Source organism: Nelumbo lutea, chromosome 6, assembly GCF_056320005.1.
Source record: "Nelumbo lutea isolate HS-2025 chromosome 6, American lotus-T2T, whole genome shotgun sequence".
NCBI classification, from domain to species: Eukaryota; Viridiplantae; Streptophyta; class Magnoliopsida; order Proteales; family Nelumbonaceae; genus Nelumbo; species Nelumbo lutea.
The window spans coordinates 4235768-4300611 of record NC_142689.1 but is presented as its reverse complement, the minus strand read 5'-3'; the positions used below and the strand labels follow the sequence as shown (position 1 = coordinate 4300611).

The 64844-nt window shown below is 38.6% G+C and overlaps 3 protein-coding genes and 1 long non-coding RNA gene across 5 annotated transcripts in view; 1 reads left to right on the top strand and 3 right to left on the bottom strand.

Annotated features, from left to right (window-relative positions):
• The first annotated feature begins 4459 nt into the window (after window positions 1-4459).
• Window positions 4460-6747, top strand: LOC148846922 (heat shock factor protein HSF30-like). Of its 2 annotated transcripts, XR_016100380.1 has the most exons (3): window positions 4538-5092; window positions 5244-6262; window positions 6384-6747. XR_016100380.1 is itself a non-coding variant. In XM_088948508.1 (2 exons), the coding sequence occupies exons 1-2, from the start codon at window positions 4820-4822 to the stop codon at window positions 6075-6077; spliced, it is 1107 nt and encodes a 368-aa protein (XP_088804634.1). In that variant the 5' UTR covers window positions 4460-4819; the 3' UTR covers window positions 6078-6747. The 2 variants fall into 2 exon arrangements, 1 of the variants encoding a protein (XP_088804634.1); XM_088948508.1 differs by having other exon boundaries at window positions 4460-5092; window positions 5244-6747.
• A 16857-nt stretch (window positions 6748-23604) lies between these two features.
• LOC148846921 (BTB/POZ domain and ankyrin repeat-containing protein NPR1-like) lies at window positions 23605-33751 on the bottom strand. Its single transcript, XM_088949463.1, has 5 exons — window positions 33052-33751; window positions 27221-27305; window positions 27005-27175; window positions 25033-25194; window positions 23605-24048 (listed from the first exon to the last, which is right to left on the bottom strand). The coding sequence occupies exons 1-5, from the start codon at window positions 33601-33603 to the stop codon at window positions 23777-23779; spliced, it is 1242 nt and encodes a 413-aa protein (XP_088805589.1). The 5' UTR covers window positions 33604-33751; the 3' UTR covers window positions 23605-23776.
• Window positions 33752-42059: 8308 nt separating this feature from the next.
• LOC148846920 (uncharacterized) lies at window positions 42060-43281 on the bottom strand. The gene is made up of 2 exons (XR_016101101.1): window positions 43173-43281; window positions 42060-43068 (listed from the first exon to the last, which is right to left on the bottom strand). It is a non-coding gene; the product is annotated as an uncharacterized LOC148846920 (long non-coding RNA).
• Window positions 43282-62933: 19652 nt separating this feature from the next.
• Window positions 62934-64844, bottom strand: part of LOC148846919 (protein IQ-DOMAIN 6-like) — a 2669-nt gene continuing 758 nt past the window's right edge. The window contains exons 3-5 of the mRNA XM_088948333.1: window positions 64135-64362; window positions 63916-64029; window positions 62934-63828 (exon numbers count right to left, since the gene is read on the bottom strand). Of these exons, the coding sequence (XP_088804459.1) occupies window positions 63130-63828; window positions 63916-64029; window positions 64135-64362 (1041 nt within the window). The 3' untranslated portion in view covers window positions 62934-63129. The remainder of the gene's footprint in view (window positions 63829-63915; window positions 64030-64134; window positions 64363-64844) is intronic.

Below are 64844 nucleotides of genomic sequence, written 5' to 3'. Positions count from 1 at the left end.
CACTTTTCCTAATGATTTGAGGTTGTCTATGTGAATTCTGAGTTCAACAACAGTTATATTTACGTTAGTTTTTCATTAAAAGAAAAACATGAGTATACAAGTATTAAGAGAAAATGGCAAGAAAAAGAAAATAGAGAAAGTTTAGTGGGGTATTTTGGTAATTTAATGCCTTTCATGATTTCACTTAATGGTTGAGAGGGTATTTGTCACGATATAAAAGTTCAGGGGGTCTTTATTGCAAATTAAAGTATAGAGAGGTCTTTGTCACTGATCCCATAATACAAGGGGGTTTTTGTAATTTACCCCCTTTTTTCTGTCAAAATTTTAGCGAGTGAATGTGACAAGCACATTTTAGGCCAAGGTCCAAGGTATCCAAAATGCAAGGTGTATAGGGAAGACAATTTTAAGAGGGATTTATCAGGTATGTTTTGGATATGTATGGATACAACCATAGGGGCGAAAAATCAAGATGTGCATAAATATGTTAAGAAATTTAAATAAATCACAAAAAATATATTATTAATAATACTTATAAGTTTTATATGATTATAAATAAGTCATTTAAATATAAAAATTATAATTTAATGTTTATATAAAATGTGACATATCGAGATGTAATTAGTAACCATTAAAAAATGATGGAATAACTAAAATGTGAATGTATATACATCAATTTTCAGATAACCAATATAATTATCTTAATATTTATTAGTATATAAACTTTAGAAATTAATTTCAGCATTTATTAATAACCACTTCTAAGAGAATAGAAAATTGATTTAAAACAAAATATGCATATAATTACAACAAACAAATAGGAGTGGTTTAGACTTTAGTGGCGAAATTATGGGCATTAAAATCTAGTGACTAGGCTTTGTATTGTTAATATTTTTTGTTTTTACACTAACAAAATGAAATTAATGAAAGAGAGTCATTAATTAATATAATTAATGAGAGAATTGTAATTAGGCACTAAAATTCAAATTTAAATTCAAGTTTGCCTTAAATATAGGAGTAATTAACTAATTAATGAAGAAGTTAGACTTAAATATAGGAGTAATAAAGAATATTAATGAGAGATATTAAGTATTAAATATAAATTAATGGAACAAGGGGAACCAAAATGATTTGGTTTGTATTGGCTTGTTTTGAGCTTGTATCAATCGATATAGATTTGAAATAGTTCGATACGGGGCTGTATCGGCCGATACATACGAAAAGAAACGGAACACATGATTTTTACACGTCTCGTGTATCAATTTCTTATCGGTATGTATCGGCCGACCTGATACATTGTGATATTTTTAACCTTGCTTTAGGCCTTCAAACCTCCCAATCACAGGATTAGTTTGGCTGGCATTGAAGGGTACACCATCACCTTCGAACAAGGTTCTAAATATTGATATGTCCAATATGCCGATAGGGGCGTATCAGTCCTATTTTTTGTTTTTTTAGTTCTTTTACTTTTTTTTTTTTTTAAATCCAGTTCAGGGGGGGGGGGGCAGTTTAAGGTTCCTTCACCCCCTGAACAGGTCAAAACCCCAATATACCCTTTGTAGGGGCATATCTGAATTCTCCCGATACAATACGTATCGGCTGATACGGGTCGATATATAATGATTTTTTGAACCTTGCCTCCAAACTCGAGCTTGCATCCTGTGAATCCATCTATTCATTGAAAGTGTGCATCCTCCAATCAGAGGGAGGCATGTCACTTTATTTAATTTAACTTCAAGTTAACGTGTGAATGTTGTTAACGGCGATTCATCCGCTTGAATCGGACACTAAACGCCTCATTTGGTGGAATAACTACCACCTAAGGCCTTGAACAAGAACACTAACACTGCATTGAAGTATGAATGCATTAGAATTGATTTTATAGAAAAACCTCTCGGCATTTAAATGACAAAGCACAAGCAAAATACGAAGAAGCTAGGTTGCAAAATAGAGCGAGTACCTGCTCTGTTTTTAGACCTCCGATGTATTTGCTGAAGAAGAAGAAGATTGGCTGCGCAGAGAAATTACCGGTGGTCAACTCTAAGGAATAAGGCTTGAATGAGAGAAATGAAGGGGAGTTCGAACGAGCTCCCAAATCGTTCTAAAGAGGGTCATTGAGATTTTATCTTTTAGTGTTCAGTTCAACTGGAAATTCAAACTTAACGAGAATTTGCCATTATTTGCATGTTAGATCTAAGGGGCCAATTTGTACGCCTCCTATTCAAGGGTAGATGTTTCCCCTTAACCAGTGGGTATATGTTTCCTGTAAATCATGTATTGGGAATATCTCCCTAAATAATAACATATAAATATAGGAGATGCTTCTAATATACAGTGGGATGTGACTGTAAGGTCCGTGTGAGGCACCATATGTAAAGAATAGATCCAGTTTCCTCCACAAGATGGGATCTTCTGTTCACATAGGGCGCCTCACAACGACCTCACTTGCTTGTGCATCCGACTTATTCCCACGTGCTTTAGAAAGATCTCCCGTGAATAATGGTACATAAGTATGAACGATGTTTGATATTTTCAATGTATAGTGGGATGTGTCTGTGAGTTTGGTGTGAGGAGCAAATCCGGTTTTTAACTCCACGGCCCTCTGTGACACACGGTTGTTTATAGCTGACGTGGGTTATAATGAATGGTCCAACAGCTCATAAAGCATCTCCCGAGTTCCGCTAGTTTTTTCTCACGAGTCATGACAGGGTTATGCTTACAGCCATGGCCCATGGAAGAGAGAGTAAAGCTAATTCATTCACGGCTCTATCCTTTCCATCCGATCTATCTGCAACGGGGACATTAATAAATTTGGAAACAGGATTCAGTCAGAGCAAAGTATATTCTCAATACAAGACTATAATGGCTGTTCAAAGAGTACACGAACGGACTTTGCTCTTAGTGAAGTCATCTCAGAAACTTGTTAAAAGTCTCCAAAACCGAAGGGTTGATACTTGAAAGGTTGATCTGACAGCTTGACAGCTGGGCTGTCAGCTAGGAATTAGCTTATAATTGGGACTGCAAAGTATTTCATTGATTGTTGAAATTTGAATTTTGATCCATTAAGAAGAAATTAGTTTATAATTGGATTGAATATGGATAATGAATTCATCCTGTCTATATAATTCGATTTCAATTATACAGTAAAATTGGTTTGAATGTTGTATATTTATTAATAGATGGGATCGAATATGGATTGGATTGGACTTAGGTTGAGCCGGTCTTAAATTACATCCCTAACATCGGGTCGAGGTCAATACTAACCCCAATTAAGTGATATTGAAATTTGAAACCCTAACTCTTAACTTTAACCTTATTCCAATCCAACCAAATTCGGTTGGGTTTGGTTTGACATAATCTATTCACTTTTATATTTTTAGAAAATATTTTATTTTTAGTGATTAAAGTTTCCGTCTATAATCAGATCAAATATAATTTCATGTCTATAAATTTGATACAATCCAATTGGTTTATATACATATATTAAAATTTTATACTTTATATATTAGCAAAGTTGATATAAATGTTGTATTTAACTTTTATATAAGTAATTTTCAATTCATTTTGTTCATGGAAAACTATATTAAAGTCAATTTTGATTTATTTTATTAATAATATATAATATTTTAATTATTTTAAATTTACCTTTTTTATACTATTCAATATGCCATTGTAAACCAAAATTTAGTAGAATATTATATATATCCAATAGATAAGATCCTATTCAATTTCGAATATCAATGAATCAAATCTGGGTCTATATAATAAAATTCAGTCCGTTTGCAACCCTACCCTAAATGATAAGCGTCTTCTTATGTTTTCATCAAAACTCTTAAATGCAAAACAGGGTAATGCTGTGGACGTATCAAATTAAATCACCTTTGGTGTGGCTATCAAATTAAGTTGCTTAGATATGACGTACCCAAATTATTTTTAGGTAAAAAAAATCAAATCATTTGTATTGCATGGGATCATAATGTCCGATAGTGTAGTGGCTGACTTAGTAGGATCTCTGAATCGTTGCAGCTAATTTATTTGGAATTCTTTTATTTTAAAGATTTATTTCCTTTTTACAGTTAAAAACTTAAAAGGGAAAAGTAAGGACAAACTCAATGCAGATTTCTGGATTTTTACTAGGTTAAAAACTTTTACTCTATACACCAATGCCTGCTAATAAATTGGTATCAATTCCTGTCAGGACACTCACCCCAACCATTGGACCTAAAAATTCTGACCCTGAGCTAAGCCGTCCTTCTTTCAACTTAAAATGTTTTTACTAACACTAATTTTTTAAAGAAATGCCAAATGCAGCCTAAATCCTGTTGCCACCAGGCTAGGCTTGGGACTTGGGAGTTCAAAAACTCGAGGGGATGGATGGGTGATGGACTGATGGGTTTACTTCAATTCGAATTCGATCTACTTGCAGCCCTAACCTAAATAGAGCCAAGACTGTCAGATTTCAGACAGCTAAAATTTTCCCTAACTCCAGGGGGACAAGTGGCAGAAAGTTGTGAAAAATACGGCGAAACAGATGGAAGTTGTGAGACACTAATCACTCTCTCCAGACCTTTCGCTTCCCCCTCCATCTCCCAAAATTTATGTATTCTCTCTCTCTCTCTCTCTCTCTGCTCCCAAGTCCCAAGTCCAACGAATCGAGTCACGTCTGCCTTGGCATAAATTTCGCTTCTTCGTTCAAATGGACTGAAATCTTCCAGTGTTGCTCTTTCTCTCTCTCTCTCTCTGCCTCTTGTTGCTGGCTATCCACCATTTAATTTCTTCATCCACAGAATTCGAATTACAGAAGAATAACCAAGAGACTACCATGGAATTAATCATTAAGGAAGAGGAAGTAACGGTGGTCGGTACTGCTTTGCCTCCGCTGCCCATGGAGGGTTTGCGCGACACCAGCCCTCCTCCATTCTTGACCAAAACCTACGATATGGTCGAGGATCCATCAACTGGCTCCATTGTCTCTTGGAGCAGAGCCCGCAATAGCTTCATTATTTGGGATTCCCATAAGTTCTCCACTAACCTCCTTCCAAGATACTTCAAGCACTGTAACTTCTCGAGCTTCATTCGCCAGCTCAACACATACGTAAGTAGTAACCTTCTTACGACTTCTGTTCTTCCCCTTTGTTATATTTTCTCCCGTCTTCTTGCCTTCAGCTGATTTTACGAAGATTTTATCCCGCACTGCAACTAATTCTGGTCACTACTGACAAGTTCCATTGATGAAAACGGTGCAGGGTTTTAGAAAGGTTGATCCAGATAGATGGGAGTTCGCGAATGAAGGTTTTCTGGGAGGGCAGAAGCATTTGTTGAAGAATATCAAGAGAAGAAGAAACATCTCTCAGCACATGCAACAACAAGTAGCAGGAGGACCTTGTCTCGAATTGGGGCACTGTGGATCGGAAGACGAAATCGACAGATTGAAGAGGGACTGGAACCTGTTAATGGTGGAAACCGTGAATCTTAGGCACCAACAACAAACGTCCAGGAAGCAACTCGTGAGAATGGAAGAACAGCTGCAAGGTACAGAGAGGAAGCAACAACAAATGATGGTTTTCCTTGCCAGAGCTCTGAGAAACCCTCTTTTTATGCAACAACTCATCCATCGGAACGAGCAGAAGAAAGAAATGGGCGGAGTTGGGAGGAAAAGGAGACTGCCCCCCAGTCGAAGCACCGAAAATTTTCCGGAGGAGATAATACCAATACCATCTGAGACTACCTGGTTTGTGGGGTACCCTAACCAAGGTCAGGAAGAAGTGCCAGAAACAGAGTCGGATATGGGGACGGTGTTTTCCGTGGCTATAGACAATGAAGCTGCGAGCAATCCTATTCAGGACCCGAAAGCTGATGCGATCTCCAGAACAAATGAACCAGATTTGAGCTGTGTTGCTAACGATATATCCTGGGCGGAATTACTGGACGAGGAGTTGATTGCGGGTGATGGAGGGGATGAAATTCATCAATCGGAAATCGATATCGAAGTGGAGGATTTGGTTGTTGAGACACCGGATTGGGGTGAAGATGTACAGGATTTGGTGGAACAAATGGGCTATCTGGGGTCCAACAAATAGTAGAAGGAAGAGGAACAATGCACTGGTTGTCTAGTTTTGGGTTGGACGTCGTCAACCTCTGCATCTTCTCTCCGGCTTTCCGTTGTTGATAGGGTAGATAAGCGCAAAGTCCATTATCATGTTGTGTATGTACATAGCAGCAGGGAGCCAGGGAAGGGTCTGAAGATGCAGACAGACAAAGAGAGGCGATTCTCCTTCTTCTGTATCCTTTGTTTTCTTTTGTACATGGTGATTTCAGTGTTACTTCGTGGTACATTTCTTCTTGGTTCATGATTATGGTGTTGGGTGCTTTGGTTTGTTTTGTAGGTTGGATGCACTACATCTACAAGCAGTTTGTTGATGAAGATACTAAAGAAGTTGAGAACACGACTTTTTGAGGGAGCATTTTTCTACCCACAGTTGCAGAGTAGTGTTGCGATTCCAGCTGCACAGTGGCAATTATGTTTTTTTAAAGATCAATCTTCAAACTAAGAAGCCATGAATAAGATAAGCTTCTTACCCAAAAAGGAATAAGATAGGGTGGTAGTTGATTACTGGTTTTACTTTTTTTTGTTTTTTTTTTTTTGTTTTTTCAGAAGCTGGAGATGTTTAGGATCTTTTACTGGCTATTTCTAAAGTTCTTTGAACCTTACAACCTGCCGAGTTAGTAATACATGCATTGAATTATAAAGGGAGGTGTCTGGCGATTTGCTTGATTAGTTAGCAACTTGGACTAGTAGAGCTAGTATGTTCATCTCTGCCTGTGATCATATTTGTTGTGGAAATAGGACGAGAGTTGCATAAACTCGTTGTTTAGGTTCAGTTTGGAAGGAGTACAAATACAAATATTACATACAAAATACAAGGTTTCACATTCTACAAATTTGCATACAAGTACAATTTTGTACATTGCAAATATATACAAAATAATATAAAATACACGATTTTGCACTCTATATATTTGCATTTGTACTCCTTACAAGCTGAGCCTTAGGGTCAGTTTGAAAAGAGTGCAAATACAAAATAGGTAGAGTGCAAATAATACAAAATATATACAAGGTTTTCATTTGTACACTTTCCAAACTGAGCCTTACTTGCAAAAGCACCAAGATCACTTTAATCATCTGAATAAATACATGCATTATTTTTTTGATCAGTAACACAATTCATTAATTATCACAATAAGAATTACAAATAGGAAGACAAATTTTCTTATCTTCTAATTTCAGCTTGAGCCTCAAGAAATGAAACAAGAGAGAGAGAAAAGGAAAAAGGAAAGAAGAGATTCAAATTACAACTATGCCTAGAACATTGATTCCCTGTCCACCCCTGTTTAGCTAATTCAAAAGAATTAGCTGATGTTTTTACCCAACTAGTTTTGACTTCCATTTCTCGAACCAGCCATATGAATTTCCTCCTTGCGTTGCTATATCTCTATAAACCACTATTGTCTTTATTCAGTCACCCTACCACCACCTCCGAGTCCCCTTCAATTATGAGTTTTCTGAAATTCATTTTCCTAGCTTTCTATACTCTTTCAATAACTGCATGGATCTTATCTCTGAGAGAGTCATCCACTCTAATTGGATCTGAGAACATGGCAGAAACAACCCCATTCTCATCCCTAAAAACACCCTAATCCCTGATTGTCCAGGGTTCTCTTTGCTACTACTTTCATCAAAGTTTAGTTTTATGAAGCCCACGGGTGGAGGAGTCTAAGACACTCATTACTGCTTTAGTCTGGGTACGATTAGCAATCTCACCTCACTTCCTCAACATGTCATCCACTGTATAATCTGCGAATAGCTCTAGGGATTTAATCCACCGTACAACCCTTATATGGATCAGGGCCCTCAGATCTTCAGCACTTTCTCTCTTCTTCAGAGAAGATGTTGGAGTTTCTTTCTTCTCATAAAGACCAACAGATGACCACCTTTAGTGGAAATTTCTTTCTTCCCATAGATCCTGGAGTTTCTTTCTTCCCATAAATCAAAGCATTATTTTGTTACTAGTAAATTTGAACGTGTTTTGCACGTGGCAATTTTAGATAGTAAATTTGAATGTGTCTTGCACGTGGCAATTTTAGATGATGAAGATAGTTATATACATCCAAATTATTTTAAATTTTGTATAAAAATGTCCCAAATGTTTTCTATACATATTATGATTTTTTTTGTCTTTCTTTAATTTTTATTATTTAATTATGATATCATGGTTTGATCCATTTGACCTAGATGGTTGAATTGCTTTTTCACCACCTAAACAGAAGGATAATTTCATTTTTTTTATTTAACTTTGAAAAAAATGAGATTTATTGTTAAAAGTATTGGATATAGATCTAATAACAGAATTTATTGGTGAGAAAATATCTTAAATATGTCATTTAATGAGATAGAATAGGTGTTGGCCCCTCAAATATATGATTTAATTTGAAGGATTCGAATGAGGTGAAAAATAATAGTTCAAAATACATTTTTTGCCCTCACAATTAAAAAGACTAAATTCAAACTACATTTTTTACATTTGTTACATTTCCATGTACAGAAAAACAATTCTTATTTATGACACTTGTTTTTGTTTAATATGATGAATATACAATATCAGAGATGCACCCAAATGTTTTTTTTTTTTTTGCAAAATTTATGTATTTTTTCAATATTATTATTATTTTTTAATTTTTATTGTTTAATTATGACATCAAATATTGGCACATTTGAATTAAAAGTTGAATTGTTGATCTGGACCAAATAGGAAATCAATTTCATGTTTTGGTTGGTTTTAAAATTTGTGTTTAATTTCCATTATCAATACAAACAATTCTTGTTTATGACACTTATTTTGTTTATTATGATTAATATAAAATATCAGAGAATTGGCCCACATGGATTCACCCAATTAGCCCAAATGGTCGAATTGGCTTAGTCACCACTCGGATTGAAGAATTGTTTCATTTTCTTTTTTTGGTTAGTTTTTGAAAATGATAAATTGCTGAAACCTATCTTGAAGTTTCTGACTGTTGCTAAAATCTCCCTTGAAGTTTGGTAATTGCAATCGCTTCCCTTGAACTTTCTAATACAGTTGCAAGGAGACCCTCTCTTAGAATCCTCTAACAAGAGGCACACAAATGTCCAAAATACTCATGCAATTACCATTGAAGCTGATTTTTGTATAGCATAATGCAAACTTTATGAACAACAAAAAAATAATGTTTAAAATTGTAATTTTTTGAGGGATTTATATAAAGGAAAAATTTATAAAATAAACCAATTTCGGAAAAGAGGTTGGAAGGGTTTGGGGAAGTGATTGATATGAAAGGAAAATTTGGAAAATAAACATTTTAGTCAAAGCAACAATATGGTAATTTTGAACCTTTTCATACCTCTTGTTAGAGGATTATAAGAGAAAGGGTCTCATGTTAAAACGTTTAGGGGAGGTGATTGTAATTACCAAATTTTAGGGGAAGTTTCAATAATGGTTAGAAACTTTAGGGGAGGTTTTAGCATTTTATCCTTTAAAAAACATGGGTTTCATATTGTTAAAAAGTATTTAATAAGAATCTAATGATTAGAATTTATTAAATAAGAAATACCTTAAATACAGAATTTAATGTGAGAGAATGTGAATTAGTTCCTTAAATATAAGGATTAATGAGAAGGGAATTAAATAAGATGAAAGTTTGTAAGGGATGTTACATTATTACCCTTCGGAATTAAAGAAGAACTACATTAAAAAATAGGGGTAGTTTAGTAAAAAATGAAGTTTCACATTCTCACTAATACTTTAAAGTATAAATTAATATACTATACATAAAAGTGTGTATATATATATATATGTTTGTGTGTGTATGTATGTATGTAATATAAAGTATGACCATTTACTAAAATACCCTTTATAGTTTGCAATGAATTTACTTAATTGACATTCCATAGTTCCATTAGATGAAAGTGGAAAATGATAGTTTTAACCCTAACATTCATTCAAATAAATTTAATGAAAAGAAACTAAAAACAAAAATGCCATTTTTGCCCTTAGTAAAATATGGATAACCACTTTATTCTTCTCTATGATCATTTTTTTTCTATGCGAAAGTGTTAGGGGTACTTTTGGAATAAACAACCACGGGTGAGCATTTTCTACTTAGTTTAGATGATCATGTTACTATATTCAAATAGCAAAACAAATATTTATTAATGAAAGGTCGATTAAGTAAATAGGTTTCAAACTATAGGGGGTATTTTAGTAAAACACAAATTATAGGGTAGGTTTAAGTAAATTTGTGAAATTATAGGCGGTGTTATAGTAAATGACCCTATAAAATAAAAAGTAAATATACATAAAAAATTCCAACTTTATGTGGATTGCAAATGGAAATTTTAAATTACAATAACAATTATTATTATTATTATTATTATTATTATTATTATTATTTGATGCGGCGCAATTTGGTCACTCCTACCTAGCACTCGTGTGGCTCATCGAAGACACCTGAGACAGGGAAGAATAAGAAGAATCCCTTTGGGGGGCTACCCAGCGAGGACACTTCGATGCTTAAGTTAGTACTCGGTAGAAGCGAGGGAAAGACGAAGGGCTAAGAGTGAGGATAGTGCGTTACCACTATGTTCACGGGGTCAGAGATTCAAGAAGAAGTTTTTCTTCTGCCCTGAGGGCTTTTATAGGGACACTCACATTAGGTCGGGCATAACCGCCACTGGACTCCTGCCACAACCGTTACCTGCTAGGGCTGCACAGGTGGCCGTTGTGGTGTACGCCTTGCCCAGCTGAGTGACACGTTTCCAAAGTGGCAGGCACGCCTTTTCTTGTTGAGAGACGTGGATGCAGACTGCCAAAAGGATTGGGATTGCGCTGTCAGTAGAGGATATGGCGCAGTCTGACCGGTACGGTCTGTCAGTCGAAAGCTTCCTAGAGAGCACTAGTGCGGCTCGTTCACGAGCTATTTTGTGGCGAGCTTGAAACACTCTAGGGTTACCCTTAGTGGAATTGGTCATCGGAATGACTTGTCTGCTAGGGAGCTCGGGCGAGCTAATAACTTTAGCTTGCGAGCTACAACAACCTCGGAGTATCTCTTCAAAGATAGCACAGGGAACCCAGAGTTTGCGTCGCGGCGGACTCCTCCCCTCGTGAGCTGTAATGTAGTGGACTGCTTCATGGGCCCGTCACTTGGCCGCTCCGAGCTTCAACACTGGATTGTCGCTCATGCTAAATCGACATCTACGTGTCACTGTTTCATAGGTTGGGTCAAATCATCATTCATCAATTGCCCCCCACTCCTCGAGCTAAGAGTACCACCTTAGCACGGGGAGTTTATGAAGCACGATGGACTGATTTGACCGAAATTCAAACTTGATTGACTGCCCTCATTAAATGCATTTGCGGGAATCAAGAGATTTTTTGACTTTCCTGACTTTTCGAATTCCGAAAACGTGCTGAGGTGGCTTTTAACTCCGAACATCATGCAGCTGTGACTACCTTAATTATGGAAGACGTGCCACCAATCGCCTTCGATTTTTAGAAGGCATGCGGTCAGGGCGCTCGCGGGCCGTTGGATCTGCTTTGATCCGGGCCGTCAATTTGGAAGGGTGGAGACTATAAATAGGGGGCCCCCTCGGGCCTCATTTTCTCCCATGCCATCTTGCTGTCTTTGGATTCTGAGGTCGCGCACTTCACCTAGTCTACCCGAATTCCTCAGTTTGCTTCGTTCCGTCTACTCTGGTGAGTCCCAATCGTTGTTAGCCATGTCTGGGTACCCATACCACACCTATCACAAGGGCGATAGCCAGGTTGATGATGCTCCCTCAAGCTCAAGGGGAGCCTGGGAGCAGATCCCGGAGGTTCGGGAGGCCTCTAGCGACATGGCGTCTACTTCTAGGGGGAGGGAGCCTGATACCTTTGGCCCTTCATTGATGACAACGGAGAGACTCAGGTCTTTGATCCGCTACTTTCGCCTCCCTGGGGACCTGGTTTACAGCCTCCCCACTGGCAACTTCCCTTGGGAGCATGGTCCCAATGACATAATAATTTTTCAAGAACAACTCGAGGCCGACTTGCGTCTCTCCCTGCACCCCTTGATAATGGAGGTGTTAAATCACTTCAACGTCACCATTGACCAGCTTCATCCCAACGCCATTCGAAACATGGTTGGGACTATATCCCTGTGTTACGAGTACTGCCTTCTTTTGAATCTTGATATTTTTGTCTCTATCCTTTGTATAAAGAACGTTGCTCCTGGGGTTCCTCTGGAGAGGCGCTTTTATTACCTCTCTCCCCGCCACGGCTATATGCTCTTGTACGAGCTGCCGAATAAGATTCCTGCCTGGAAGTGGGATTACTTTGTGGTCCGTAACCCTGAGGGGTGGCCCTTCCCCACTGCTTGGAGGGGCGCCATCCAGGACCCTATGGCCGAATTGGACCCCAAAATTCAGAAAACGATGCTGTCCTGGGCGTCGGTAGGCTTCCTTTGCTCGGACTACTTAACCAAGGCAAAGCTCGTGCAGGCAAGCTTGAGCCCGGGTAGGTCGGCTTTTTAGGTCGCATAGTGCCTTGTGACAATATTGTGCATATATGTATTTTGCTTTTTGTTGGACTAATATCTTGTGGTCTTTTGGCAGTCATCATGTCCAGTGCCGATTCGCGCCGCTTTCTTTCGGGCAGCCAAAGGCGCCATGCGAAGAGGACGCGCCCTGACCAGACCTCCCCTTCGGGAAGTACTGAGTTCAGGTCTGTCGAGCCAGTTTTACCCTCTCCTCCGCCCGAGGTTCCGATGCCCCCTCCTGAGGGAGCTAGTGGGATTAACCCTGGGGGAAACACGCTCCCTCAGTCGGGGGAGGCGCCTTGTAATCCCCTTCAGCTCCATCCTTACCTCCAGTTTCCAGTGGGAAACTGGGAAGGGTAAATGATTATCTGGTGGCTCACCGGAGAAGCCGGAAGGCGATCACTAATGACGAGGTCGATCAGTGGGGAAACATGGAGCCCGGGGACTTCTCCGCGTTCGCCTCTGCCCATTGCATGGTGGTAAGTGACCTTTTTTTCTTTTCTCTCTTGTTTTGCCCTTTTCCGCTGTCCTCTGATCTTCTTTTCCGTTGGCAGGTGAATTCCGCCATCCATGCCATGACTCTCCAAAAGCGCATCCATCGCGTCGACGCCCTCGACCAACGGGCTGCCAATCAGAAGCTCCAGGGTGAGCTCGACCGGATCCGGGGCGAGCTCCATCACACCCGCAAGGGGAGCGAGTCTCAGGAGCTGCTCGTCCACGACCAGGAGGCTCAAATCGCCCGGCTTTCTGAAGAGAGCACATGTTACAGGGAGGAATCGTCGAGGATGGTGGCGGAGAGGGAGCTCCTCAGGCAGCAGGTGCGGGACTTGGAGTCCACTCTTCTAAATCAGACTCGAAACTTTGATCAGATGGTGGAAGCTGAGCGAGAGAAAGCGGTCTGGGATTTTAAAGACTCTCAAGAATTTCAGGACCTACAGGCGGAGTATGGTTCGGGTTCGTACCGCTCGGAGTTTAAGCTTTGCCGGTGGCTGGTTCAGAAGAAGTTCTTCGGACTCAACCTTGATGGCATTACTATGAAGGGTCTGTCTCCTAAGACGGCGGACCAAGCGGAGGAAGAGGAGCCTAACTCCCCAGAGGACGAGGAGGCGGATCCTTGAGGCGACGTTTCTCTGGGCTTCTGTTGGCTTCCGGGTGCCGTAAACTCAGTCTTTCATGAGTCTTTGGTTGGGCGGTTGTACCCCATGATAGTCAAACTTTCCCGAGCTGCTCAGTTACCGCATTTGTTATTTTTCTTCTTTCTTTTCTCTTCTCTTTTTTTTTTGTGGTGACAATGAAAGTTCTTTCCTTCTTTTGAGTATGATGGACTCTTTGTATCTTTGCTAAGGCGATCTCTATACCTAAGCTATTAGAGCTATTTTCATGAAGTAAAGCACCTCCATGGTGCACGGGTCAATTTTTACGAGCACTCGAATTATTTATCCATTGGTCACTCTTTACTTCGATCGTTGTACTAGGACAAGCCACATTTGGTGGGGTTTAAACCCGAGCTGCTTACACTCCTCACCTTGACAAGCTACCATGGAGACGACTAGGTCTGACTGCACCGAGATCGTGTTAGCTCGGCATTCTTTGCCCTTAGGCTCTGGGGGTGACTTACAGTCTATTTTGAGGTTTGCCCATGCCTCAAAGGCGACCAAGTCTTATCGCGCTGAGGTCATGTTAGCTCGGCATTTTTGCCCTTGGGCTTTGGGAGCGGCTCGTGGCCTACTCGGTTACTACAGATAGTATTGTCTTAAGTTGACAATATTCCATGCCCGAGGTACTTGTTTCCCTTCGAGGATCTCGAGCTCGTACGTTCCTTCCCCGAGCACTCACTTCACTCGGTAGGGACCTTTCCAATTGGACCCAAGCTTGCCAGCGCCTGGCTCGGGTACCATAACTTTACGAAGGACCAGGTCGCCAATGCGGAGGTTCCGCCTCTTGACCCTAGCGTTATAGTACCGAGCTACTCTCTGTTGGTAGGCTACGGTCCTGATGTACGCAAGGTCCCTTACTTCGTCGAGTATATTGAGGTTGGTGCGTAGCTCATCTTCGTTCGTTTGATCACTGTATGCTTCTAGTCGCAGCTAGGCACTTCAATCTCTACATGGATTACTGCTTCAATGCCGTAGGTGAGATTGAAGGGTGTTTCTCTCGTAGCGGTCTTCTCCGTGGTCCGGTATGCCTATAGGACACTAGGTAGTTCATCTGCCCACAATCCTTTAGCTCGGTCTAATTGTGCCTTTAATCCGCGAAGGATGGCTCTATTCGTTACTTCTGTTTGACTGTTTGCTTGGAGGTGTGCGACTGAAGTAAAGTTCTGTTGAATTCTCATGTCTTGGCACCAGTCTTGGAATTTGATGTCTTCGAACTGTTTGCCGTTGTCGAAAATCAATACCCGAGGTAATCTGAAGCGGCATATGATGTTTTTCCAAAAGAAGTTTTGGACATTTCGGGTTGTTATCGTTACGAGGGGTTCGACTTCTATCCACTTGGTAAAATAGTCCACTACTACTACTAAGAACCTCCTTCCACCCATTGCTGGTGGGAATGGCCCGAGTAGATCGATGCCCCATTGTGCAAAGAGCCACGGATTGATGAGATACTTGAGGTCGGCAGCGGGTTGGTGGTGAATATTGGCATGTCTCTGGCATTTGTCACATTTTCTAACCAGTTTAATGACATCTACCTTCATTGTTGGCCAATAATACCTTTGTCGAAGTGCTTTCTAGGCAAGGGCCCTACCCCCCAAGTGCCCACCGCACAACCCCTCATGAGTGTCGCGGAGTACAAGTTTTGCTTCGGTAGGCCGCAAGCAACGCAGATAGAGGAGCGTGTAGGATCTCCTGTACAACCGCTCGTCTATCATGACGTATTTGGTTGCCTGGTGCTGCACCCTTTTGGCTGCATTGCGATCTGCAGGGAGGGTCCCGTGTAGCAAGAAGCTCGCGAGCGGGTCAATCTAGCTCGGCTTTGCTTGAACGACGGGAGCGACCTCCTCTGCCCCCCTGAAAATGCTAGGCCGAGACAGGTCCTCTATGTACATGGTTCTCATGGTGATGTCGCTAGTGCTGGCTAACTTGGATAGGGTGTCGGCCTCGGCGTTCTCTGACCTAGGGATTTGTCTGATGAAGTGTGATTGGAAATCGAGCAAGACCTCTCTAACTTTGGTCAAGTAGGCAATCATGGTTGGCTCGCGAGCTTCATACTCGCCGGTGACCTGGTTAACCACGAGCTGGGAGTCGCTGTAGATAACGATGTGCTTTGCTTTTACTTCTCTGGCTATGGCTAGTCCAGCTATCAACGCCTCGTACTCTGCTTCATTATTAGATGCCGCGAACTCGAAGCATAGCGCATATTCCAGTTTCGTGCCGCTTGGGCCATGTAGAACTATCCTGGCTCCACTGCCCTATTGGTTCGAGGAGCCATCTACGTGAAGGATCCAGGGCTCCTCATCGCAGCTCGCGGCTAGCTGAGCTAGGAGAGGTGCCACACTGGCTGTACCTCACGGGGTTCGAACTCGACCGACCTGGGGACTTTGGACTCGCCCGAGCTAGGAGCCTTGTGCTCAACCGACCTGGGGACATCGGAGTTGAATATGCATTCGACTATGAAATCTGCTAAGGCTTGGGCCTTAATGGCAGTTTGCGGCTTGTACTGGAGGTCGTACTCCCTGAGCTCAACGACCCACTTTGTCAACCGACCAGAGACCTCGGGCTTAAGCAATACTTGCCTCAGAGGTTTGTCGGTGAGGACGATAACAGTATGAGCTTGAAAGTACGGGCATTGCTTCCGAGCTGCGATTATCAGTGCGTATGCTAGCTTTTCCATCTCCGGGTATCTCGTTTCTGCTCCCTGCAATACTTTACTAACATAATAGATGGATTGCTGGATCCGATCTACTTCCTTTATTAGTACCGAACTGACCACTTCGTTGCTTGCCGAAAGGTACAGTTCTAAAATATCGCCCTCCTCGGGCCGGGTTAAGGTCGGCACACTAGCGAGGTATTTCTTGAGCTCGTCAAATGCGAGCTGACAGTCTTGGGTCCATTCAAACCCTTTGCTCTTAATTACCTTAAAGAACGGTAGACAGCGGTCTGCTGATTTAGACATGAAGCGGCTTAGGGCGGCTATGCGGCCATTCAACCTCAGAACCTCCTTCAACTTCCGGGGTGGTTTCATATCTAAGATGGCCTTAATTTTATTCAAGTTGGCTTCGATGCCACACCGGTTAACGATGTATCCTAGGAACTTTCCCGAGGTCACACCAAACACACATTTGTTTGGGTTCAGTCTCATATTAAACTTACGCAGAATTTCAAAAACAGAATGCAAATCTTGTATTAATTCATGTGAGAATTGAGTGTTGATGACCATGTCGTCTACATAGCATTCTACTTTTCTGCCGATTAACGACGCAAACAACTTATTTACAAGCCTTTGAAAGGTTGCCCCTGCGTTTTTCAACCCGAAGGGCATAACCTTGTAACAGTATACGCCGAATTCCGTGATAAAGGCAGTCTTTTCTTTGTCCACTAGGTCCATCTTGATTTGGTTATAGCCCGAATAGGCGTCCAAGAAACTTAGCAACTCGTGCCCTGAGGTTGCATCCACCAAGCGGTCAATTCTGGGGAGCGGGAAGCAGTCTTTTGGGCAAGCCCGGTTCAGGTCGGTGTAGTCGACGCACATGCGCCACTTGCCGTTAGCTTTCTTTACCAGGACGGGGTTGGCTACCCAACTCGGGTAGTGGATTTCTCTTATGAAGTCAGTTACGATGAGCTTTTCGACCTCCTCGTTGACCGCTTTCCACCGCTCCGAGGCTAGGTTGCATTTCTTCTGTCTAACAAGCCTAACTACAGGATCAGTGTTCAACTTATGAGTTATGAGTTCAGGGTCTATACCGGACATCTCTGTCGCGGACCATGCAAAAATATCTAAAATTTGAAGTAAGAAACTTACCAGTTTTGATCGTAGAGGTTCCTGGACGGAAGCGCTGATCTGAAGTGTTCGAGCTGGGTTCGTTGCTGAGGTCGGAACCGCGACTGTTTCTTCTGTGGGTGCGGCCCGTTCTTCACCTTGCTCCATAGGCCGCTCCAGCTCGAGGTCATCGGCTACCTTGGTTTTTCCCTTCATGGTGGCGATGTAGCACTTACGGGATTCGAGTTTGTCGCCCCGCGCTACCCCCACACCAAAGTCTGTTGGAAACTTCATAGCCAAAATGATAAGTGGAGACCACCGCCCGTTGGACATGGGTGATTGGTCGACCTATTATGGCATTGTAGGGGGAGGGGGTCGCAACCACCAGGAAGTCATGCTTGAATCTGACCACACAAGGCCACTACCGACTTCCACAGGTACTATTATTTTCCTAAGGGGCCGGACTTCTTCTCCACTGAAGCCTACCAAAGGAGTGTCTGTGGGCTTTAGGTCGCCTCTGTGCAACTGGAGCTGGTCAAACGCAACTTTGAAGAGGATGTCAACTGAGTTGCCTGAGTCGACGAGTACGCGCCTGGCCTCGAAGTCGTTGATTCTTAGCTTTATTATGAGCGTGTCGTCGTGGGGGTAGTGGACCCCTCATACATCATCTTCTGTGAAGAAAATTGGCTCTTCTGTCCTCGGCCGTTTTGCGGGGTTCTGCTCCTCCCGGATGGCCTCGTGAACCGACGCCCAAGCTGCTGTTGAAGTGCAACCCGCAACGATAGAACCTCCCACTATCATGTGGATGGTCCCCCGAACTGGCCTCTCCTCCGGAGGCTGCCTCTACAGTTGTTCGGCCAGCCTGCTACTGGACTCGGGGGCATCCTTATTGTGCTCCCCTTGCCGACCTGTTTTATTACTATTATTATTATTCTGCACAAAGTTTCTTAGATATCCGCGACGGATGAGCTCATTTATCTCATCGCGGAGGTTTTTACAACTCTCGGTACTGTGATCATAATCTTTGTGAAAACTGCAATACATATTCTTATTTCTTTCATTGGGATTCCCCCTCAGACAGGGTGGCCACTTCACGTACGAGGCGTCCTTGATCGCCATCAGGATTTCAGCCCGCTTCGCGTTCAGTGGGGTGTAATCATCTTGGTCTGCTACAGGAGGTCGGAAAAACTGACCCGACTTTACCCCCCGAGTTGTGTCCTTTTTCTTTTAGCTGTCCCCTTGACTAGAAAGGTCTCCTTCCCTCTTCCTTTTTTCGGGTGTGCCCTCGCCCTTTTGGTGGCTATGAATCTGTCCGCAAGGTTCAGGAACTCGGTTATGGTCGCTGGTTGATTGACGACCATATGCCATTTAAACTCTTTGTGTGTCACACCCTTCTTAGCTGTTGCAAGGCGTATGGCGGGGTCCAGGCGTGGTATCTGCATACAGACATTGTTGAACCGCTTGATATAACTTCGGATGGATTCTCCCTCTCTCTGCACTATGCTGAGGAGAATTTCTTCAGTTCGCAGACACCGCTTGCTAGTAACGAAGTGGGATGTGAAGGTTTGCGCAAACTGCGTCCAACTTCTTATTGACCCGGGTGCCAAATTTCGGTACCACGTGCGGGCTGCTCCTCTAAAAGTAGTAGAGAAGGCTACGCACATGCACGACTCACTGGCTCTCGCTAGGTGCATCTATGACTGAAAGGCATCTACATGATCATTCGGGTCAAATGACCCATCATAATTGTCAAGAGGGGGGAGCTTGAAGTCTTTGGGCATCGGGACTGCCAGGAGTTCGGAAGACAGGGGGGATGGAACTGAGAGGAGGGGAGCTTTGACTTCGACCGAGCTTACCTCTTCTTTGCCCGTGAGCTCGGGCAAATCGCGGGTGACAGATCAACGAGCTCGGCGTTCTTGGTGGGATCGGCGTTTGTGCTACTCACCTCTGCGCTGCCCGGAATGGTTTGCACAGGAAGTAGCCCGGTCTACTGGTGATGGCTACGGATAGAGGGTTCTTGCTTGGAGTTTGTTGCTAGGATCTCGAACCGGTTTTCAAGGATCGGGGTTTCAAATTTTGACTGCCAAGGTGATGTAGACCTGGCGAGCTGGGGTCCTCCCGACCTGTCCACCCGCGGCGAGATCGAGGTAGCCGGTCTCTCTCGTCTGCCGTGGGGGGAGGCCTGGTTTTTTGGGAGGTTCTGGGGGGCCTCTCTTTGGCCAACGAGGTGCTCGTCCTGGCGGCAAGACTTAGCTTGCTGCGAGGCTAGGTGCTGAGGCGGGAACTGCAGCTGCTAAAGTTGAGGTTGAGGCAACTAGGGGAATTGCTGCTGATACTGATACTGGGAGACATGGTGCAGTACGTGTTGTTGATAGAGTTAAAGTTGCTGGAACTGTTGCATTTGGGCCTGCATGGCCTGCATGCACTGCATCAAGTCCTCCAGTTGGTGCGGGCTGGCCGCTAGGGGCACAACCAAAGGTTCGGTGAACGTCGCTCTGATTGTAGCAGGGAGCGGGGCGATGACAGGTGCCACTGTGAGAGGCACATTCAAGCTGGGGATTCCATCTGCTGAGAGGGGGACGATGAACTGTTCGATACAGACAGTAGGAAGCTGGGGTTATTCCCTGGAGTTAGCGTCGGATTGTTTCAAGGAAGAACCGAACTGCAAAAGCTTAGGGAGAAAGGCCTTTTGAAGCATTTCCCACAGACGGCGCCAAATGATGCGGCGCAATCCGATCACTCCTAGCTGGCACTCGTGTGGCTCCTCGAAGACACCTGAGACAGGGAAGAATAAGAAGAATCCCTTGGGGCACTACCCGGCAGGGACACTCCGATGCTTAAGTCAGTACTCGGTAGAAGCGAGGGAAAGACGAAGGGCTAAGAGTGAGGATAGCGCGTTACCACTTTGTTCACGGGGTCAGAGATTCAAGAAGAAGTTTCTCTTATGCCTTGAGGGTTTTTATAGGGACACTCACATTAGGTCGGGCATAACCGCCACTGGGCTCCTGCCACAGCCGTTACCTGCCAGGGCTGCATAGGTGGCCATTGTGGTGTAGCCTCGCCCGGGTGAGTGACACATTTCCAAAGTGGCAGGCACACCTTTGCCTACTGAGAGACGTGGACGCAGACTGTCGAGAGGACTGGGACTGCGCCGTTAGTAGAGGATATGGCGCAGTTTGACCGGTACGGTCTGTCAGTCGAAAGCTTCCTGGAGAGCGCTAGTGCGGATCGTTCGCGAGCTATTTTGTGGCGAGCTTGAAACACTCCAAGATTACCCTTAGTGGAATTGATCCTCGGAATGACTTGTCTGCTAGGGAGCTCGGGCGAGCTAATAACTTTAGCTCGCGAGCTACAGTTGCGTCAGAGTATCTCTTCAAAGATAGCATGGGGAACTCGGAGTTCGTGTCGCGGCGGACTCCTCCCCTCGTGAGCTGTAACGTAGCGGACTGCTTTGTAGGCCCGTCACTTGGTCGCTCTGGGCTTCAATGCTGGGTTGACGCTCATGCTAAGTCGGCGTCTACGTGTCATCGTTTCATAAGTTGAGTCAAATCATCCTTCATCAATTATTATTATTAAAATTTAACCATGAGTTTATTTGAAAAGTTGGATCATTGACCCATCATCTAGAAAGGAAAATAGCTTTGCTTTTAAATCAATTTTAAATTATATATTTCATATACATTATATAAATATTTTTTACTTATTACACTAAATTTTTGCTTGATATAATTAATATATAACATTAGAGATTTATACATTTTTATAATTTTTGTATTCTTTTGATTGCTTGTACTTTTTTACTTTTTAAAGATTTATTATTTAATTATGACATCACCAATTAATTTATTTAACCCAAACCAATAACCCACCACCCAAAAAGGACAATATTTATTTTCAAAAAAAAGGAAAATAGTTTGCTTTTTAGGTTGACTTTAAATTTTGTATTACATTTATATCATTGATAAAATTGATTTCTATGTATAATATTTATTTTTGTTCAATATAATGAATGTATAATGTTATAGATGTACCTGATATTTTATTTTTTATAAATACGTAACATTAGATATGTGCCCAAAATTTTATCTAGTTTTTTAATTTTTGTGATTGTTTTTATTTTCTATTTTTAAAAATTTTATTACTTGACTATGATATCATTTCATTTATAAGTTGATTTTAGATTTGACATTCCATTTTCATCATTAATAAAAATACTTCTTATATTTCATACTTATTTTTGTTTAGTATAATGAATGCACAGTATTAGAGATATATTTAATTCTTTTTGTTTTTCTATATTTTATTTATTTTAATTTTTTATTATTAAATTATGATATTGTTGATTAACCCATTTAAGCCCAAATGGTTGAATTGCTTACCCACCACCAAGAGTGAAAGAAAATGATTTTGTTTTCAAATAATTTTTCAATATATTTATTTTTATAATAATAAAATTGATGTTTTGGATTTAATTAGTGGAATTTAATGATGAGAAAAATATATGCTTGATATAGGATTTAATGATAAAATATAAATTAGATATGAGATTTATTGAGAGAGAAAATAAAAATGGTTTTATTTCAAATTGGTTTTAAATTTTATATTCCATTTCCCTCATTAATAAAAATAATTCTTATTTGTCATACTTATTATTGTTTAATATGTCAAATATATGATGTTAAAAGTGTTCCAAAATTTTCTTTAATTTATATATTTGCATTTGATCTATTTTTGAATTTTATATTATTTAATTATGGAAACATTTTTTTTTTGTATTTAACACAACACACTAACTTTTCAACAAGTGGATAATTGTGGAAACATGAGTTGGCCCATTTGACCAAAAAGGTTTAATTTCTTACCACCACCTAGATGAAAACACTATTTTTTCCATGATTTTAAAAGTATAAGTTTTATGTTATTAGAATTATTATTTTATTTTGTATGGATTTAATTAGTAAAATTTAATTATGAGAATAAACAAAGATGTTTTAAATATATGAATCAATGAGGGTGATCAGGAGTTAATACCTTAAATGTGTGATTTATGAGAGGGAATTGAATGTATTGAATAATAGCATTTATATTACATTTTCTACCCTCACAATAGTGGGGTCATATTTTAAAAAAAAAAAGGGATATTTTAGTAAAGAAATTTAGAAGCTATTCCTATTTTTTATAATAGTATAGGCAGATATAGATTTGTAGAATAGGGTACTAACATTTGTGCCATGCGGGTCATATTTCAAAAAATTCTAGAAATTTAGAAGCTATTCCTACTTTTTATAATAGTATAGACAGAAACAGATTTGTAGAGTAGGGTACTAACATTTGTGCCATGCGGCCATTTGATGCTCCAACCTCCTGGTTAAACCCACAAAGCCAAGGACACAACAGACAGAGAAACCGCGGATGATCCTATCTTCTGCCGTGCCGCTGCTGGAAATTGTAAAATTTTCTCGAGTATAGAACATTGGTTCATACCCCAAAACCCAAATGCCCCACATCATTTCTATTGGGAATGGTTGATTGGGCGTGAGGCCAAGGCAATTATCGGCACTACACACTCTGTAAAGATAATGTTTTTGAGGATATGCTTTTCAGTCGTTTATTCTTGAGTGGGAGTGACGTGACACTGTGACAGTCAGTCCGGACTACAGAGTAGGTCGTCAGCAAACGATGAATGTGAAGACTGAAGAGCTGCTGGCCGTGTGCACTGTGAGCCAATAATCAATCACAGCCAGCTGTGTCTATGACTATGAGCATCCCATTCTTGCTTTAGGTCAAGATCTACAGTGTTGAAAGAATAATAGAATAAGAGTTTCAAACATCATCTCCCAATATCCAGTTGGTTCTGCTTTCCTCATGGTGGCCATGATCATCCCGAATTTTCTTCCGACCTTAGGAGTAGGAGATGTTCTAGACAATGCCAACCTGCTTCTATGGTTGCCTGTAGATGCTTATTCCAAAGTCGTTATATTCTGACCTGAACTTGAGAGTTTCACTTGTATTTGTGCCCTACATAACACGTACAAACCTAATCTTCTCTAGTACAAAATTTTCCCAGACTGTACAATGATATGAGCAAGTAAATACATACCAAAATCATGTTCGTATATGTTACATTAGGACAAGTGTGCTGTGGATGCTAAAAGAAAGCGAAAGAAAAAGTGAATGGAATCGATACACTACAGCATGAGCATGCAACAGGATGGGACAGGTGTTTGTCTCTCAGTCTCAGGTTGTTAAAAGTTTACTTCCTTGTGGTAAGCCTGTTATTAGATCTCACCATTCCTATAGATGTTGATGAGGATGATGATGACATGGTGGATCTATTGAAATCCTCTTTGTCCTCATGGAATGCTTTACTTAACATGTCCTGTAGTTCCATGTACCTTGTCTTCTTCCTTTGACGCTCCTCTGTCGTGTCATTTCCAACATGTGCAAGCTCTGATAAGTCCTCAGCATCCATTATCTTATCGAGTACTTTTGAGCAACGTGGGAAAAAGCGTTTCCCAAGTTCCACTGAGGTTCCAAACAGAAGATTCATGGCAGTGAGATACTCGATTACATATAAACAGCAAGGATATGTATGATTGGAGAAGGTTACAAATATACAAACATGCACTAAAGGTTCAGAGCTGTCCTTCACGATATAAGATGGCATGGCCCCAATTATTAAATGTGGCACAATCATGCTTCTAAACCAAAATTGTTCCTAGTTGTCCTCTATTGTTCCAAGGACGGGTTCTAGTTTGAGTAAACAACTGTACATGCAGGAGGACATAGGATAAATAAGAATTCCACTTTACAACTGGGTAGTTCCCAACCAAACACATGTGGAGAGAAAGCCCTTCGTTAACTGTAAAGAAGACTGAACTAAGGCTTGTACAGGTTTCTCTACCTTTCCCTTCCTTTCTCTACCTTTCATTTCAAACCAAACGCAGCCTAAAAGGAACGTGGATGGTGCTTGCTCCAAAGTTCAACCTGCTCAGCAGGTACCCTGTAGCTTGTCTACCACAGGTCTCATGTAAGAGTGGTAACAAATATATACAATTACTGCCTGGTTGTAGGGTCAGCATTCCCTTAAGAATAGTGATTACAGAAAAGGAACTAGAAGTGATTAGGGACTGCAGTTCAGTAAGTGGCTATGCTTTATCGAAGGAGAATTCTGGTTTTAAAGACAAGGCAGTAAGTACAACCAATACTTGAGTGGCAGTACCTGAGCATGCACCTGGGAAAGAGGGCAGACAACCAGGAATTCTTATTGACCGTGGTGCATAGTCCTTTTCACAGATGCATTGATAAAAAATTCCATATGGGTGGCACTAATACTTTAGTTTCCTTGCACTAGATATTCGAGCATTAGCCTCTGTAATTGAATTGCAGCCATATAAAGACTTCGAAATCAAGGGGTAATTTCCCCTCAAAGTAAGGGAAGATGAAGGAAAAAAGAGCACAGAAGAACTAGTATTGCAAGATCAATGGAAAGAATGGGGAATTATTTACCAGTTTTGGAGAGTGCTCTCATCCTATTTAGATGCTCTTCTTTAATCCTGAAAGGTGCTTCATTCAAGTCCACTGTTAATGGGAACTCCACGGTGCCATCCACTTGTGCAATGTCCATAGCAACTTTTGCTTCCATAGGGAATAGAAGTTTTGCTAGACAAACTAGAGTAAGAAAAGGCGTATCATTACAAATGAGTTCAGAGCAAAAATCACCATAGGATATTTTACAGCAATGGTCATTGATCAGGTGAAGTTGTTCTCAGTCAATGTAAGAAAAAACTCTTTATTATGGTAAAATTTGTAAACCTGCAAACAAATGCTCTTGAATTAAAACCAGGCCTCAAACTTCTGGAGCTGGCACTTCATAGTCCAGAGGTTCAATGGCAATATCAATGCCACGTCATTAATATAACTGGACAATAAAGTAGCAGAACCATCAAACTCTTGGAACTATCAAAAAGATTTCATGATTGGGTGATTCAACTGAATGGTTTGCATGGTTTCTGGGATGATGGTCAGGGATCCACCTAAACCAAAGCAATCGCTGTTTGAGGTTTGACCCATACAAGACAAAAAAAAAAGACCAGTTGTGCATGCCTGAGTGATTGGGGCAGGGTATGGAGATTTGAAAGTTGAAACACAGCAATAAGAATGAAACAAAATCTACATTAGAAACCTCAACTATTGTAAAAATAATAATATAATAGAATTTTAGGCAAAAATACACTTAAATGCTCTGACGTTCCTATTTCTAAGTTGGTAGGCATCAATTGAAGAACATCCATTTAGCTGAAGAGTGGAAAATTTATACAAATGATAAAATAAAAGTGGTCATTGGGAGAAAATGAGTATTCTCCACAGTAAGCAATGCTAGTTTACATCACCTTCCTTAAAGATGGAAACTGTTCTTTTTTTCCCAGGTGATTGTTTTGTGACAACTTTTTCAAAAACTCTCGATGTTTACAATCTAATATTTCTCTCTACCATATGCAAAGTAGCTAATCTTGGCCAGAAATCTCAGCATCTGAGATCTAATAGTTTCTGTTTGAAACACAATTTATCTCTTGAGAGTGGGTAGAAAAAAATGAAACTGAATATTGTAAAGAACTGCTAGAAAATATATGTTATTTTTAGTAAGTAGCAACACAAAATAAAAGAAGAAGAAAAGAAAAGGTGCAAAGGGGTTTGAATTTTTACAAGAAAACATTAGCTAACTGATCTTCATGAAGAAAAAAAAGATATGAAAAGCAGGTAATAAACTAAAGTTTGATTCTAAGAATTTGAAAATCATAACTGAATGGCTTTGATAGCAACAAGAGCAAGATTCTTCAAAGGATTTTAATGAGGGGTTGGAGGTTATAGTTTTTTTTTTTTTTTTTTTTTCAAAAAAGGTAAGGTAAATTTTATTATAACTGAAAGAGTACAACAGGCCCCCAAGTATTGGCCAGGCACGGCAAAATACAGCACTAATAAGTTACAACTCTCACATAGAATATACAGAGATATGAACTTCAAGAATTCTTATGAAACAAATGCTTACGTAACAAGAACTAGTATTGAGGATCACTGAAAATTGATGCCATCTTGCTTGGTTTGGAAAGATATTGGATAAAAAGGTTCTAGAGGCCTTGTTTCATAGCTTTTATCTTCAGGTGCACAAAAATCATAGATTGTAGGATAAATGCATGGGCCAAGATGGTAAATTGCAAGATAGCAATCAATCAGAACAGAAAGAAAGAGCTATAAAGAATCAATATAGTTAAATTTCACTTTTATCTTTTATAGCTGAATTCAAGCATTTTTCTTATTCTGTATGATGTACGATATAAAGGTATAACCTGACTCATACGTGACACAGTATTTGGAGTTGGAGAAAACTTTGTAGGAAATAAGTTTAGTTCATCCAAAATATGTTTAACAAGTAATATGCATACCCAAAGGAAAAGAATTTGACTGTATCAGAATAACTCACCTCTATTTTCAAGGTACAACAATTTCACACGCAGATCATCACCTGCCATTGCAAGAGAAACAGAAGCTTCCCCTAATAGTGGATCTCTTCTCTCTGCTTGCTCCAATATCTCTATGCATAACCTATTCTTAGGAGAAGAAACCAATCCTTGCAAACAATAATGAGGTGAACCTTACATACGATGTATCACAAGAACTGAATGCAGTCAAAACCTACTCAACCAAACAGTATAGAATGAGTTATCTTTATATCCCCAACCAGCTTCAATATAGATCTGGATGAACTGATGTGAAAAGGATCTCTTGAAATAAAAAACACTATTATAGTAGAATATGTTAGAATTACCTAATAAGCTATTCCCTAGTTCCCACTTTTTTATAGAAAATAATAAGCATATAATTTGTCAGTAGTAGTGATAATCTTCACGTAGCTTATATACATGTCAAGGAAACTTTCTTTTTTGGGTAAAAAGAGCATTTCATTAAAAACAGAAAAGATAAGATACAACAAAAAGTGCCAGATTAGCAGCGGCTTGAAACTACACAAAAAATTCCTACGTATAATATGTCAAAGAGTTTTCCTAATCATATTAGATCCCAACTTTCAATTTTTCAGCCACCATAAATCCATGTCATCGTTGTTTTCATTACCAATGCTAGAAACACACTATAGCTTTGATAACTGGCAGACTACTACTAGTCTTGCCTTGGTTTCACTTCCAACTTCTAAAGCTATGATGAACTTAGTTATCCGATGAACAAATATAGATTCCACAGTGGTATTATTTTGTTATCAGAAATTTTTTATTAGCAAGATCTTTGAGTTGTGAAATTTTGTGCTAGAAAGTACTTCATAATAAAATCTAATAGAGATATTGTAAGATATTTAGAAAGATTTTGTGCATATGGACTTTTAGGAAGTTGCTAATTTTTAGTCTTACTAATTTTTATTCTTGCTATTTTTATTCTTGATGTATTTGTATATATATGGGCAGTTTGCTCCATTGAAAGGCAGAGAATTACCATTCTTTTGAACGACGATCCTTGCAATTATTCTTTATGCTATCAGAGCCATACTTACACTATGGCTTATTCGAAATCTCCTTACTATCTTGGTTCGCAGGACAACCCCGGCTTGGTCGTGACACCTATCGTCTTGAAAGGCGATAACTATGATGAATGGGCCAAAGCCATGAAGAACGCGTTCCGGGCAAAGAAGAAATTGGTTTTTCTTGAAGGTAATGTGACGAAACCTGGTGATGATTCCAACGAATTAGAAGATTGGTATAGTGTGGATTCCATGTTTGGTAGCATGGATATTCAATACCATAGAACCTGGACTCCGGTCTACGATCTCCTATATGGAGACAACAAAGGAACTTTGGGAGGATCTTCGGGAACGGTTCGCCATTGGGAATGATCTGCGAATTCACCAATTAAAGAGTGACTTGGCCAATTGCAAACAAGAAAGCATGACCGTATCCGCATATTATGGGAAGATGAAGACCATATGGGAGGAGTTGGCTGGGTATGTGAAGAACCCACAATGCAGGTGTAGTGGATGCAAGTGTGGAGCGGCGACCAAGCTAGCGTTGGAGCGGGAAAAGGAGAAAATTCATCAATTTCTCATGGGCCTTGACAGTGCAGTTTATGGCACTGTTAGTTCAAATGTTTTAAGTAAAGATCCTTTACCTTCATTGAATCGAATATATGCAATAATTATGCAAGAGGAACGGCACAAAATGGTGGCTCGAGCACATGAAGAACGAGGAGAGGCTGTGGGATTTGCTGTCCAAACTAGAAATAGAACCAAAGCTACGAACAAGGATGAGAAGATGTGCTCTCACCGTGGAAAGACTGGACATGAGGAGCTCAAATGTTTTCAGCTTGTAGGCTACTCAGATTGGTGGTTGCAAGCAAAGGATGTCGCTCTGGTGGTCGTGGGGGACGAGGAAGTCGAGGCACGGGAACTGGAAGGGGTCGAGGAGCGTTTGGTACAGCAGCTGCGAATGCTGTCCAGACACAAGGAAGCTGTGGCGTCAATACCACTATTGCGGCTGTCCGGACCAACGACAAAACTGGTTTTCCTGGACTTAATGATGAACAGTGGGCAACGCTAATGGCAATGATCAATTCACACAAGGAATCCACTTCAGAGAAATTGACGGGTAAGAAAATGTGGTTGATAGATTCGGGATGCTCTCACAATATGACCGGGAATTTGGAGCTATTGAAAAATATGCATGAAATCCCTCCTTGTGCCGTTGGACTTCCTGATGGAAAGAATATGATGGCGTTGCAAGAAGAAGTGCAACTTGGGAAATGATTGATCTTAAAACATGTCTTATATGCTTCCAACTTGAGTTGCAATTTGATATCTGTGTCTCAATTTATTGATGAATTAAAATATACAGTCACGTTTTCTGACAAACTATGTGTAATGCAGGACCCCACTTCGAGGGCAGTGATTGGTGTGGGTGAGAAGCGTGACGGGGTCTATCTTTGGTGCTGTGTGACAAGGACTGGTGCATGCGGGCTGGCGAAGATGGATTCATATGAACTGTGGCATAGGCGAATGGGACACCCCTCAAAATGAGTTGTTACTCTACTTCCTACTATTAAAAATAAAATTGCTAGTCAAGAAACACACAGTGAGTTATGTGATATTTGTTTAAGAGCTAAACAAACCCGTGATGTGTTTCCTTTGAGCCATAATAAAGCTTCTGCACCTTTTGCCTTGATTCATTGCGATGTTTGGGGACCATACCGTACTCCTGCTTCATGTGGTGCTATATAATTTTTGACCATCGTTGGTGATTACTCACGGGCAGTATGGATTTATTTGATGGCAAAAAAGAGTGAAGTTAGTGCTAACATTGTGAAATTTTGTGCCATGGTAATGACCCAATTTGACAGTAAGGTTCGGGTAATAAGGAGTGATAATGGGTTGGAATTGTAACATTGAATAATTATTGTGATATTCATGGCATTATTCACCAAACATCATGTGTTGGGACACCTCAGCAAAATGGCAAGGTGGAACGCAAGCATGGCCATATCCTGAATGTTGCACACGCTTTGCGTTTTCAGGCAAATTTACCAGTGAGTTTTTGAGGTGAATGTGTGTTGACTCTAGAATATCTGATTAACCGTACTCCAAGTCCTTTACTTGATGGAAAGAGTCCTTGTGAATTGTTGTTTGGGAAGGAACCAACTTACAAACATATTTGTGTTTTTGGATGTTTATGTCATGCTCATTATCAAAGGCGTGACAAAGACAAGTTTGGTTCTCAAAGTCGAAGGTGCATATTTGTTGGGTACCCTTTCGGCAAGAAATGATGGAGACTCAATGACTTAGATACAAATGAGTTATTTGTATCTCGTGATGTTGTATTCTCTGAACATATTTTTCCTTATAAGGTTGCTATCTCTGAATCACTTAGCATCGGTGTGACCGAGCAACCATCTATTTGTAATGATGTGCAATGCTTTAATGATCATGAGCTGGATAGTGCAGATACTTCGAATGATGAACCAACTCCGGAAGAAGACTTGACTCCGAAAGCAAGGGGGAGTGGTGAGGTTCTTAATGAACAGAGAGAGGGCGACGCGAACTTGGAAAGTAACAGTGAAGGTGAAAACCTTGGCTGAGGATGTAGGGGAAGGCATCCTCTTGAGAAGCTGAAGGACTATGTATGCCACACAGCGCAGCGCATCAACAACCCCCTCGCTGATCATGCCACATCATGCCACTCCTCAGGTGTGCCTTATCCTATTACACGTTATGTGACTTGTACTGATTTTTCTTTGAGACATAGACAGTTCTTGGCAGCTATAACTGCAGGGAAAGATCCCACATATTTTTCAGAAGCAACTCGTGAGCCACATTGGAGACGAGCAATGAAGGAGGAAATTGAAGCTCTTTAGCGTAATGGCACCTGGACTCTTGAACCGTTGCCCCTCGGGAAGCAAGCGATCGGGTGTAAATGGGTGTACAAGACCAAGTATAACTTAGATGGAATGATTGAAAGACACAAGGCTAGATTGGTGATTTTAGGGAACAATCAGAAGGCTGGGATAGATTATGCTCCAGTGGCAAAGATGGTGGCTGTTCGGTTGTTTTTTGCTGTAGCGGCAGCACGAAAGTGGGGGTTTCATCAGATGGATGTGCATATGCTTTTTTTGCATGGTGACTTGGCAGAAGAGGTGTGCATGCGATTGCCGCCCAGTTTCTCATCTACACATTCAGGAAAGGTATGTCACTTGCGCAAATCTTTATACGGATTACGACAGGCACCTATAAACTGGTTTGCCAAATTGGGCACAGCCTTGAAGACGTATGAATTTACTCAATCACACTCAGATTATTCTTTATTCACTTACCATAAGGACGGAGCTACACTATGTGTTTTGGTGTATGTGGACGATCTTGTTGTGGGAGGAAACAATGGAGAGATGATACATCAATTCAAGCACGGCCTTGAAGACGTATGAATTTACTCAATCACACTCAGATTATTCTTTATTCACTTACCATAAGGACGGAGCTACACTATGCGTTTTGGTGTATGTGGACGATCTTGTTGTGGGAGGAAACAATGGAGAGATGATACATCAATTCAAGCAGTATCTGAGTCGGTGCTTTCACATGAAGGACCTTGGGACGCTGAAGTATTTTCTTGGCATTGAAGTTGCCAGAGGAGATGAGGGCATCTATCTCTGTCAACGAAAGTATGCACTAGATATTATTTCAGAAACAGGATTGCTAGGAGCTAAACTGACTCATCTACCTATGGAACAAAATCATCGACTCGCACTGGCCAACGGGAAGTTGGTTGATGACCCAGAAAAATATCAACGTCTAATCGGGAGATTAATCTATCTTACTGTAACACGACCAGAGCTTTGCTATTCTGTGCATATATTGGCTCAATTTATGCAACAACCACGACAAGAACATTGGGGTGCAACTCTACGGGTGGTCCGACACCTCAAAGGGAATCCGGGCCAGGGTATCATTTTGAGTACCAACAGTGATTTCAAACTGTATGCTTATTGTGACTCCGACTGGGCTAGTTGTCCTTTGACACGACGCTCTTTGACTGAGTACTTTGTGATGCTTGGACGGTCTCCTATTTCCTGGAAAACCAAAAGGCAACATACCGTCTCACGTTCATCTGCAGAAGCAAAACACAGGTCCCTGGCTGCCGCGACATGTGAACTGAAGTGGTTGAAGAGTGTTCTACGTGACCTTGGGGTGGAACATCCGAGACCTATGAAATTGCATTGTGATAGTCGTGTCGCTATTTATATTGCAGCTAATCCGGTGTTTCATGAGCGCACCAAACATATTGAGGTTGATTGTCACTTTGTTTGTGATGCCTTGCAAGACTGGACTATTGAGGCTGCTCATGTATGGACTTATAATCAGTTAGCAGACATTTTGACAAAGGCACTTGGCCGAGACAGTTTGATTTTCTTCTTCGCAAGTTGGGCATACGTGACCTACATGCTCCAACTTGAGGGGGAGTAATAGAGATATTGTAAGATATTTAGAAAGATTTTGTGCATATGGACTTTTAGGAAGTTGCTAATTTTTAGTCTTACTGTTATTTTTATTCTTGATGCATTTGTATATATACAGGCAGTTTGCTCCATTGAAAGGTAGAGAATTACCATTCTTTTGAACGACGATCCTTGCAATTATTCTTTAAAATCTATAATGAAGTTGTCTGTTGCATGAGTTGAACTTGGTCATTCAATAAAAACCTCTGTTAATGAAGATCAAATTTATCGAAGGGCCTCATGGTTTCCCGTAATTCATGCGGATACTAGATTACAAGAAAACTTTGATTGAATACTAGAGTAATCTTATTTCCATAACAAGTTGTTTTGCAACACGACCACCTCTACAGTGATTTGGAAATCAAGTAACAAGCACAAAGGAAATTCTGGAATAAATGGTTATTTACTTATTTATGACTGCTAGCTAGTAAAGGTGTAAATCAAAATTCAATTCACAACCGAGAACAGGAATTGTTATCTTACTTGATAAAGAGCCACCAATTCAGGAATCTGAAAGACGAAGGAGGCATAGAGCACCTCCACCATGAAATCCACAGCAGGCCGACATCCGACATGTGAGCAATTGTCGTCGACGCAAATACAAACATCTTTGGGCAATGGCCTGATCTTTCCACTATAGAGATAAGATAAAACCGCAACAAATGGGCGGTAACCCACCTCAAAATCTTTGGCCAATTCCTTCAATTCGAATTTCCCACCCTTCTCCTTGGCCGCTGAACTAGAGAAGACGGTCTTAAAGAAGGGACTTCGAGCCGAGAGAATGCAGCGGTGGACGGGAATTTCCTGGCCTGAGCAAACTACGATTTTGGCGTCGCTGCAGAAATCAAAATCGGGGGATTCGAATATAGATTCTAGATTTTCAGAAAGGCGTCTTAAGGCTGTGACGTCTGGGGCAGAAATTTCCGAGGACAGGGTCTCGGACTTCTCAGTGCCGGAAATGAAGCAGATACCGCTGCTCCCACTGTTGTTGTCATTGGAGTCTGAGAAAGTTGTTCGAGAATCCATGGTGGGCATACGGGTCGAAACCGAATCAGAGAGAGAGAGAGAGAGGAAGACTACTCGGGAAGAAACAACATGGCTGGGGATTGGCAGAGACGGAGAGTGTAGAAGAATAAAGAGGAAGAGGCCATGGGATACGCACAAAGAAAAACACGAAGGGAGATATCAGATGACGGAGACCGCCGTGAGAGAGAGGCTAGAAAATAAGAAAATTCTTATCTGCTACAGAAACGATTAAGATTAAGGGATCTTTGGACCATTTTGATGGTCCAGATGTTGTTTCGATCAATCTGGTACATCGTTCAGCTTCGATAGGTTCTGATCTTCATCAATCCCGACCGTCGATCGCATCAAATCCCTCTTATGAGTTTTTGTTTTTGCTTTTGTTTTTATAGGAATCCCTCTCGTAGGTTTGGTGTTGAAGCTTCCATTTATCATACCAACCAACATTTTTATACATACAAATTAAAATGTAAAAGATAAAAAAAAGAATTATTAAATATTTTTTTGAAATAATTATTATCCATTTGATCATTATCTATCTCTATCTCAATATTATATGTTTTGAATTGGAGTAAAACCTCTCCGGTTAAGGTTATGTCTAACAGAATAATTAAATCCTAATTGATTCATCAAATTTTCAAAATATTGAACTCTGTCACCGAGAGTTTTGCGTATTAAGTGATATGTATTCTTAAGCACAAATAAAAAAGATGACTTGAGCATTATTTCTACTAAAAACAAGATGAAAATTCTAGAAAAAGATGTGCACCATTTCCAGACCTCCATTGAAAAATACCTCTTTAGAGAAAAACCGGAATTTGCATTAGTGCTGCCGATCATCCCAAACCATATTCCCTGTACAAGGCTATAATGATCAAGTGAAGCGGAATCCTTTCTTTCAATTTTAAAAGCTTTTATTTGTATATTTGAGAGAGAGCTCATTAATTCCTTTTTGAAATGTCAAATTCTTTTGATCACAACTAATGTTTAGTTTTGAAATTAATAAAAATCTAACTGGGTTCTTGATTCATAGAAAAACTGCAGTTACATAAATGCAAATCGAGAGTTCTAATGTTAATTTGAACACAAACTCTTTTCAAGAAGAATTCTGTGAAGTGGACTCATAGTATTCTTAGTTCAGTGGACTCACTAGGAGTTTTCAAAGAAATAAATGCAAATCATCCCGAGCGGCAAGAAAATGATTCTTGAACCCAGACCTCTTTGAAATGAGAATTGTTATAACAGACCTTCAAGGGTGGCTTTTTTTGAGTCAAGGTAAAAGGACTATAAGAGAACAAAATTGGGATTTTAAAACATTTCAACTATAGGCTCTGTTTGATTTGTGGGAAGATTTTGGTGGGATAGGAAAACTATGAGATGGGATGGGATTGAAAAGGGAAAATGGGTTGAAAATTTTCATGTTTCATTGTTTGGTTGCAAAACGGAAAACTGTGAGAAAATCAACCTTAGTAACAATTATTAATTAATTAATTAATTAGTAATTTTTTTATTATTTTATATTAATTATTAATTATTTTTATATTAATGAAATAATTTTAATATCGATAATTAAGAATATTTTAAATTTTATTTTATTTTATTAATATTTACCATTAATTAATTAATAATTTTATATTATTATTCGTATTAAATCATTAATTAGACTAATAATAAAATCATTAATACTTAATTAATTATTAACTATTTTCTGTTAATTATTAATTAGTTAATGATACCTTTTTATTATTCAGTATTTTATTAATTATTTAAAATCCTTAATTAGTTAATTAATTAATACTTTACATTTTATTAGTTTATAAGTTATTATTAATATTATATTTCATTAATACCAATGACTTAATTAAAAATTTTATATTAATTACTCAAAATTATTAAATTATTTCTTTTAATTAAATTATTAATTATAAAATATATTGTTTTTAATTCTTAATTTATTAGTAATATTTTATTATTTGGTATTTTATTGTTAATTATTAATTTGATATTAATTAGTTAATTAATGATTATATTAATTAATATTTAAATTTATTAGTTTATATTTAATTTTATTAATACTTATGACTTGATTAATAAGTCCCACTTGTTTCCCACCAAAATGGTGGGACTTCACATCCCAAGAATTGGGATCTATAATCCCACTTTTTCCTCATCCCATCTCATGTCACCCTACAAACCAAACATGGGAAGGGAGGAATATTCCATATTTTCCCTTCCCATCCCACAAGCCAAATGAGCCTAAGTGATATAATGTACAAATGGATCTTGACAAATTATTAACGGAAGGGAGATCTCTATCCCATAATTTTTAAAAAGAGAGGGGAGGTCCTAGTATTTGTGAAAAGCATACATTCGGGGAGGTTTAAATCTATTGCCCATTGTTTTATTCATGAAACATAAAGTCACACCACCTTAGAGACGAAAACATTTTTTTGAAACAAAAAAAGAAAAAGAAAAAGGATAACAATTTTCTTTTGAAACAACAACAAAAAAAAAGGATGCACTTCTAATTTCCATTCTCCATTTTTAAGGGGTATTTGATAGAGTGGTATTGTGAGTTGCGTTGGAATTAATCACTACAATTTTGTGTAAGAAAGATTTTTTTTTATCTGAAATATTTTTAAAATGATTTGAATTGATCAATACAAATTGTTATTTATGTAAGGAAACTTTACAAACCTTGTAATGATTAATCCCTTCCTTTCCCTACGTTTTCCTTCAAACCAAACATAATTTAATATTTCTTACGTACATGCATTTTTAGTTGAAAAGCTACTCATATATGATATAACAAAATATATTTCTTAATTGCAAAGTTATATTAATCAACCCAAAACACAATACTACTGTACTAAAACACCCCTTCGGTGTTCAGTGTCAAAAGGGAGTTTATCCTCAAGCTTGAAATGAATCAAAAAGCGGGATTTTTTTATTTTTATGTTTTTGTTTTTACATTTTCAGATAGTTTTACAAGGAAAGATGACTCCAGTCTCAAAGTTTTTTTTTTTTTTTCTTTGGAATCAAGAAAAATAAAAATCTTATTATGGGTCCCACCTAATGAGCATTCTAAGTCCTAGTCATAGTTTTTAAAAGGAATATACTAAAACTAGGTATATACATGCTAAGCTTAAATGTTATTATGAATAAGACATGAAACCCATAAACTTGATGAAATGCGCTCTGTTCAATTTATTCCTCCGACTAGTTGTAACAAGGTTGCTCAAACCAGTAATTTGTCTTCTTGTTGGCAATCAATTCCACACTTGTATTATTTTTACCTGAAATCTGACTTTTCACAGAAGAAGAAAAAGAAAGAAAGGAAAAGACTTTAGTATGAATATTAAATTGTGGATCCCTAATAGAATCACCCTTTTTGAGGATAGACGTGGGAAGTTACAGGGGCAGTGAGTCCTGACTCATTAGTCCTTGCCATCAATCACCAAGCTTTTGCTTTTTTTTTTTTTACTGGCTCTTACATTATATAGAGATAAAGAGTGGGGGTGGGAGCAATAAATGAATCAGATTTTTCCCATAGTGGTTTCATATTGTACACATTTAAGTGATAAAAAGAGGATGACTTCACCATGGTCCATGGACCGAGCTTAATTATGCACAGCACCTGATTTATAAGTGTACACTCTCCATTTTAAGGATAATAGACCTCGTGTGGTTCCTGCCTTTAATCCCCTGTAATATATAATATCCTCACACACTGCATATGATTCGTATAGAGGTCATCTTCTACCAACAAAAAGATTAGAATGCATCTCTTGATATATCAAACCAGTTCCATCTGCCATTGAACTTTCCATTGATATCAATACATATTTATTTGTTTAGGGCTTACCTTTTATCATAATGGAACAGAACTGCATTGGAGAAAAAAAACAAGAAAGCCATTTATAGAGATAGGAATGGTTTATTACTTTATTTTGGCTATGGATTAAGGGCTTCCACTCTTTATAAATATGTCGGTGTAATCTGAATTGGAATCAGACTATGGAATAGTCTATTCCCATAATCTGTTTGGTTTATATGAGAATTAGAATTGAAATTAAAATTAGTTAGAATGGAATCTTATTCACAAGAGAGGGGGTTTTAACTTATATAAAAAAAAAAAAAAAAAAAAAAAAACTGAGTGGTCTAATAGTTGCAAAGATCCAAATGTTGATGATGACCATTGATATGATATGTATTCATGCTGAACCAAGGTTCAAAGTATCATTATGTATCGGTCGATACGTATCGTTTCGGGACCCTTCTCATACGCCTTACAGTGGGTGTATCGGGAGTCTGACCGGTTCAGGGGATGGAGGGGTCCTAGACCAGCCCCCCTGAACCAGTTTTGAAAAAAAATAAAAATAAGGTAAAAAAATAAGTATCGAAATGCCCGATACACCCCTACCGGCGTATTGGGCGTATCGATATTTTGAACCTTGTGCTGAAAATTTTGTTACTTCAACCATTCCCTCATGTGTAAGTCAATGGCATTTTGTTCAGTCATAGAACAGCCAATATTTAATGGTATTTTGAATATATTATAATACACTTACTTTTTTTTTGGCAAAATAACACACATGTTTGAATGATAAACTATGTATATGTTTGGCATCAATGCTGCAGTTGTAGCACTATTTTCTGATGTGTGGCTTGGAGCACCATTTTCTTAGAAAGCAATGCCTTTTTTTGGTTTAGAGTTGTGCTGCTAGGTAGGACATTTCATGGAGCAACAATAATTTTTTTTGTTTGGTAACAATACTCCAGGAAATGTTTTCTGCACTTCTACCCATTATCCACTGCCACATCATTGCCCTGTTGGCAGTAACGAGGTGCAGCTCCAGGAAACGCCAAATTCGGCATTGCTCTAAACCATGCCTTCCTGATTTCCAAGGCGTGGCTTGGAGTATCGTTTTCTATGAAAAACGTTCCAAACAGACCATTGTTTCCTAGAGCACCGTTTTTTCTTACATGGCATTGATGTGGCGCCGTTTTCTGGAGCAGCAGCAACGGTTCCAAACAGACGCTATGTTTGATGGATAGAGTACTAATTTTGCAATTTTTTTTGCTTGCATTTATTAGCATTTGTGTAAAAATAATTGATTCAACTTGTATAATTTGTTGTGAGGTAAGTATCCACTTTATATATATAGATATAAATACTATGACAGAAAGTTCCTTGGAGATTTAAAGTCAGAGTTACGTAGTAAGTGAAACACAACTGTGCAAGCAACATATCTACGTTCCTTTTGAAGATGGCTGAAATGTAGCAGCTTTTGGCTTTCCATGGTGGGCACCACAGACAGCATATAAGCTATGTTTGGTGAAAAATTTAGAGAGCTCAAATTGGCTATCAGTTAATCACTGTCTACTTCAACCTCTTTCAATAGCTTATCTTGAATGCTTCAACGTAGCTAAATCCTCGCTCCTAATTAAACAGACCCTTAAACATAATAAACAAAGGAAGAGGGAGGTTTTTTGATAGTTTCGCAAAGTCCATGAATGTGAAAATAACTCAGAAACAATATTTTAAAATTTGACCCAGAAACGAAACCACTTTTGTTTCCTAGGTTAGAGGTCAACTGTCTAATCTGAACGGGGTGATGATGGTTATATTCAATCTATAATCCTATTTGTTAAATTGGTATTTGTCATTTTATACAAGAATGTACATTGTATTGTTATTTCCTAGAGTGGACATAATGAAAACTGGCTGAAAAAAGAAGAAGAGGAGCCATGCCACTGCAAGTGGTAGTCGCCCTTGCAAGTGGTGCCATCACTGCTGTTGTTGGTGGCTGCTGCAAGTGGTGCCACCACTGCTGCGTCTGCTTGCTGTTAGTGTGGTTGTTGCTGCAAGTTTGCAAGTGGTAGATTTGGTGATCACCAATGGTAGGTTCATGTTTGGCTCAATTCTCATTGTTTTTCATTCTTACCCAAGATGAAATTTTAAAATGAACAAGAAAGGGTCCAAATCCTTTCTTTCCTAAAAAATGATTTTTTTAGACTGACAAGTGCCTTATGTTGCTCATTTTCATTCTTCAGAAAAAAAAAAAAAAAAAATCCATGCAGATGGTCATAAACTGCCAGCCTCAATCTCTAAAATTGCCAGTATAGATGTTTACCAGTGGATAGCCAACAGTCAACATCCATTGGCATAAGTTTCCAATGGCAGTCCACTCGTAAACATCTATGGTAACAGTTTTGCTAGCATAGAGTTTCTTTAAAGAATGAAAATGAGCGAGGTGGAGCATGATTATTTTTTATGCTACAGGTTACCTCAATTTTTGTGCTATAAGCTGATTTTTCATTCTAAAAAGAATGAGGTTCATGGCAAGAATTTTGTAACCAAATACTCTAATGTTATTCATTTTTGCCCATTCTTATTCAGTATGAACAAGAATTAAAAGAATGAGGCATTGAGCAGCAAACCAACTATGGCCTAAGTTGCATACTCCAGTCTAGACTCAATAGTCCAATTGAGACTTGAAAGAAACACTAAATCGAAGTCATTGATAGGGGTGCAAGTCGGGTAGGTTGGACAAGGTTTATGGTTAACTTGAACCCGACCCTAAAATTTGGGCTTAAGGCTCGGACCCGAGGTCAAGCTCAATCTTCCCAACCCGAGCCCAGCCTGCATTGTAATTTGATGCACTTGGGTTGGGCAATGAACCCACTCTAAAATTATAGAAGGGCGGAACCAATGAGACCCAAGGGAGCCATCCCCCTCCACCCCCCCCCCTCCCACACACACACACACACAAATCTATTTTAGGTTTTATCCCTCCTCATGAAAAATTTCTAGCTCTGCCCTTATATATAATGAGAGAGAAAGAGAGAGAGAGAGAGAGAGAGAGAGAGAGAGAGAGGGGAGAGTTGGGCTGGGCTAGGACTACGTAAGGATTAAGCTCAGGACCAGCCAGAAAAATATAAAAAAACCAACTTCTTAGGCCTGAGCCCAGCCCGAGGACCGAAAATCCAAGCCCAGCTAGCCCGTGTAAAATTTTGGGCTGGATCGGTGCGGGGTCGGGCTGGGCCCGTCCAAGTTGCATCCCTAGTCATGGAATTATTATAATTTTACTGTTTTAGGACAAAACTATCATTTTATTATTTCTTCGACCGCCGGGATCAGATAGATGCTTTGATCATCCGGATCAACAACCACGGTTTTAAAACCTTGCTAAGAAAGGAGAACGCGTGTCCAAGAGGCAAGAGGTTTTTCTTGGGCGAGGCCCAATTTGGCCACTAATTGGATTAGTACTAGATTTATGCCAATAACAAGGAGCCCACGAAATTTCGATTTTTGCAAACTACTTCTGGAAACGCTCCATTACTTTTAGATCACTCAAGCGTGTAAAGTGTAAACTGTAAAGCTGTTGGGAACGAAAACCTCTGGGCTGGGCAACGGTTTCAGCTTCCACGTCCAAAGTGACCTGTCCTTCCTCTAAGCCCTTTTCTATAATGTTGGTTACGAAATGGCATAGATCGTCCTATATGTCTTCCTTTAAGGAGCCAAACCTTCTTTTGTGCAGCTGAAAAAGCAATCCACGTGCAGCAGACATAGCAATTAGCCTTTTGTACCGCCCACCCCATCACACCATGTCCATGGACTTAGTTGTTATAAACACTACTCCTTTGGCCGCTCAAGTTTAACAAAATTAAACAGACTTAAGATCTAGTGCATGCCGCGCGTTTTGCAATTTTTTCTTTTTTTTTTTGAAAAAAATCTTCCAACAAAATTTCGAGAATCTTCCAACTGTTTGGCAAGTGATTCAGTCAATAGGGTTTTTAAAAACACATTTGAAAACTTCATGTAAAGATTCTCGAAATTTGACATTTTTTTTATCATTTCATCAGGTCTTTCTGCACATGCTTCTTCTGGTCTTACCAGATTTTAGTTACCAAATAAAAAAAAAAGAAAATTTGATCTTTCGAACTTGTCGAAGCCCAAACGACATGCAAAAAGACTTGCCAAACGCTGCTAAACTTCTACAAATTTTTAGGGTTTTATATCTTTTTTTTTTTTCTTTCTTTCATGTCAAAGTAGTTCTTTGAGAGCCCTTACTCCTTAACATAAGTCATATTTGTAATTTCTTTTCTATCCCTTTGGGATTCAACCCAGAGAAAAAGAAATACCCAGCTAGCCTCTTCATAGTACCATTGTACTATTGCAATTCCAAGTAGAGGCCTCCTGAGTTGCTTGGAGGAATGCTTATTTTCTATATCGTCTGGGTTGTAGGTCACATTTTCATGCATACTAGAGATGCTTTGGATTTTGGATTAAGAGGTTGAAGATAATTGAAATAATTCCATTTAATAAGGAGAAAAGAAAAGCTTACTGATCAGCAAACTTCTGAGTCTCTGACAATGTAAATGCACATTAATGAAGGAGAGAGGAATCATAAGTGCTTGGAAATGTTGCAGAGGTTTATGAAGAAACTAATGATGATATCCACTTATAGAAGTAAGTAATTAATTAAACTGAGAAGAACTTATTTATAACATACACAAACATGGTTGCAGACATGTGAAATTGAACCTTTTTGTTGCAATTTTTTTTTTTTGGATGAAAGTTTAAACCGTCAAAAAAAAAAAAAAAAAACCTAAGTATTGCTACAAGGAAACTATACCAGTAGCTATATTTAGTACTTCCCATATGATGCACCTTCTTTAAATATTTTGAATTAATGGACCCATGCATTCACACAACAGTGAAGCCAAGCCTATTGAAGTAATTGAACCCAGTTAGGTGGCAGATTAGGGTTCATAGCACCACATGACAGTGATGGTGATGATGAGGAGGAGGAAAACGATAATGCTGGCATGGTGGCATCAGTGCACCCAATTGGATTGGTGGCCATGTGACGAAGATTATATGGATAAGACTGTAGTTGTGTACAAGGAGGAATCATATTACTTGCCGGGTCGCCTTCATGTGAAGCAGAAGAAGATGTCATGCCGCATTTATCCATGTCGAGAATCTCGCATAGCTTTGGCATTACAGACGACCCCAGCAGCAGTTCATCGTAAACCGTTGTGGTGAACTTCATGTCGTTGAGCTCCTTCGGTGAATCGGATTGATGACCATGATGATGGTTAGTCTGGTCATAATCAGAGCGCCATATTGGGTTAACGGAGTTCGTCTCTGACTGCAGCGGCAGTGACGCCGCCGGTGACGCGCTGACCCAGTAGTTGACATCTTGGTCGATCATATCCGGCTTGAAATCGTCATGGTTAATACCTTGTGGCATAAATTGTTGTTGGTCACCAATAATTATGTTGGGGTTTGCTTTTACAGTCAACAAACCTTCGCCAAAACTAACTGGGTTACAGACATCAGGTAGAGTGGTCAGGTCTGAAACACTATCACTAGACATTATTAGCTTCTTCTTTATGCTTGAATTCCAAAAGTTCTTCACTTCGTTATCTGTTCTCCCCGGTAGGTGCTTGGCAATCTGAGCCCATCTGTAAAAGACAATCTCTCTCGTAATTAAAAAGTTGTGAACTCGATCGATTTGATAATTAAATACCGATATTGACAGACGATGATATTTGTGATGGTAAATTACCTGTTTCCTAGAATTCTATGGAGCTGGATGATGCAAAACATGAGAAACGGAGAAGCAAATTAAGAATTTAAGATGAATCTAATGCATTTAAATGAAATTGTCATCAGTACTACTTATAAGTAAAATGAGATAGCTAGAGAGCAGCTCCACAGATCTATACAAGTATTAATATAATTAAGTTGGAATTGAACTGCAGTTTTACCGGCAAGTCTTGGCACTGAGCTCCAACAACCATGGCCATGGGTGGAAATGTAGTTGATCAGTTTCTCATCTTCCTCAGGTGACCACAGTCCCCTCCTTACCTTCTGTTTACTGCAGCACGAATGACGACCCATCTCTATTCCTCAACACCAGAAGTGCAGACAATGGCAGGAGAAGATCATCAATGGAAATTGTTAAAAATTAAACCATATTGGAAGAAAGAAAGTTTGTAGCTAGCAGCTGTCGCCCAAGCAAGAAGTCTCCAAACCGTGAATAAGTGGTGGGGATGGATGTCATGAAATGAGGGTACAGTGGTTGCAAATTTAATGAGGCTGGTGTACCATGATGACCCAATGAAGTTTGGGGCTAAAGCTGCAAAAGCTCTCTGTGGGACTTCTCTGGCTTTTAATGGGTCGTTTGGAGTCTTATGGAGTGCCATATACTGGTATAAAGTCGGCACACATGCAAGGTGGTGGGCCTACAAGTTTTCTACAGTCCTATCGTCGAGATATCCAGCTGACCAATTGATGACATGATGCTATTGCTGCAATACTAGCTAGCTGATGATAACATCTTTATATCTTCTTAAACTTTTAATTGGACGGTCCAGAGGCAAGAAATAATAAAAAGAGTTATATTTAACACAAGCACTCACAGACTGTATCAGGATATAGAACAATCCATCTATTTTCTCTAAATGGAAATGTAGAATTAAAGCTTGTACTGAGCAGCACTTTATGAACTAGTTAAGGGTGTAAGAGTATAAATACAAATACAAGGTTTTCTACTTTTAAAGATTTGTAGTTGTACTCCTTACTGAGCCTAAAAATCAAATGAAGGTAACGTAGTATAAAAGTTAAGTGAGGTTGACAACTAAATCAGATGAGATAGTTCAGTCTTTCTGTGATATAAACTGATAAGAGTTAGAGATTTTAAAGCTTGAACAGTATAACTCCTTTCACTCAAATAAAATAAAAATAAAAAAATTAGGGAAAAGATAACATGTCGACTTGCCTGCAATTAATCCAGCCCAGGCAACAAAAATTTCATGAAGTTCTTCTGATTAATATCAATTTCCGACCAATAAACGATAAACTTGAGAAGGTTCTCATGGTCTGTATCCACTGATAAAGGAGAGAGCGTTTGCATCTATCAGATCATGGGTGCATGTTACTGCTTTTTTATTTTATTTTTTCTTTTTAATCTTGATGGACCCAGCCTGAATCCTGGAGAAGAAAAGACAAAAACGTTCCGTTACGTTAGATGGCGACCCATCCAATATATTTATTTCTTCTTTTTCTTCTTCTCCTTCTCTGCTTTCTGGGTTTGATTTGAAACTGAGGAAAGTACCTGCACCAACGAGCCCGATGTGAAACTTGAACGCCTCCTTCTATCAACTTTGTCACCTTTGGTGGCACGTTCCAAATTGCGAGCGACCTCCCTTAATTTCCAGAATAAATAACTCGTAGAAGTCCCTCATTACCAAGATAATAATACTAATTAACGTCTAATCGTTAACAATTAGAAGGGTGTCTGCTCTAGAATAATCAGCGCAAGATCAAAAACAAAAGAACCAGAATCAGAAAGCGGCCTTCATCGGCAACCATCTAATCTATATATGCCTTCCCTCTGATCGATCGTGAGGTTTAATATACATTTACCAGTTGATACATACATGCAGTAAGAATTGAAAACGACAATGCTCCTAATTAATTAATTAACCATGTCGCAGACTGATTTCTGGCATGTCAATTTAAATAAATAAAAATATATATGATGGGTCTAAACCTCCAAATCAATGTGGAATTAATATCCATGGCCAGGGATAAGGCCATGGACCATATTACTTTTAAGCATTGACCGTAAGATCCAATCTTTTGTATTATTTGTATTTGTATAATAAATACTGCTTACTAAACAACAAAGCACCTACTCTACTTTTCTGCGTGTGGACATGATTCTTAAGGCCAAAGGCATATTGGTGTTTGAAAAACTTTTCCTTCACTAACTTGACATAATTGGGCAACCACTAAAGTTAATTAAAACCAAATCCATCGATACACTGAAAAAATGGAATCATATATATGTATACGTGTACATTAATATGTTTTAAGTATAGAGATCTCCTCCAGGTATATATATAGTCCTTAGAACAAATAAGAATCCCATTCCCATAACGGTGGGATAGCTCCATTCTAATTTCTAATCATACACATTCCATCACAGTTAATTTGATGGTAGAATGGAATTAATTAACCGAGAAGTACGGATACATCTATGCAGAATTCTAAATTCCAGCCCCTCCCCCTATTATTAAATCACATTATGCTTGTGAATTTGGTATCAATTCACCGTTAGGATGCATTCCCCTGTACTATAGGGCTGTAAAATTCTGATGCGGGCTGATTGGTCATTCTCCCATTAATTAATGCCAATCAAGTCACATCCATCTCCCCTTTCTTTTCTCTTTCATGGAAATGGGAAAGCTGTCTAGTCTAGTCTAGTCTAGCTGCTGAGTAATCGGTCTTTCTGGTGTTTTTTAGGCCCATACATAAAAAATGATATATATATGATGAGGTCTAGTCTAAAGTAGTCTTATAATTAAACTCCATCATCTAAGATATATCACATTTCCTTTTTTTTTTTTTTTTTTAATTTCCCCCCTTTTTTTTCCTTTCTTTCTGTCCAATTTAACAGCCACCAACAAAATCAACTTCAGGACAACATCACTGCTGTTTGGTAGCCAGTCCGTCTTGGGACCTCATGCCTAAAAAGTCAGGAGCCATTTCTAATTAATTTCTTCATCCATCATCTCACCTTGATAATATAAGTATTTTCTCTTTATACCTTCTCTTTTTATGGAAAAGACAGATATGTCCAGTGAATAAACTACCTAGAGAATAAATATATATTTCAGAAGAGGACATAACATAACCCACTAAGCAATGTTGGGGACAATAGAAACACAAAAGGCACCATAATTAACTTTCAGCCTTCTCTGGCATAAACTATTCTTTATGATGATGTAATTAATTTCTAACAGATCGAATATTAAAATACAAACCGTCAAATGGAAGCCGGCCGGCTGCAATGAGGGGGAGGGGCTCCCTCGTCTTAACATTGATGTTGTGCCTATCGAAGCAGCCATGTGCGTGTTGAGAATTTAAGGTAATAAAAACCAGGGCCTACACTTCTTATAGTCTATAAATATCATGTAACGACTCCCATATATACTTAGATCAATGCATTCTATTTAAGGGGATGTTTGGTATTGGTGCCGTTTTTTGAAAAAATGGTGTTATGTAAATATTACATCAGAGAAAATGTTGCTGAAAGTAATGTCTTTTTATTTGATGTCGTTTTTTAGAAAAGCGTTGCTCCAAACCATGTCTTCGAAATCGGGAAACTGTGGTTTAGAACAATGTCAAATTTGATATTTTTTGGGAAAACGGTGTGTTGCTGCCAATGATGTAATGTCGTGGAATCAATATGGCATCAGCTTGGATGTTGCATATATGGAATCAATGCACTGATATCAAACAAAATCAGTGCTGTTTTCTCAAAAAAAAAAAAAAAAAAAAGCCTATATAGCAGCACCAGTTCCAAACAAACAAAAAAAAAAAACTGTTTTTACAACTCTACATACCTAACCCTGTTTTTCTCAAAAAATGATACGATATTCCCAGCACCAATACCAAACACCTACTTAGTCTTCTCTGATGTTTTACAATCATATATATGGGTCCAAAACTAGACCAACTGATGCCAATTAAATATATATATAGTTAGATTCTATCTAATAGTTGAAAAGCAATTATTATAATTCCAAAAAGAGGATCATTTTACAAATCAAATGACTGAAAATTATCTCGACATTTTTAGGTAGTTGATCTCTTCCCAGCAACACCTATTGTAGTTATGATGAGGATTCTCTTACTGTAGAACTCCTCTTCCAAATAAAACAATTAAGTTAGTTGGCATGGTACTGTTTACGACCCTACATCTCTAAATGAGTGGCTACTATTTCCACAAGTCCACTCAACTTAATAACCCAAATGAAATACGCTTCAATTCCTAGACATCCGGATTTCCTACTAATTTCCCTCTACTCCCTTCTCTACTAACCCACTAAAATTATTTCACTCGTCACTAAGTCCTATCTAGTGTAACATGCCTTAATTAATCCCTCCGTTAAATACTATTTTAAAGAAATACTTATTTTTATGTATTAATTAAATATTTTTAAAAATAAAAATATAATAATTTTGGGTGGTTTGTAACTCTTTTTCTAATGCATGAATTTGCTTTACTAGGCTTAGAGAATTAATTTGCATAAAATTAAAGAGAGTATGGGAAATTTGCATGTAACTAAAATAGATATTTTTATTTTTATTTCCTTTCTAAGCCTAGTAAAGCAAATTCATGCATGGAGAAAGAGTTACAGATAGGAGTGAGAAAAAGAAAAAAAAACTTTAAAACCAAACTGACTGAAGAGCCGACCAAAACCGAACAAAAAAAATTGGTTAACTGAACCGCTAGGTTTGGTGTTTTTAAAAAACCAACGGTACTAGTTTGGTTTTGGCTAACCAATTTAAAAAACCAGTGGTTAATCAAACCAACCGGTATACATGTTTTTCTATATATTTTCTATATATTTATGTATATTATATATATATATATATTATAAATTAATAAATATGCATTATATATAAATATATATTTATAATATATATATACATTTATATATAATGCATATTGATTTATTTTCTTGATTAAAGAAGAAGGAAGAAGATGGCGGTGCTAGAGATTTGCAGATGGAGAAATCGCTTCCTGCGATTTACAGTTTATGAAACTGTAACTTTAGTGATTAACCTCTGTTTTGCAGGTGGTGCGAACAGTCCATAGTTGATTTTTGTTTGTTTAAAATCAAGATTATTAATTTCAGATCTCTCATGAATTAATTCTTGAATTGAAAATCAGTTTTGGACCATTTCGAACTAGATTTGACCAAAACTGTTTGGACTGAATCTGGGATTCGAAAGGGGTTGTTTTTCAGTCCCTAGTTATAATTTTTATTATATATTTATATATATTTTTGTAATAAATATTATAAAATAAAAAAAGCCAATGAACCGAACCGATCAACCGATTGGTTTCGGTTTGGTTCCGGTTGCCGATTTTCCAGAAACTAGTACTACTGATTCAGTTCACGAAAAAGGCCCACGACCGAATCACGAGCACCCCTAGTTACAGACCACCCAAAATTATTATATTTTTATTTTTAGAAATATTTAATTAATACATAAAAATAGGTATTTCTTTAAAATAGTATCTAACGGAGGAATTAATTAAGGCATTAGTCAATCGTTACACTAGATACAGCTGGAATAATTTTAATGGGCTAGTAGAGAGGGGAGTAGAGGGAAGTTAGTAGGAAATCTGGACTGATATTATTAGGAAGTTGAAATATTGTTAAATTTCTGAAGCAATTAAGTTTTTTTTTCATAAAAATAACCATAAAATTAACTGTTCACTTGTTTTATTTTTACCATATATATAATATACCATATATAGTTTCTTTGGAGAGAACTTTCTTGTAAACACCCAGCCCTTTGTTAACATTCAAAATTAATACGATTTAATTGTTTTTTTATTTCCATTTTTTTTGGGTTCTTGCTTAATAAGTAGTTTGCTTTAATAATAATAATAATAAAAAAAGATGAATTAGACTGATCATAAAACTGGAATTAAAGTTGCATGCCCTTGCTTTAATAATAATAATAATAATAATAATAATAATAATAATAATAATAATAAAGATGAATCAGACAGATCATAAAACTGGAATTAAAGTTGCATGCCCTTACCGGCACCCTGCCATTTCTTAATCATCTTTAGCTTTGTTGAAAACATGATAGTGACATTGCAATTCTGTTTCTGAGAAGAATTGTAATGCTTAAGATTCCAAACGATTACACAAACAAAATGAAAAATTGACTTTGAATTGAAAATGTGTAAAGATAAAGACAATAGTGTATGATGAACTTGGATCATGGGGTTCCTGGACATGTATTTCTCACAAAAAGGAAATTATATTGGAATAGAATCCGATCAGGACATGGTTTTATAAGGGCCCAAAACGGTTCTTCTGAAGCTATAATTGATGAAAAGCAGAGATATTGAGGTTGAGAAATTGTAGGCTTTCGTCTCATCTACTTGGATGGTTTCAAGGTGAGTATATATGCCAGAATCCAAAATGCTTGTAGTTATTAAAGACAAAACCTTTTTATGCTACCATTAAATTTCCAAAACCTAACCCATTTAAGTGTTTACCCACTTCAAGTGGAAATCTAACCCATTAACAATTAGTGTAAACACTTTTAACCCACTAACAATTAGTGGAAACACTAAACATATAGTATATATGCCAGATACCATCTGCAGTGGAAACACTTTTAAGCCCCAATTTTAGGCTAATCAAAAGGAAAGCTTAGTGTTTACACTAATTGACAACTTACATTAAAAGTGTTTCCACTGCAGATTATGTTTTCAAAAGAAACACTTTCTTCTACAGCCCAAAGCTCAAAAGCATAATCTTATCCAAACATAGGCTAAATTATATTTGCTATAAACCCGTCTTTAAGAGGCGATCATGAAATTCTCCAATGAATATAACTAAAAGCCAAAAAACACAAATTCATGAACTCCACAAGAAAATATAAGCTAAAATGGCCAACAATCTTGGCTTACTTGTGCAGGTCAAGATTGCCATAGATTTGCACATTTGATGTTCTTGCTTGTGGTGGAAGGGAGAAAAGAGTTTGCATGCTTGTGGTGGAAGAAATTATAGAGTTGACACAAAATTGTGTTTCTTGTTGCACATGGAACAATTAATGCTACCAACCCTCTTACTTTATTTGGTGAGCAATCAGAGAGCACAATAGCTTGGAGAGTTTGTTTCTTCCGGAATATGGGGGAATCAAAAGCAAGAGTGGTATGAATTATGAAATTTCACAATGACCCAAGGTATGGAGATTGGATTTTGTTGCTTGCCAAGTGGTTGTTGGTATAGGTCTTTTTCTTTCAGCTTTAGTGTGTAAATTTAGATGGTGTTTGTTAAGAGAAAATGATTCCTGAAATTACTTTCCTCAGGAATCACCACTTGTTAGGCTTTCCTGTTCTGTTCTGGGAATTATAATCGTTAAAAAAAAAAAAAAAAAAAAAAAAAAACTTCCTAGCAATAATGTTGATATGGCATTTTTTATGCTTCCTGCTTGAATATTATTGGCAACTTGGCATGGATAAATATCACATCAAAAATTACTTTTGGGAATTGCCTTGATTTCAAGAAGCCATTTCTTGGACATTGAGAATTCCCCCAAGCATAAAATTGAGAGTGGCCGTTTCCTTTACTGATTTTTTTTTTCATGAAGTAATAAGCTTAGGCCATGTTTCCTTTACTCATTCTTGCTCATTCTCTCTAATAATAAAATCTTAGAACAGACAAAAAAAAAGTGGAAATGTTGCTATAAATCAGACACTTTCTTTTTCAAAAAGAAAATTAGTTCTTTTTGTGCAAGAATGGAATACAATTTGAACTTGTTTGATTACAAATTTTAATTTTATTCTTTTTTTAATTTCATCAACAAAATTAATAATATAGGTATATACAATACTTATTAATAGTGAAAACATGCAAAACCCACACAAATAAAACACAAATCAACCTTGTAGGCCCCACATCAATAATAACTTAAATATAAAAAAGAATAAAAAAGACAAGAAACTAGAAAAATCAATTAATGCCTATTTCTGCTGAATTGAGTAAGCAGTTGTGCAAATGAAGAAAAGAACTTGGAATTCTAAATAAAAATGGAATTTAAAAATTGTAAAGTTAACAACATGAAGAACTACAATATGTTTGACAATTTCATCAAATTGATAGTAGGCTTAATAGCATGATTGATAAAGATAATATACTAATAAAGTCATAAATTATAATAAGTTAAACATCGATCATATGGTTGTAACCTATGTTGCTTATTTAGTTATTTCCTCTTTTCGAAGTTTGTTCTATGCCATTAGGCCTTCAAACTGCCGATATAGATTTTTGCTGGCGAATGGCCAAAAATCAATGTTCATTGGCACAAGTTTTGATAACAACAATACCCGACGGAGAATTGACTGCCAGCCATCAGCCATTAAAAATCTAGAGGGAATGACGGTTCAGCTTAGGGTCAGAATTTTTAGGTTCAAAGTACAGTTGGGGTGGGTGTCAATTCAGAATTGATGCCAATTCATGGCCGGGCATTACTGTATAGAGTGAGGGTTTTTGACATTTTGAATGTTTATAACTCTGCAGTGGAAATCAGAAATCTATATTGGGCCTATCCGTACTTCTCCGAAAAACAAATCTATGCTAGTGGTTTGAAGACCTAGGGCACTGTTGGCAAAGAACTTCTTTGAAAAGTGAAAATAAGCAACATAAGGCACGATTATTTTTCGTATTGCAGATTACTTGGGGGTGCAAATGGATTGGATCATGATCCAATCCGATCCAAGATCAAACCCTATTTGGTTGAATTCGGGTCACCCCTATCCAATTTGAAAATATCCAATCCAATATATGTTATATATATATATATATATATATATATATATATATATATATATATATTTGGTATTTATTTGTTTGTTTATAAATATATTATTTATATTGTATTTTTATAAATTTGTTATATTATTTATTTTTTATAAAAAACATGTATATATATGATGAAAATAATTAAAAATGCTTATATTTTTTATTTTTCTTTATTTAAATTGATATATTTTATTTTTCTTTTAATAATTTATTAATTTTTAAAAAAAACAAGTGGATCGAGGCCAATCGGATTGGATCTGCCATGAACAATGCCGGATTGGATTCAGATATGCCCTGATTCGAAACCATATGCATCCCTAAGATTACCTTAATTTTTGTGTTATGGGCTGATTTTTCATTCGTCCATTCTTACCCTAAGAAAGAATTGAAAGAATGAGGCCCATAGGAAACCACCCATGGCCTTAATTGCCAAATGCATTTTATCTAGCATTCTGACAAATCAAATGATGTATGAGAAGGTGGAAACGAGGGAATCATTTCCTCTCAAGAAAGACCCCCATCCGGGCTCGGATCTCCTGCTCACAACGATCTTACCCACAAGACACTACAGCTGTACATTGAGAACATCTTCTCCGTATACATGTTATCATTCATGGAGAGATATTCCTAATGTACAGCTGTAGTGTCCTATGAGTAGATATTCCTTTGTTAAATGTCTGTATGATGAAGCAAGGATCTATCCTACTCTTCTAATGGTGTAAGAAGAGAATTTTCAAAGCAAGTCATGAACTGTGCGTCTTAACCTAATTCTACCCTTCTAAAAAAAAACTAGTTCCACCCAATTACTTCCATTTAACACAAGGAAACAAGGAAACAGATAATTAAATGACAGACACCAAAAAATTCTAAACTAAGCTTACTCTTGTATAGGTATTAGGGAAGACCTAAAGGCAAGGAGTACATAGAATTGATTAAACATTCACATTATGTTCATTGTCCATAGATAGAGCATAGATCTTGGACAAATTGTTGAACTACTTAGGAAGATTAAATAAAAAGAATTGGGAAATTTTGAGAATTGATTGAAAGGAACCAGTGAAGGTCCTAATAATGGAAGGGATAATTGATGCTCCAGGCCTCCAATTGAAATGTAGCTCAATTCCATGGTGCTGTTTTTCTATCTTCAGGGAAATAAAAAGATGCCTTTTAGGTCAATTTGGATGAAATGTCAACGTCAGATCGTTTGCAATTCTAATGTACTTCAAACATTTATTTGGCAGATGAAATGATGAAATGGGTCTCGTTTCTATTGCAAATTTGAGAGACAAATGATTGAAACAACAAGTTACATGTCGGGTAATATGATAAAAAATAAATAGATTTGTAATTTGTATCGCCACAAAAGCATGGTAGGGATATGCTGCCAAGAAAGCACTTCCAACACTCTCCCAACACGCCACTGCAGCCATACATATGTACATATCTCCTTTCTCATTCAAAGTGAGATGCCCCGAAGTGCAACTGTAATGACTTGTTAGGGTTGTGTTGGAAGCGTTTTGAACTCACAAAATCAATGTATTATCTTAGATTGTCATGTGAAAATTATATCAAGTTTTTTCTTATATTTCTTTCTATTATTTTTTAATATTCATTATTCTTTCTTTTGTTAATGTTTTTAGGGTTCGATTATGATACTGGAAAAACTCACAGCTACTCAACTAGTATAATAAAAGAAGTAACCAATCATCAAAATTCACAGAGTTACATTGATTGGTCAAAACTCTTCTTGTACCATGTCTTTCCCGTACCATAGAATAGGGGTGAGCACTATTCGGTTAAAATCAAAAAATTGAACTGAAAATTTTTGTTTCAAACTTTTTTGGTTTTTGGTAAATTTGGTTAACCAAAAAAATCGAATTAACCGAACTTTGCTATATACCATGTAATATATAATATATAACATATATATATGTTATATATTAATATATAATATAATAAATTTTGATTTCATAATATATATGTATATATTATATGTTATGATATATACAATATATAATATAGTATATATATTTTTGAAATACGGTTTTAATCGAAATAACCAAAAACCGAACCAAAAATTTCAGTTTCAGTTATTTTGGTTTTCCTCTATTTTGATTTCGGTTCGGTTTTCATTTTTGTAATTCAGTTTTTTAAATTTTGATTTATTCGATTCGATTTTTAACCGAATAAACCAAATGCTCACCCCTACATAGAGCCTCCCATATTTTTTCTTTTTTTGTATTTTTATCTCATCCTTCTTTGTTTCTTTGTTGTTCCACTTTGGGCCTGGGTTGGGTTGTGATCAAATAGAATTGGGTTCGTGTAGAGCCAACCCGAAATTATCAAGACAACCCCAAAGGAGAAAGGTCCCCATTTTACTCAAGAAAAATCTATCTTGCTTTGCCTTGTGTAATAGAACCATTTTCCACTATGTACTTTTATTGCTTTTAGTGGTCCTCTTAGCTCTTTGTTAATAATACTTAATCCCAGTTCCCAACTGTGCAATTATAACAGCAATGGAGTGGGTTTGGGAGGGTTTTGTAAATCCTAGTAAGGTTAAAAGTATCGATCGGCCGATACGTATCGTATTGGAGTTTTCCAATACGTCCCTATAGAGGGTGTATTGGGGTTTTGACCAATTCAGGGGGGTGGACAGACCTTAAACCAGCCCCTCTGAATCAGATTTGAAAAAAAAAAAAAACTAAAAAAACTATCGATCTGCCTCTACCGGTGTGATGGGAGCTTCCCAATATGCCCCTATAGAGGGTGTATCGGGGTTTTGACCAATTCAGGGATGGACGGACCTTAAACCAGCCCCTCTGAACCAGATTTAACAAAAAAAATAAAAAAAAGAAACTAAAAGAACTACCGAAACTGCCTGATACACCTCTACTGGCATATCAAGCGTATCGATATTTTAAACCTTAAATCCTAAACCCTCTCCCTTGCCTCCCCAACCCTACCCTCCCCACATTTGAATATGGGCAGGTTGAATTGGTCAACCGGGTCCAGACACGCATCTAGTTGCTTGTTATGTATAAGTAATAAATAAGTAAAGTACACGAACAAATATTAAAACTTTCAATTATTTGATTAAAATATGGGAAAAATAAACTATCGATTGTCTTTCAAATAATATCCAAATATTATTAAATTCAAAACATAATTCATAATTAGCTCATATACCTTATAACAATAAAGTCAACATTCAACACTTAATGCTTAAGGTTGTATTTGGAATAGATGTAAAACTTTATCCGTGTAAATATTTATGTTGCTTCAATTTTGTCAGTGTTTGCAAGGAGTGTACAATCATGATCGGCATGATCGGCGTAAAATTTCACTCCTGTTCAGTTTTGTGTAAGTTTGCATGGAATAGAGTTTTACATTCTAAATCAATATAAAAGTTCATTAAAGTAGAGTTTTACATCAATTATCGATGTAAATATTACATCAATACAGCTAATGTAAAGCTCCACTTTTTTATGCACACTTTTTGAAATTCAAACGATTACTTTTTAGTGATTCGATATAAAACGTCATCAGTATACTCCGATGACGTTTTACATCGGTTACAAACACAACCTAGGTTCTTAATACATAAAATTTGAATCAGTATGCATTGGAGAGGGATGGGTTTAACTTGATACCATACCTTACCAGTATCTAAGGGTGTCAATGGACCGGTTTTGGATTGGACCCCATCCAGTCCAAAATCAATTTGGATGGATTGGACAGACCAATAAGACATATTAGATTGGACCAATATGTTCCAAAATATTTATTAGATTGGATTGGACCTGATCCATCCGTAACAAATTTATATTAAATTGGGTTGGATTAAACCAATATCTGATCCATTGATATAAGATAAGAATATATATGCCACTGGACTGGGTTTAGACTGATGAAAATGAATTTGAACAGTTTGGGCGATTCAGACATTGAATTGGAGTATTCCAAATTGATCCAAAATATTCATTGGATTTCATTAGAACTAATTCATTTATAATGGACTTTTGAAATTTCAAAACCTGTTCCCACCTTCAAATCGCCCCCATCTGGGCAGGTAAGGGTGGGTACCCATTGGGTAGGAAGGAAATTGTCGTCCAGCCTGCCATTGATGATAGAAAGGTCCAATCCTAACGAATTTTAAGACAAGAATTTGTCTTTATCCAAGTTCCCAACTTACAAGGTCCAAAGCATTGGGCATTTGACACTTGACAGGATGGGCGACATCAACGTTCTCAGTCCATGTCAGGCCTTTAATTTATGTACAGCTAGAATTTTGTTATTTATGAGAAGATGTTTCCAATATATGGTGGAATGATATTTGAGATCGGTGTGAGACGCGTTCTCTGAGAAACAAATCTTGATTCTACCCAAACATCTCAACAGGAACTCTTTCTTTTCCAATTGCCAATTTCCAGTACATGGTGGGAATGTGTGAGGTCGGGGTGAGGTACATTCTGTGAAGAGCAAATCCTGATTCTACCCAAACACCTCAGCCGGAACTCTTTCTTGCCATTGTCAATTGTCATGCTTCGGAAGGTGATTGGTGTCAAGCTTGTCACCTAAGACAGAGGAATAGATGGGTTATATATGTCGTGAAACTGAAGCTAGAGCCTGAAGGATTACTGGGTCGTCGTCTCCATTCCTAATTTAAACTTAAGCTTGAAATTGACCCATCAACCACAATAGGATTTTGTTCGCAATTTTCGTTTGGGTACTTGTTTCTTTTTTCCGTTCATTAACGAATGGTGAACAATTAAAGGAATATCCTTGACTGATACGGGTTAGCAAGCCAAATCTTCAACTTCAACCACCACTCATCTCATCACCTGCTACGTTGCTTGGTCTTAAGTAAAGCCAAAAGTCTAAATCTTGACGCACAAATATTATGGAATGTGATTCGGTTCTACTTTTCTATTATAGAAAAAAAAAAGCCATTCGATCCTTTCCAAGGCCCTAACCCATGTTAGTTCTCAGCCAATGCTTGGCTTTTGTTCCAGAATCAGAATCCTGAACTGGGCTAGTGGGCTGCACTAATGCCTAAATAGCTCACCAACACGGATCCCTCACTGACCACCCCCCTAGCAAAGTCCAGTACAGGATGGGCTTTAGAAGAAATGACCCACCAACCTCCACGTGAATCCGTAGATTAGAAACATCTTCCCATAAATGAAAATATACATTGTCCTCACACTCACTTCACAGAACTGCTGTTAGGTTTGAATGTTTCCTTTTTACTAAATTGTGCTATTTTCAAGTTTCATACAATTAATTTTCAATTTATTTTGTCCATAAAATATATTATTAAAGTCATTTGAATTCATTTTGTAAATAATATAAAATATTTTCTCCATTTTTGATTTATTTATTTGTAGTATTCAATATTTGATTGCAATCCAAAATCAATTTGAATTCCATATAAATCTGACGCAATTCAAATTCCAATATAAACAAATCAAATTTATATCTTATTCAATTAGATCCATTTGTAATCCTACTTGGAGTTGCACGGGCAACGTCCAGACATAGTAGAAACATATATTCTGAGAATTAGGCTACGTTTGGGAAGAGTGAAAATGCTATTTCATTAAGGGTGGCAAATGGGTGGGGTGGGTTGGGTTGGGTTGGGTAAGGTTGAATATCAATCACTGTTTTTAAAACTGGACTAGACCGGACGGTCAGATCAGAAAAACCGGGAATCGGTCACCTAACCTAACCGGTTTCGTTTTCCTCCAAAACCGCTTTTTCCCCCAAAACCGTTGATTTTGGTCAGCAAACCGTTGAACTGGCCGGTTAACCGTTTGAACCATTCGAACCGTTCAAACGGTTTTGACCATTTTCCAATTTTTAATTTTTTTATTTTTTGTCAAAACGGGCCGGCCATTCAGGTCGAACGGTCAGACCGTTCGAACCGGTAACCGGACCCCACACCAATTCATTTTTAAAAACCATGATACCAACCCACCAATAGGCATTTGAAGAGATTAAATCTTCTCTTAGTTAGAGCAGAAGAGCATGTTGGAGTTTCAGAGCAGCATGACAACATCTGAGGGGGTGGAAGAGGAGAACAGGGCTGTTCATGGGTTGGGTTGGGTCGGTTACTGAGATTTTTTTAACCGACCTGACCTAATCGGGTTACCCAAAATTGAAACCGAAACTGACCCTGTGCTAAGCAAAACCGACCTAATCGGTTTGAGTCGGGTTGGGTCGGTTTCGACTCTAAGTTAAACCATGCTTGAGCTTGAGTTGAGAGAATGAGAAGATGGGAGTTGGGAGAGCCAAGTTCGAGTGATGTCTTGAAGTTGAGACTTGAGAACTTGAAATTTCAAAATTTTGATTCTTGATAGTCAAATTGTATTAGAGATTGTGCTTGAGTTGAGGGGCGGACCAAGTTAGAATAGAAGTTATCAAGAAAATAGAAAGTCAAACTATATTAGAGAAAAAAAACTGAAGTTTGTATATTTCAAAAAACCTTATAATCTAAGTAAAAAAGGACACCTAATTCTAATTGTAATTGGTTGCCTATTTAGTGTAAAAGACCATAGGAACTATGATCTTTTAATTCTTTTCTTTAAACTTTTCCAAAAAAATTTCTTGTCTAATTGTCTTACAATACTTGTCGTTAATGTCATTACTAACTAAAGACTAGAAATTAAGTTAGGTTGTAACCAGGATAGAGTCAACTTAGTTAAGTAGGAACTAAGTAGGTTGTAACTACTAAATAGGAACTAACTACTAAGTCGGTTCGGTTCAGGTTGATCGATTTGGTCAGGTTAGGTCTTCTTATGAACAGCCCTGAGAACAGGGGGTGGCGATTGAGTGAAGCTTTGAGCTTCCAAATCCTAACCCTTAGCAACTTACTTCAATCCTGTCCAATCCCTAACTGACCCAAGCAGCATGCCAATGTTCGAGGGAGCAAAAGAGAAGAGAGGCAGCAACCGAGTGAAGCTTCAAGCTTCGGGCACTACCTGAGACTGACGAAGGTGAAGGGTTTCAAACCCTAAATGTTTGAGAATGGAGAAGGTGAAAAGCATGGTTGAGAAGCCTTAGGATTCCAAAATATTTGTATTGTGTATTGAAAATGAGAGAAAACATGAATCCCAAGATGGATTCTAATCTTAGAATTCATGTTTGTACCTATCACAACTAAAAATCATTTGGCAGGAAACAAAATTATCAGTAAAAACCTAAACCAACTCTTCATTTTTCTGAACCACACATATTTGTATTTGTACTTTTCTCAATCATAGCCTTTTAGTTTTTATGAGAGTACTGCGAAGTTTGGAACAGAGGGGTTTCTTTCAACTACTTGTGATAAAGTGAATCAGAGAAACATTCCTTGGAAGTGGACCTCAAGCTTGCATAATGCATTGGAAAAAGTTCACAACCCAAGAGATAGAAGCTCTCATAAAGTTCTTTTGCAAGGACGCACTAGCAAGTAAACCCATATAAATTTGGTTAGGTTTGGGTTGGCAAATTTCAGCTTTGACAACAGGTTGGGTCCAGGTAGAGGCCATGTCTAGTTTTAGGCTTGGGCTGGCTCTTAACATGCCCAATCCATCTACTTTATATTTAACAAAAAAAAAAAAGAAATTTAGTGAATGCCGGAGGGAGGGAAAAATGTTCCAAACATTAACTATTGGGGCGGGGGGGTGAGTAAAGAGAATTTTAAGAATGATTTTTTTTTTTAATAAAAAGAAAAAGATAAGAATGATCTTAGTAAATGATGGATTTTATTAAAGAAAATTAAGACATAAAAGTGTTTTGTTATGATTTCTTATATTTTTTTAATAATTTGATTTAAAAATAGATAACCACATGTATGATAAATAAGAGAAGGATGTCTATGCGAACTCTCTGGTTAAAGTACCCTTAAGGTTGGATCCAAGCTAGGCTCCATATTTAATGATTCTTCCATTTTTGTCACCAAAATAGTCAAAGAAGCCCAATCTTGAAAATTGCTTCGTTAATTCTTTTGTGTTGTTAAGTGGTCAGAGGCCCTCCATTAGAATAACCTCGGTGTATGGATAAATCCCTTGGCTGAAGGAGCAACAATAGTAATGTAACTCTTAAACAAACTTTACCCATGTTAGTAGAGAGAACCTGCTTGGCATGGTCAAAGATTTGGGCCGTTTGGCTAGGTAGTTGAGAAATTCAGGGCTTAAAATCCTACCTAGTTGGACAGTAGTCCATTGACCCAACGGGCTGAACAGGTTCATGTGAAGCTTACTAACTGTTCTCGGTAATGTGAGGGAACCCTCTAACTTAAAAGACCCGAAAGGGTATATATGAGTCTCTCAGAATGGCATGGGGTGATATGCGAGAGCGAGCAAAGATTATGGCTGCAAATAAGTCAGATCAGATTCGATCCAAATCCAATAACAATCCGTTAAGAGGCAGATTCGGATATCCCTCCTGATCCTAACAAATCGGATTGGATAGGGGAAAAAACCCATCTATTAACTTAACAAATTGAATTCGGATATTAGCTGATCTAATCCGATGTGACCCGATCGGATCCATTAATTATGAAATATTATATATTATCTATTATTTATAAAATATTGTATATCTTATATTTTAAAATATTATTTATATTACATAATATAAATATAATTCTAATCAAACTGAATTTGAATAAGATATTCAATAGTATACATGCTTTTGAAAATCCAACGGATCCCTTGTCAGATTCGGATCAATCGGATTTTCTTAACGGATAGAATCCGATCCGTTTGCAGCCCTAGCAAAGATATTGTCACATGGACTTATACCAAGTTGGGTCATCTACAGTTCTATAGTCTTTGTAAAGTGTTTTAGCCACCAGATCAGAATGCAGGTACTATTTTCAGGGTCCAACGGTGATTACAACAGGTATTGTTTGGCAGTTTGTAGGGACCATCATTTGGGTGGAGAGAAGCTGTAGGCTTTATGATGGTAAGTCCATTATTGCTAATCAAGTCTGGGCTTATTGACACAATAGTTAGATTCCCCTGGGCTCTTGCCCTTCAAGTTACAATTAAACTAGTTCCTCCTCAACGGGTAAAAAATAGGTTAAATGGATTCCCCCTCCTAAAGACAGTCGAATTGAATACTGGTGGTGCTTGTCGGAGCAATCCTACTTTAGGTTGAGGTGGTGGAAATGAGGAATCATTACTCATTAGACTATGAGGGTAGCCTGGTAGGGTTTTAGCAAGTTTCTTTGCTACATACGTTCATAGCACTCACTTGCATGCAAGTTGAAGTAATTGCACTAAGTGATGGCCGGCAGCTCTGCTTTGCTATGAATTACCAGACATAATGGTGGAACTAAAGACTAGCTCACCTCTTAACTCTTAAACAGTGACGGCTCTCTCCCCCTGAGAATATTTATTATGGGGTGAACTAAAGACTCATTTGAGGGCATCTTTTCAACTATTTTTTTGGGAAGCAAACAAATCAGCTTAGTATTTGATCCATATATACAAGCATTGATACCCTTCCCACTTTAAGCATAATTTTTTTTTATATGAAAAACGATAACAGAAATTAAATAAAGACAACTTTCATTGAAAAATATCAACCAAATCAAGGCAAATAAATAGCACATAGTTTAACTACAACAAATTTTTGCTTAAATCATTATATATTACAAATGAAAGAAGAAAATTCAGCCACATCTCGAAGTCTTGAATTGGTTCTGATGATGGCAGATTTGGCCCTCCAGTAAAATTGTGACGCGTGACACCTCGTGACAACTAGGAAAACACCCAGTCAATAAAATTACGAACTTGGTGACCCACCCGGGCACCTGTCTGGCCGGCCTGGCGCGACCTGCACGCGGCCTAACGCGCGCGAATTGCGCGGCGCACGCGCGGCCTGCGCGACCTGGCCGACCTGGACTAGCCTAGCGCATGATCCGGGCAAGGCGCCAGCTTGAAGACCTGATCTAGACACTAACCCGCCGACTGACACAAGTGCCAGCTTGACAACCTGATCTAAACACTATCCCGCCGACCTGACGACCTGGCCTAAACACTGACCTGCCGACTGACGCAGGCACCCCTCTGACAACCTGGCCCAAGCGCCGACCTGGCCGCCTGACACAAGCGCCAGCCTGACGACCTCGAGGAGTTCACCACCGTACCCCGGTTCTAACAGGATGCGACGAGTCTTACCGTTTGGAGGCTTTTCACCCACATAACCCGCAAAGACTCCGGTATATAAAGACCTCACCCCCCAAAGGGGAAGGGGATGGAAAAGAAAGAGAAATAACCCTACTCTCTAGCTCTCTCATATTATCTTCAAAGAGGAGAAAAATATAGAGTTCTCGCAGGTCTCTCAGCTCCCGCCACCTACAAAAAGGAGGAAAAGATAAAGTTCTCGCAAGTCCCTCATCTCCCGCAGCCTACAAAGGAAAGAAGACCACCTCATGCTGAGGGCAGTCGGATTGCGCCGCACCAGGGAGCTCCAACATTCTCTAAGGCATCGACCACCTAGTAGGGAGTTCGCCAAGCAGTTCGCCCCCAGGTAATTCGCCCCCAGGCAATTCGCCACCAAGGCAGTTCGCCCCCAGGCAGTTCGCCACCAGAAAGTTCGCCACCAGGCAGTTCGCCCCAAGGCAGTTCGCCCCCAGGCAGTTCGCCACCAAGGTAGTTCGCCCCAAGGCAATTCGCCCCCAGGCAGTTCGCCACCAGGGAGTTGGCCACCAGGCAGTTCGCCCCCAGGCAGTTCGCCACCAAGGCAGTTCGCCCCCAGGAAGTTCGCCACTAAGGCAGTTCGCCCCCAGGGGGTTCGCCACCAGGCAGTTCGCCACCAGACAGTTCGCCACCAAGACAGTTCGCCACCAAACAGTTAGTTACCAAGCAGTTCTCCCCCAGGGAGTTCGTCACCAAGTAGCTCGTCACTAAGGCACGCCACCACCGGGTCGAATAACGAGGTACTTTGCCAAAAAATTTTACATCACAAAACATTGGTACGTGGCCAAAAACGGTTACATCAGGTTCTTCAGCATTAACCAGCACATTCCTCCTTGTGACTTTTAGTAGATTCAGTCAGCTTTCCAGGACAAGATGTTGAACTCCAAAAACAAGAGAATAAATTGTAAAACAACCCTTTTTTTTAATAACAGTTCTCTTCCCTCACCCTCAGTGATTTTTCCAACTGTGCTGGGAAGCATATGGACTTGGATAAATTAACTGAAGAAGGATCAGAACCAGCACTACTTCTTGTATCCCCTTGGGAAAATGCAGCCGACTTCTTATGAAACTGAAAATCATCCATTGATTGCCTTTGAATTCTATATGAATGGTTGAATGTCCTCTGTTTAGCCTTAGTTGACTCTGTCAGGTTCATATAATTGGGCCTACTGTTATTACTCCCCTCTGTCCTCTCCGTTGCCGAAGGAGTGTTACCAGAAACTGGAGTAGTAGAGGTGCAGATTGAAGAAGAGGATGCCGAGCTCTCATCATACATATACTCAGAACTTGGGACAGAAGAGGAACGTGTGCCATGCCCAATTAGAGGAGGTTTGGCAGAAATCCTGGTCGTCACATTGTTCTTCCTGACTTTCACCGACCCTGGTTCTGAAGATTTTGGGCGTATTCTGGCTATATTATTATCTTCACAGTTTTTAGAAGATGAAGTCATCTCCGAGGAATCAACATGGCTTTTCTCCATTAACCTATTCTCCCATGGCTTGGTGGCCATCCATCTTTCTAGCCAACTCCAACCCCAGCTACTCTTGTCTACCTCATGGTGTTTCAGAGAAGTCAAAGACCCATTTGGCCTTGTGTTTGAGTTCGAGCCACATCTCCATTGCTGTAGCCAAGAGTTATTGCAGTTGCATCATCAATACAAAATAGAAACAAAGAACAGTCTTATCTTTCCAGATTTTCTAATGATTACCTGTTGAGAGAGGGAATAAGCAATTGCTCTCTCCCTTTTCAATGCTCCTTCTTGGCGCATTTGTAGCTTTGCTCTTACTTCTTCTACCGCTCCCTGACTATCACACCATCCTTCCTAGAGATTGTTCAGAAAAGAAAAGAAAATACTTTCTTGAAATTTAATGGCCTTAAACGTAAGTGGGCAGAGAATATAATAATAAATTGGATAAATGTCTAGTACTTCAGCCTGCTTCAACAAATCCGCCTTGCTACGACGCTCATTCAGTAGCCTCTGTACAGCCTGCCCCTCGATGGACATGCGCACACGACGAGCCCTGACTCGGGCCTGAACGCGAACAAGTGCTTGCATACACCTTAGTGTCACAGCAGCCTGCTTCCTCACCTGCCGCCCACGAACAAGGGCCTGAAGTCTCACTATACCTTTCAAAGCTCTTAATGCCCTTCTTGCCTGCAGCAAATCATTCCATATGAGTTATCAGATGTTAAGAAAGCTCCAAGAAAAATTACCTGTTTCAAATATAAATACCAAATGCTTTTGGCTAGTAAGTTTAAGTACATAAGAAGAACTGGAGTGTATCTATTCCTTGTCCTGGCTATGCCACATCAATGTATGTTTCCTATTGCCTTACTCCGGTCGTCTGTAGAAAAAGTCTAAGCTTGGGTGAGTATGTAACCAGCCCAGGCAAATAGATTGATTTCTACGCACAGGTTCTGAGCGCCCATGTTCAATCAGAATGTACACCCACTACAGTATCAACTGGAGGAGCGTAGTATTCAGATTTAGAACTGCAATTTGAAGAGTTTAGGTCTGCCCCATTCAAGAACAGCAAAACTCATTGTCAAGTCTTCTTCAGTGAGGTGTTCTGAGCTGAGGCTAGCATCCGCCGATGATCCATTAACCGGTGAGATACATCAGAAACAAGCTCATTG

Coding starts and splice junctions, on each gene's coding strand:
- LOC148846922 (XM_088948508.1), top strand. CDS start 4,820: ATGGAATTAATCATTAAGGAAGAGGAAGTAACGGTGGTCGGTACTGCT. Junction 5,093..5,243: donor TTCGCCAGCTCAACACATAC/GTAAGTAGTAAC, acceptor AAAACGGTGCAG/GGTTTTAGAAAGGTTGATCC.
- LOC148846921 (XM_088949463.1), bottom strand. CDS start 33,603: ATGCCCACCATGGATTCTCGAACAACTTTCTCAGACTCCAATGACAAC. Junction 27,176..27,220: donor ATTCTATACTGTTTGGTTGA/GTAGGTTTTGAC, acceptor ATCGTATGTAAG/GTTCACCTCATTATTGTTTG. Junction 24,049..25,032: donor GAGAGCACTCTCCAAAACTG/GTAAATAATTCC, acceptor TTGGAACCTCAG/TGGAACTTGGGAAACGCTTT.